The 54279-nt window shown below is 43.2% G+C and overlaps 3 protein-coding genes and 1 non-coding gene across 7 annotated transcripts; 2 read left to right on the plus strand and 2 right to left on the minus strand.

Annotated features, from left to right (window-relative positions):
• Positions 1 to 11309: 11309 nt before the first annotated feature.
• b4galnt1a (beta-1,4-N-acetyl-galactosaminyl transferase 1a) lies at positions 11310 to 42282 on the minus strand. 2 transcript variants are annotated; one of them, XM_030119417.1, is made up of 11 exons: positions 42208 to 42282; positions 20090 to 20292; positions 19816 to 19995; positions 18553 to 18659; positions 18410 to 18447; positions 18158 to 18338; positions 16137 to 16229; positions 15868 to 16055; positions 15647 to 15787; positions 14691 to 14928; positions 11310 to 14319 (listed from the first exon to the last, which is right to left on the minus strand). In XM_030119417.1, the coding sequence occupies exons 2-11, from the start codon at positions 20290 to 20292 to the stop codon at positions 14108 to 14110; spliced, it is 1581 nt and encodes a 526-aa protein (XP_029975277.1). In that variant the 5' UTR covers positions 42208 to 42282; the 3' UTR covers positions 11310 to 14107. The 2 variants fall into 2 exon arrangements, with proteins under 2 accessions (XP_029975277.1, XP_029975278.1); XM_030119418.1 differs by lacking the exons at positions 19816 to 19995; positions 20090 to 20292; positions 42208 to 42282 and having other exon boundaries at positions 18158 to 18325; positions 18553 to 18616.
• LOC115408938 (5.8S ribosomal RNA) lies at positions 21132 to 21285 on the plus strand. The gene has a single exon (XR_003933823.1). It is a non-coding gene; the product is annotated as a 5.8S ribosomal RNA (ribosomal RNA).
• A 1567-nt stretch (positions 42283 to 43849) lies between the features above and the next one.
• c1galt1la (core 1 synthase, glycoprotein-N-acetylgalactosamine 3-beta-galactosyltransferase 1, like a) lies at positions 43850 to 50031 on the plus strand. Of its 2 annotated transcripts, XM_030118001.1 has the most exons (4): positions 43850 to 44015; positions 45290 to 45550; positions 46004 to 46668; positions 49193 to 50031. In XM_030118001.1, exons 2-4 carry the CDS (start codon positions 45337 to 45339, stop codon positions 49535 to 49537), a joined length of 1224 nt encoding a protein of 407 aa, XP_029973861.1. In that variant the 5' UTR covers positions 43850 to 44015; positions 45290 to 45336; the 3' UTR covers positions 49538 to 50031. The 2 variants fall into 2 exon arrangements, with proteins under 2 accessions (XP_029973861.1, XP_029973862.1); XM_030118002.1 differs by lacking the exon at positions 43850 to 44015 and having other exon boundaries at positions 45090 to 45550.
• A 343-nt stretch (positions 50032 to 50374) lies between these two features.
• On the minus strand, positions 50375 to 52214 carry tac3a (tachykinin precursor 3a). Of its 2 annotated transcripts, none has more exons than XM_030118004.1 (7): positions 52025 to 52214; positions 51533 to 51648; positions 51358 to 51457; positions 51210 to 51239; positions 51070 to 51123; positions 50899 to 50965; positions 50375 to 50690 (listed from the first exon to the last, which is right to left on the minus strand). In XM_030118004.1, the coding sequence occupies exons 2-7, from the start codon at positions 51632 to 51634 to the stop codon at positions 50672 to 50674; spliced, it is 372 nt and encodes a 123-aa protein (XP_029973864.1). In that variant the 5' UTR covers positions 51635 to 51648; positions 52025 to 52214; the 3' UTR covers positions 50375 to 50671. The 2 variants fall into 2 exon arrangements, with proteins under 2 accessions (XP_029973864.1, XP_029973865.1); XM_030118005.1 differs by having other exon boundaries at positions 51358 to 51454; positions 52025 to 52199.
• Between the last annotated feature and the right edge of the window lie 2065 nt (positions 52215 to 54279).

Consider the following 54279-nt stretch of genomic DNA (forward strand, 5'->3'; position numbering starts at 1 on the left):
AATAACCCGATAAAAAAGATGGAAAGTTTTATCTAAAGTAAAGCGAGATTAGGTTCAAATAGCAATGTTACAAGAAACCCTTCTAGACGATTCTGAACATGCCAAGTTGAATAAGATGGGTTTTAAATTTGTATATTCTTCTTCACATGGCTCGGGGAGGCGAAGAGGGGTGCCAATCTTAATTTCGAGCTCCCTGCAGTATGAACATATTACAGAACATAAAGATAAGGAAGGTAGATTTATTTTAATTACAGGTAAAATTGATGGTGTCTTGGTAAGTCTAATTAATGTTTATGCTCCTCCTGGTAGTGACTGGTCTTTTTAATAATAATAATAATAATAATAATAATAATACATTTTATTTGTATAGTGCTTTTCAAGACACTCAAAGTCGCTTCACAATGCAACAAGATAAATAAAACACAGCAGCATAAAATCAACAGAAGAAAAAAAAAACATCAAACATCAAAAGCAATTCTGAACAGGTGGGTTTTGAGTTCTTTCTTGAAGGTGGGGAGGTCGGCGCAGTCACGGAGAGGTTGGGGCAGTGAGTTCCAGAGGGTAGGGGCGGCGATGGAGAAGGCTCTGTCTCCCCAGGTTGGGAGCCTGGTCCTACACAGCAGGGACAGCAGGTTGGAGTTGGAGGAGCGGAGGGAGCGAGATGGAGTGTGGAGGTGGAGCAGGTCTGTGAGGGATGGAGGGGCCAGATGATGGAGAGCTTTGAAGGTGATCAGGAGGAGTTTGAAGTGGATGCTGAGGGACGGGGAGCCAGTGGAGCTTGTGGAGGACAGGGGTGGTGTGTTCACGGAAGCGGGTGTGGGTGAGGACGCGGGCAGCGGAGTTTTGAATGTACTGTAGTTTATTGAGGGTTTTGGATGGTGTACAGTAAAGAATGCTGTTGCAGTAGTTGATTGTGGAAGTGATGAAAGCATGGACTAAAGTTTCAGCAGCAGAGAAGGAGAGTGATGGGCGGAGTCGAGCTATGTTTTTGAGGTGGAAGAATGCAGTCCGGGTTATGTGTTTGATGTGGGGGTCAAATGATAGAGTGGGGTCGAGGAGAACACCGAGGTTGCGGATCAGCGGGGATGGAGTGAGTGTAGATTTATCAAAATTTAAGGTGAACTGTTGTGCGGATTTGGTGATGTTGTGAGGACCGATGATGATGATGTCTGTTTTGTCACTGTTTAGTTTGAGAAAGTTGTGATTCATCCATGTTTTGATGAGGTGAGACACTGGGTGAGGGTGGAGTGGATGTTGGGGTGTATGGATGTGGTGGAGATGTGAAGTTGTATGTCGTCAGCGTAGCAGTGGAAGCGGAGACCGTGACGACGGATGATGTTGCCGAGGGGGAGGATGTAGAGGATGAAGAGGAGAGGACCAAGCACCCAACCTTGGGGAACGCCCTGTGGCAAGGGGGCTATGGAGGAGGAGCAGCGGTTGATGTGGATGAACTGTTGACGATCGGAGAGGTATGACTGAAACCAGGAAAGAGCGGAGCCAGTGATGTTGAGGGTGGATTTGAGGCGAGACAGGAGGATGGAGTGGCTGATGGTGTCGAAAGCTGCAGTGAGGTCCAGGAGGATGAGGATGTTAAGATGGCCAGAATCAGAAGAGAGGAGGAGATCATTAGTGATTTTTAATAGAGCTGCTTCAGTGCTGTGTTTTGAACGGAAGCCGGACTGGAAGGGTTCATATAGACTGTTTGAGCTGAGGTGGATTTGGAGTTGAGAAGCAATGACTCGTTCGAGGACTTTGGACAGAAAGGGAAGGTTGGAAATGGGCCGGAAGTTTGCAGGGTTGTCAGGGTTGAGACCAGGTTTTTTGAGAATGGGGGTGATGGCAGCCAGCTTGAGAGACTGTGGGACAGATCGGGATGAGAGTGAGGAGTTTATGATTTTAGTGATGAGTGGAGAGATTATGGGAAGACAGGTTTTAATGAGTGAGGAGGGAATGGGATCCAGGGAGCATGTTGGAGTTTTAATGCCAGATAAAATGTGTGTTAACTGAGCAGAGGAAATGGGTGAGAAGTGAGAGAACTGTGGACAGGAAGCAGGGGGAGGAGAGTCAGGTGGAGCAATGGGGGTGGCAGAGAGGTCAATGGAAATGTAAATGGTGTCAATTTTGGACTGAAAGAAAGACTGAAAACTATTGCATTTGTCAGTAATGAATGAGGATGAAGTGTTATTTAGGGGTGTCCTCAGATAGTCGACGATTCCATGATTCGTTCGAAGGGGCCTGATTCGACTGCCAATCACGCAGTCGAAGCATCGAAAAAATGTGGTTATTGAATGAGGACCATTCCATTTCAGCTGTATGGGGGTGCTGAATGACTGATTTTACATAGAATTGCTTGTTTGTTTGTTTTTTCAAATAAACATGATAAGCCTATTTGATATACATGTTAGCCTATCAAATACACTGTGGAAAAATTTACTTAACTTGTAGTTTTATTCAATATTCTATCTATTTAGTGTTAGTGAATGAACCACCATGGTGAGTGGCACAATCCGATTTTGCTCAGAGCTCCATCACAGAGCAGCATCTCGGTGGTGATTTGGCTTAACTTTAAAAGGCTCAAAATGTAGGAAAAAAACAAACTAGAAATTGGCACTCAGAGAGCGCAGACCTCCACCACAGCTCAAATCAGTCACTAACAACAATAAGAACACCATATATAATCACACAACATCGGGGGTGTGATTGGAGCAGAGCGCTGCAGCATGCGATGCCTTTCTCTGTCACCCTGTCGCCCTCTCTCCCTGTGTGTGTGTTTATCTGAAAAGGAAAACCAAAAAGCAAAATAATTTATGTTATTTTACTTCATTTTAATTTGAAAATTGATCGGATTCTCTCGTATTTTCCGTTCCCGACTTCCTGTCTGGTGCGATCTGCTCTGTCCAGTTTTACAACTGGCGGTCCACAGCACGCGCGTCTCGCGGACAAAATAGAGAGGAGCAGAGCGGCCACGCTCCATGGCGCGAGCCGCTACGCATGCGGCGCTGTCCCGCGCCTCTTGTATGAACCGTCAGATAGGTTAACAGGGGCGCCGATCTGACAGTCGGTGTGCGGCACTTCCCACTTCCGCATCGGAAACAGCACGTCCTGTGTGAACCAGGCGTTTGTCGCCCCCTGTTGGTGGGCCTGTCCAACCATGTGAAAGACTCCCTATCTCTCAATGATAAAGAATCCTTTAAAAAATTCCTGGATCCAGACAGTGATCCGGATCATCACCAAAATGTAATCAATTCCAAGTTAGCCCAAGACCCACCTTTCCACAAAGTTTCATTGCAATCCGTCCATTACTTTTTTCGGGATCTTGCTAACAAACCAACCAACCAACCAACCAACAAACCCACATGATTACATAACCTCCTGGCGGAGGCAAAAAACAGAACTTCAGACCAAGTCAAAGATTATCCAAAAAAAGTCAAATGCAAATTTGTGTCCTTTCATATCACTCCACAACAACATAAAAACTGCTTCCTGGAGGAGGCCCTCCGGGAAGCAGAATTAGCCGAGACAATCCTCTCCACACCGTGGGTCGGTGCCAAATCACCACCCCGTGTTCAACTGGCTAACGCCGCCAAAGACAACACCCCTCTCCTTGGAGGCGGCGGCGGTTATTCAGCTTTTCCCTTTCAGGGGCCTCTATGGTGCGCTGCCCGAAGCGCCGCTCGAGTGCGGTGATTAACGCGGCCAGGATCCGCTCTTCTCCGGGCGCCAAGTCGAAGAGAACTTGCTGGGGCTTGCCTTCCAAGGCCAGGGCTAGATGCGTGGCGGTGTCTTGGTCACTCCAGCTGTTGTGCGTTGCGGCGACTCGTGTCTGCTTGATGAAGAGCTCCAGTGAGCCGGCGCCGTTATACTTCGGCACCTTGACGGCGGCTCTCGCTGGAGCGGTGGGCAGGCGAGCTCCCGTATCCACGCGATTGCCACCGTCCTCGGGCAACCTCGCTTCTTCTGGACGGTGCTTCCGCTGATCGCTGGACCTGTCGGGCCGGCTCGGAGTCCCCCACTGCCCGACGATCCTTCCTGCGTTCTCCAGGCGTCTTCTCTCTGAAGCTTGCTGTGGCTCCATCCCACTTCTGACACCAATGTGGCGATTTCGAGCGGCGGAGACAGCGAAGGAGACTGAGTCTGATCTTTAGGTTCACAAGCAAAAGGCCCTCCCCAGCGGCTCGTAGGCCGCGTACCTCCCCCAAAGGTCCCCCTGAGCCACGGTGCACACAAAAAGGAACACAAAATAAAGGAAAACATGGCAACAGCACAGAACAACAATGAACAAAACACATGTATAATAAATGAAACACAAATAAACCACACAGAACACGCAAACCGGCAAGAAATGGCCCAAAACCCAGTCCCACTTCCCATCATGCCTTGCGGCGGCAGGCAAAGTCACAGGCAGCAGCCCCTGGGGCCTACTATCAGTCAGAATGGTGGCTTGGCAACAGGGCGTTTTGGAACAATGCAACTTTGAATTTGGTTGGATGAGTCAAAAATGCGCTATTTCAGAGGGCTCTTATTTTGAAACTACACATCAGATCTGGATGACATTTGGTGACTGGGACCCTGGGGGGGGGCCTACTATCAGTCAGAAGTGGAATGGTTGCTCGGCAACAGGGCATTTTGGAGCAATCTCACTTTGAATTTGGTTGGATGAGTCAAAAATGTGAGTTTTCAGAGGGCTCTTATTTTGAAACTACATATCAGATCTGGATGACACTTGGTGACTGGGACCCTGGGGGGGGGGCTACTATCAGTCAGAAGTGGAATGGTTGCTCGGCAACAGGGCATTTTGGAGCAATGCAACTTTGAATTTGGTTGGATGAGTCAAAAATGTGTTATTTCAGAGGGCTCTTATTTTGAAACTACACATCAGATCTGGATGACACTTGGTGAAGGGGACCTTGGGGGGGCCTACCATCAGTCTGAAGTGGACTGGGTTGTTAGCAACAGGGTTTTTTTTTTTGTTTTTTTTTTGGCGTCTGTTTGTGTTTGGTGTTTGTTCGTGTTTAATTTGATGGAGTCAGTTCTGACATTGTAGCAGGAGAATATCTATTTCACTGTGCCTGTCACTCCAGGTCGTGAAAACTTAAGAAAACTAACTTGGTTAACCAAATCAAAAGGAAGATCTCATTCAACTTAACCCAACTTTTATTGTGAAGTCACTGTGAAAACGCTGTTCCCGTAATGCACAGAGTATGCACGCACCACAGAAACAATTGAGTGCTAGGTTGATCGTACTTTCTGAAATGAGGGCGGGATTGACCGCAGTAAATAATCGCCATCTCTTCCAATGAAAAGAATATCAGACAACAACAAAAAAAAGAATTTGGAAGAGGAATTAAAGAAGCTTCAAAAAGAACACTCCAAAACCCTCCAAGAGGCAACAAGAACTAGAATTAAGGACCTAAAAAGGGAATTAGATGAATTGAACACACAAGCAGGGCCAGCGATTAGGCTGGGCATCTGGGGCACTTGCCCAGGGCGCCGAGCCATAGGGGGCCTGAGGCTGTGAGGCGCACCGCCCAGGGTGCGCCGCTGTGACGGCCCGTTTGAGCAACGCACTGCTTGGCTTTGCTCGTCCCCCTCGACAACTATCGCCGCTGTCTCTCGGCACCCCCCCCCCCCCCCCCCCCCCCCCCCCCCACCACCACCACCACCACCACCACCACCACCACTCGACAACTTTCGACGACAGGGGCGCTCGTGTCGGGCTTGCCCAGGGCGCCTGAGAAGCCCGCACCGGCCCTGCACACAAGACATACAAAAGAAACTTCTCTTCACAAAACAGAAATACTATGAAGCAGGTGGAAGATCACTTAAGCTCCTGGATTTTAAAATATGAAAACAACAAGCAGGGAGAAATATTCATAAAATTCACAACATACATATAAATAGAGTGGAAACAGGATTGGAAAATATTAAGAGATGTTTTAAAAAATTTGACCAGTCCCTATATTCCCAACTGAAATTAAACAACGAACCTGAGATAGACACCTTTCTTTCCCAGCTCCCTCTCCCTACAATCACAAATGAACAAAATGAATTGTTAATATCAGAAATTACTGAAAAAGAATTAAGATCAATTATTGGAAAGTTAGAAGGTGGTAAATCTCCAGGAACAGACGGTTTTACCTCCGAGTGATATGAAGAAATGCAAGAGCATTCAATCCCTACTTTATTAAAGGTGCTGTAGGCAGGATTTTGCTAGTCAATGCTAATTTTTCTTTGTTTTCTTTGGATTAAATGTTAGAGTATCCATTGATAATCCTTTGGGAGTGTAGCATAATTGCACTACCGTGAAGGCACAGCGTTTCCATCTGTCTCTGTTCTGAGCTGAAAAGGAATCTCGACAGCTCCAGGTATCTTTGACCAATCAGAAGAGCCCCTGAGGCTCTAACCATGATTGGTCGAGGGGCGTGGGAGGGGCTTAACTTGCGTAAGGTCGTGATGTCAGAGAAAACAGGACAGGATTGGCTGTGCTGAGTTTCAAATCGCCATCTTAGATGGGTCAAATCGCCATCTTCCTTAGGTAACCCTAAGCAAGATGGCGGAGATGCAGAATCCTGCCTACAGCACCTTTAAGAGCATTCAGTTGTGTGTTGGAAAAGAAAATAATGCCCCCTTCGTGGAGAGATGCAATTATTTCAGTGATTCCCAAAGAGGGGAAGGATACACTGCATTGTAGTAACTACCGCCCAGTGAGTGTGTTAAATATTGATTATAAATTATTTACTGCCATAATTTCACAGAGACTTGAGAATATTCTACCAGATATAATACGTACATAAGGACCAGACAGGCTTCATCAGACAGAGACAAACACAAGACAACATCAGAAAAACATTGCATATTTTGAATTATACAATTAAGCAAAAAATTGAGACTCTTATACTTAGTTTAGAGGCAGAGAAGGCGTTTCACTCAGTCAGATGGTCTTTTCTATACAAAGTAATGTCTAAATTTGGTTTCCACCAGACCCTCATAGATGTAATTGCTGCATTGTAAGATAGACCATCAGCTCGGATAAAAATTAACGGAGATTTATCAGATTCTTTCACTTTGGAAAGAGGTACAAGACAAGGGTGCTGTGTTTCACCACTCCTCTTTGCCCTTTTTGTAGAGCGATTAAGTCAATGGCAAAGGCGGCAGAGGTATGACATAACAGGAGTTTTGTTGGCATCTGGTGAACAAAAGCTGTTATTATTTGCAGATAATTTATTGTTAACTATAACAAACCCAACACAAACTCTGCCAGTATTAATGGAGATGATTAAGGAATATAGCTCTTTGTCGGGCTACAAGATCAATGTTAATAAGACTCAGGTTTTAACTCTAAACTACAGCCCACCAAGCAAGATCAGGAATTTATACAGATGGAATTGGGAATCACAATCTGTAAAATACTTAGGGGTCATTCTTATTAAGAAGTTTTGCGGGATGTTTGAGGCCAACTATGAATCATTAACCTTAAAGTTAAAGTTAGACATACAAAGATGGAATTTGATCCCTTTTTTGAATCTGTATTCCAGAATAGAATCTGTCCGAATGAACAGTCTCCCACTGTATCACTGTATTTGTTTCAGTGTTTACCAACCCAGATACCGGAAAGGCAATTTGTAGAATGGGACAGATTAATATCACAATACATCTGGCAAGGGAAAAGAGCTAGAGTAAAGTACAGAATCCTGCAATTGAAGAAGGGAAAAGGAGGTCTGGGTCTTCCCAATCTGCAGGACTACTACTTGGCAGCTCAGCTGAGACCATTAATCTGTCTATGCTCACAATCTTATACAGCTGGATGGAAGGATCTAGAAGGTACATCGGTGGGAGGAATACCTTTAATATCTGTCTTAATGGATAAAGATTTACAAGAACAGTTGATGCCTGATTCAATGTTACACGCCATGTTAGATTCTTGGTAAAAAAAATAGTTAAAATTTGTAAATTGGGTGATCAGATGAAAATGTTAAGGTGGTGTGCATCTGACTCAGCCTTTAAGCCAAACAAGACGGACGGAAGATTCAAAAGTTGGATCAAGACGGGCTTAACCAATTATTATACATTTCTCCAGAAGGGGGTGTTTCAGAGCTTTGAGGAACTTCAGAGATCTCATGGGTTGGAAAAGGATGATTTCTACAGATATTTGCAGGTCAGAAACTATTTTAATCAAAATCTTCGGGAAATGAGTGAATCGACCGAATCAGGATTTTTTAATGTGTTTCAGAGGTTATTGAAATCGGGTGCATGTACTAAAGTGGTCTCCAGGCTTTATGATGGTATTCAACTATCTCGACAGGATGATATGGACCACATAAGGAAAAAGTGGGAAAAAGAAGGTAATCTGTTTATTTCATTCGAAAGCTGGGAAAAGATCTACAAATTCCAATGGATGACTTCAAGCTCCAACACATGGAGGGAATTCTGTTGGAAAAACATTGTTAGATTTTTTTGTTACTCCTGCCCAGAAAAAATATCAGAATGGAATGGACACATGTTGGAGACTCTGCTCAACAACAAATGCAAATCATCATCATATTTTTTGGAGTTGCCCAGTGATCAAACCTTTTTGGGAACAGCTGTGTGAACATTTAAACAACATCTTCGCTGAAAAAAAATCGCTTGTAAATTTGAAGTGCTTTAGGTGACATTGCATGAAATAACTGGACTTTGCTAGATAAAAAACTGCTGTCAGTGCTTCTGGCAGCAAGCAAAAAGACTATTACTAGAAAATGGTTAAAGCCTGAAGCACGCAGTAATAAAGATTGGATCAATATTGTACAGGATATTTATGTTATTGAGAAACTGTCATTTTCATTAGGAGGTCAGAAGGAATGTTTTTTTGAGATGTGGTCAAAGTGGACAAACTATAGTAAGCCTGTACTATCTGTTGAATGAACAATTTCGGTTATATGAATAGCTCTCATACATTGTTTTTTGTTCTTGGCTGTGTAAAGATACATACTTTGTGTTCGTTTCCTATTTGAGACAAAGTGGAGTAAGCCCTCTCCTCCCACCCTTTGTTATAGTTCTACTTCTACTAGTTTTGATTGTTTGTGTTGTTGTTTTGTTTTTCTTATCAAATTCTGGATTAGTGAGGAGCATATATGTACCCACGGTGGAAGTTTGTACACGGTTTTATGCCCAAAAGACAAGTTATATGCTCTTTGCTCTTCCAATGAAACAATCAAATCAAATCAAATCAGATTTTATTTATATAGCACTTTTCATATTAATGAAAACAACGCAAAGTGCTGAACAGTAAAAAAGATCATAAAAACAAAAAGAATAAAAACCGCGCCATCAAACAGTATGCACCACACACACACGCGCACGCTCACTCTCCCATTAACTTGCACAGAACAGAGGAGACATGGCATGGCACTGAGCATCTTGGGAAAACACCACCAGTGGGGCCGCCTACACCAGGAGAAATCGAGGGTCAATTAATACTGGGGCTCCAGCGCCCAACCCCCGACCCCGACAAACCAAGGGAGACCGAAGTGTGGAGCCCCCCAGGCCAGCCTGGACCAGAGGACCTGGGCACAGTAACCCCAGCGTTGGACCAGGACCAACTCCCGGTGTGAAGGACCGCCCCCCCCCAACCCCCCGAGGAAATTAAACAGCTAAAACATCATAAAATATGATACGAAATTAAAATAAGTTGAAAGTACAGAATAGAATAAAATTACATAAAATAAAAATGGAATAAGGACTATAAAAGGCCTGATTAAAAAGGTGTGTTTTTAACCTCCCTTTAAAAATATCACCCAGTCTCTGCGGTCCTGAGGTTCTCTGGCAGGCTGTTCCACAGGCGGGGGCCGTAGTGGCTAAAAGCCGCCTCGCCATGAGTCTTTGTTCTAGCTTTAGGAACACACAATAAGGCACTACCAGAGGACCTCAGGGCCCGCGAGGGTTGATAGGGTAAAAGTCAGTTAAATAAGAGGGCGCAAGGCCGTTAAAACATTTAAAAACTAATAAGAGAACTTTAAAATCGATCCTGAAGCGGACAGGGAGCCAATGCAGCGACTGTAAAACCGGTGTAATGTGGCCCCGCCCCCTGGTCCTCGTCAGCACACGAGCGGCTGAGTTTTGTAATAACTGGAGGTTTGAAATATTCTTTTTGGGAAGACCAGAGAGCAAGGCATTACAGTAGTCTAATCTACAGGGGATAAAGCATGTATTAGCACCTCTGTACTGGCCTGAGAGAGAAATGGGCGGACTCTGGCTATATCTTAAGATGATCAAATCCAATCTTAGTTACGTTTTTAATGTGTGGAATAAAATTTAGCTCAGAGTCAAAAATCACGCCCAGGTTCTTAACTGATTGTGCTGGTTTAAAATCCCTTAATTTTGGTAAAATTTTCTCTCTCTGACCTTCGGGACCGATAACTAAAACCTCAGTCTTGTCCTGGTTGAGCTGTAGGAAGTTCACTGCCATCCATGACTTGATGTCTGAAATACAGTTAAAAAGGGTTTCTATTGGCCCTGAGTCATCAGGAGACACGGCGATGTACAGCTGAGTATCGTCAGCATAACTATGGAAGCTGATGCCGTGTCTCCTGATGACGTCCCCAAGTGGAAGCATGTAGAGATTAAAAAGTATGGGACCTAAAATTGAACCTTGGGGAACCCCACACCCAATTTCATGGGTTCCTGAGGAACAAGTATCCAAACTTACATAAAAACATCGATCTGTGAGACAACAACTGAACCAGTTAAGAACAGTACCAGAGAGGCCCACCAGGTGACTCAATCTATTTATTAAAATGCGATGGTCTACTGTGTCAAAGGCAGCACTTAGGTCCAGTAGAACCATCACTGCGAGTTTTTTATTATCTAAGTTCCACCTGATATCATTTAAAATCTTTAAAAAGGGTCGTCTCAGTACTGTGGTTCACTCTAAAACCAGACTGATGTCTTTCTAAAATGTTATTTATCATTAAAATGTCATTGACTTGGTTAAAAACCAGTCTTTCTAAAACTTTACTTAAAAACGGTAAGTTGGATACTGGTCTGTAGTTATTAAGAACATTGGGGTCTAAATTGCTTTTCTTCAGAAGGGGCTTCACCACCGCCGTTTTAAAGGCAGTGGGGAAGACACCCGTCTGAAGAGAGCAATTCATGATATTTAAAATCTGTTCCTCCAGGAATCCATAAAATTATTTAAAAAGTGGTGTGGGGATGGGATCTAAAAGGCAGGTTGTTGATTTTACTTGGGAGAAAACTCGACCAAGAGTCCTCGCGTCAACCAGGTCAAAACTGTCCAGTGTTTCCTCAGGCATGGACAACGGTTCAGCTGTGTTCACTGATAAAACCTGTTGGGGTAAAAGGCTGGACCTGAAGTCCATGATTTTTTTAAATAAAGTAAAATAAAAAAATAAAAATAAATAAATAAATAAATAAATAACTTTAATTTCCACTTCACTATCTGTGGATTTTTATGTTACTGCCTTCACCCATCTCCTACACGAGCTGGCCGTAACATCACAAAAGCCTTCATTTAGGGCGGCAAACACAGTCTCCACTTGAAGGGTTATTTTTATGACTTTTATTTTTACATACATTCTCTGTGCTGTGCCAACCAATCTGCAGTGCGAGTCTGATTTCAGTCATCCATGCTTGATCATGTGGGGTCGTTGGATTCTTCGTTATGTCACAGTCGAGACTATTTATGAAAAACTCAATTGAAAGTGAAATGCAAGATTCAGACTTTAAACTTATAATATCACAGTATTGTGTCATGGAAACATGTCCCTCTACAAACATTGAAAAAGAATAAAATTATATAAACTCAAGTACATATATTAATCTATATCTATATCTATATATATGATAAATTAATATAAATACATACTTGAATATATCTTTTGTTGGAAGAAAAATATTAACTCTGAATCTGAACCTTTGTTTACAACAGTTAATGTCTCATTTGATTGAAACTTTAAAAAAAAAAAAAAACTTAAATGTAGATAAAAACCTAAAACTAATGACAAATACCATGCAGAATGAACGTGATCTGTATAAAAGAATTATTCAGCAAAGTGATTTTAAATAACTGAAAGCAATTAAAAAAAATAAAGATAGGAATATACAACTCAGGACATATACATACTCAGGCGTCATATCTATTCTTGATCTTTAAAAACAAATGAATCTCCAGCAATGTTCAAAAGTATACAGACATTTCTGTGTAATTCTTTAGAGGAGAGGTGTCGCAGTGCCTTCTGTTTGTGTCTCAACATTAACAGATGTAACCGATAACTTGTCATTATCATTCGGCACTCATCTTTTACCACTTTCCTCTTTCTGCACATTTCCTCCTGCTGATAAGCACCATTTGCACACTTGTATGCTATCATATCTCATTGTTCAAATGAAATTAAAATACAAATACAAATTCTGAACTCTGCACTGTGTCCAAAAGCTACTCCTTTAAAGAGTGTCGATGATTGACTTTGTTGTATATTAAGCATGTGTGCCAACTCTAAGAGCAGAAAATGAATGGTGAAAACAAATGATAATTAGACAAACTTTGTTGCTGATTCACGATATTGATAAGCTATTCCTTGGAAATATAACGTGTACATATTCTAGTGGTTTTGCACTAAATATTTGTCATAATACAATTTAATACATACAGTATACTATGACCAAGCACCACAAAGGTCCATGTCAGTTACGATTTAATGAAAATGGCCAATTGTCTAATTTTTAATCAAGGCATTAGCATGTGATGTCTTTAACTTGAAATAAACAGTAATTACCTCCACCAAGAAGGTTATGTAAACACGTTGGTTTGTCGGTTTGTTGGTTGGTTGGTTGGTTTGTTAGCAACATTACGGAAAAAGTAATGGACGGATTGCAATGAAACTTTGTGGAAAGGTGGGTCTTGGGCTAACTTAGAATCCATTAAATTTTGGTGATGATCCGGATCACTGTCTGGATCTAGGAATTTTTTTAAAGGATTCTTTATCACTGACAGATAGGGCAGTCATTTACATAGTTGGGCAGGCCCGCCGACAGTGACTTAAGAAAATAAAAAGATTCAAAGGTATTTTCTCATAACAAAATAATTATTATTATTATTCTTGCCTTCGTTCTTTTCACACCAGAATTAACTGTAAACTTGTAAAAGTGCCCACAATGCAAAAATACAAAACAAGTACAAAACAATTTACCATAATAAACAGAATGAAATTCGATCAAGATAACAAAAAAGCATTTTCAACTACAAGAATTGCAGATAAAAGTAGTCAGTTTGTCGGACGTTTCTTTTATCATTCATTTCTTATCCAAAGCTGCAGACACTGTATTCCTCCATGAGTCAGAAGTATCTTACACAAGGACATGAGTCAGAAACTCCCATGACCGCAGATAAAGCTCCAAGCACGACACATCCACTGTGAGGGGGCTGTTTCCTTGACCTTTGATCACTGGAACTTGAGAGAGAACATCTCTAAGTGGGAGTGCAGGTGCCAAATTTCAGGAAATCCCAACAGAATCAGCTGAGCATCAATGACCGGGAAACTCGTTCCTGTTTAAGCTGCAGAGCAGTGCAATTTTCAGTTATATTGCTGACAATGACAGGATCACTGGGGGACAGATACCAGCACAGTCTGCGATTTGAAAGGAGAAGGAGAATTAAGCTCTCAGATGAAGTGAAAGTGAAAACAGGATATTTTTAAAACATTCAGACTAGTTGGGTAAGATGAGGCAGGAAACAAGTCAGCACTAAACTATACAAGAATATAAAAAAGGAAATTAAATGATTCACATTCAACCAATCCAATAGAGAAACTTGACTGGTTAGAAACTCCTGATCATCAAACAAAGAAACATATCTGAACAGTACAAACTTTCCTGGCTGTGTAATTCAAGCAATTCAGGTTTCTGCAATTTTCCGAGTAAAACATTACAACAGTTAGCCATTGAGGCAACGCCAAGTGGAAGAAGTCACCAAGTAACCTCATAACCACGTCTTTGGATTCAACCAAGTGAACGTAGGACACCCACCCACACAGGCAGAGGAGGAACGTGCAAACTCAGGTTGAGTCATAAAAAAAGCCTCAGTGCCTGGCGAGTTCAGGCTGGAGCCCGGGATTCACTGACTACTCATGCACTTGAACCTGTTCTTGAAGTAGAAAATTTCATCCCGAATGTTACTCTGTCCGCTGGAGGACGAGTAGCGGAACTTCTCGTATTCCTTTAGTGAGTCCGACTTCGTCCAGGGGAGTTTGATCTTTGAAGCGTGATTCACAATGATGTCGCTGCAGGAGCCGATGTGCAGAGAGCCCAGAGCTTCCACGAAGAACTCTGCGAATAAACACATACATGAATCAACAATTCATAAGAAAGTAGAGGAAATAATCGAAATCAAGTTCACAGAAAGCTTTAAGTTGATTGGACATCATAAACTGCTACAAAATGGTTGGAATGAATAACTTCACTGATTGTTAAATAAATACAGCAAACTTCATTCTTTTTCTAAAAAGCCATCCAGTTGATTTGTACATTTAATAGCCTATTATCCTTTTTGTTTTTCTGTGGAAATGTAGGGTCGTTGCCTTGAACTGAGGATTAATTTTTTTTTTACACGCAAAACTGGAGAAAAAAAACCCTGACATTTACAAAAAAATATTGACCAAAAAATAAGGAAAAATACAGAAGTGTAAACATCTACTGACCCAGATGGCCGCTTCGGGACAAGCGCGGATCGAAGCCGGTCTGCTGCATTTTGTCCGTCCGTCCCATGAAGAAGTTGATGACGGCGTCGGCCACCACGCAGTCAGGAAATCCCTGGATGACATGGTGGTAGCCGTTTCTTATGCGCAAACACTCGCCATCCTCCGAGCCCTCCTCCGCTGAAATGGTGTGACGAAATGTGGCTGTGTAGCCGGTTGCCTCTCTCACTGCCCCGCCAACCTGACGCCGAGCAAACGCAAAGACAACAAGGTTAGCTACAATTCAAACAACCCTATAGACAAGAACTGACACACACAGTAATGTATGTATATAAAGAATACAGAGACTAAGCAAGCACATGAGGTGGGTGGAACACTCCACATCCATTTACCGTCAACCAAACCACACAGACCAGTCACATAATGTACAAGTAAAAGAAGGTGTGTGTTGTGTAATGAAGACAATATCTGCAAATTCAAAAAAAACAAAACCTGCAAGTTCAGTATTTCACCCTTTACTCTGCTTTATTGTTTTTCCGTGCACAGATGTGTGGCTTTTTGGATGTTCCTCATTTGTTTCTCATTTCCACTTGCTTCTTTACTGTTGTCTCTTTTGAAATATGTTTTTGTTCCTCTGTGGGAAAAGCGGATTCATAAAACCGGACATACATTATAGCCTGAAACTGACGCCAGAACGGCAAAAGACATGAAGACAGCAGGAATCCTCAGGAGGCAACAAGCTGAAACAAGTCCTGAAGATAGCGGGGGCTTCTCAGGATGTTGCAGTTAACCACCTCACATTTCAGATGTGTGAGTCACTGCATAATATACACAGAGCACAGAGGCGGGCTCCAGCACAGACAGCTGAGCTGAAGTCTTTATTTGGATGAATTAATCTACTAGAACTACTCAGCAGCAATACATCTGACATTCAGCACACAACAGGAAATCCATCTCACCAGATCCAGGGTGGTGGTCTCCAGGATGTCCACCATCCGCTCCAGCTTAGTGTTGGAGGTAAAGATAAAATCATCGTCCACCCAGAGCACATACTTGGTGGTAGCTTGAGACACCGCCAGGTTTCTGCCTGCAAACCAGCCCTGCAGAGGACGATTTGAAAAGCAGTCACACGTCTGCTCAAGTACTGCAGGACATTCCAGAGACTCGCTCAGTTCTTCACCTTTCCGAAGGGCATAATGTAATGTTCGATGTAAGGGCCAGACACGGGCTGAGGGTGTTCGTTGTCGTCTGCGATCACAATTGTGACGGTGGGGTAAAAGAGCCGAACGCTGTCAATGAGATCCTTGAGCTTGTCATACCGCAGGAAGGTCTTGGTGGCGATGGTAACCAGAGCAGTGATATTATACTCTGAAGGGACAATGACAAAAGGATAGCATTATAGTTTGTCTTTCAATTGCAGCTCATCTCACCCATCATCTGCTCACAAACCTCTGTCTTGTCCTGAGTTGTAAAGCTTCGGGACAGTTCTGTGTCCCACTTTGATGGTGAAAAAGGATTTGTGGTCTCCGGTTGAAAACTGAACTGCAGAATGAAAACAAAACAGATGAGATGATATGGTACCTCTAAGGTTTGGGCTTTAAGCAGTCTGTTGAAACTCGAGCATCACCGAGAGCTCCTTCAATCGTTAGTAGAAAGTTCACAGATGGACACCAGTGATAAGTCAGGTTCTGGCTATGAACCAGTGCTGGAGCCAGCTAAGTGGAAAGAACACCAGAGTGCAAGTAAACTCTTCAAAGTGAGATACTGAGAAGCCCCTACACAAGAGCAATGTAGAAGTGGTTTTCATTAAAAATGGTGAAAGCTGTCCTTAAAGCTACTTCCTTTTGACAGTTAACAGGAAACCAGTGTCATCCCGTAACCTACATTCACACGATCAGCCAAGCCACAAAAACAAGCCCGCAGGGGAGTTGAACTTCGAACACTTCAGTTTTCTCCAGTCGGATTTCAGACTGAATCATGATTTAAATCATGCACTAACAGTTTTTTCCATCAGTGATATATGTCGGTGACATTACAGTTTTTCACGATTGTTAACACACGTTTCTCAATACAATAACGGCTTTCTCAATACTGCACACACAAAACTGAAAACTGCACACACAAAATGCTAAACCTGACACTCCCTTTGCAAGAACACTCCTGCCATCAAATCTCTACATTGTGTTCACAAAATGAAACTCATGTTTTCATTTGCTACACACAGTCATTCATTGAGCACACACAAGTAAGCGTTTGCATTTACAGCACATTGTAGTGAAAAACTGAAAACACTGTTGTAAAATGGAACACACCATATGAATGACAGTGACTCTGGAAAATAACATATTTCTCCTTTCGTAAAAATGACTCAACGTAGCCTATTTTTTTCCATAGAAAAATTAAAACTTAAAACAGCACACAAATATGCAGCCAAAAATGTTTTATTTTTGGACATAGTTGAGGAATCATCATGATCAAGCATCATCATGCCTTTGGTTTCTGTCAGGCCAGAGGGCCTCGTCCACATCACAGGTCATGTTCTCCCTATGGAGACGTCTCTGGAAGAACCGCCTTGAGTGGCGCATGAATCCCTGAACGGACTCGAGGCTGACGTCCCCACAGGCTCCTTCCATGGCCTGGATGAGTGGGACCTGGGTCTGGGGGTATCACTCACACACCTTCAACCTCCAAGCAGAGAAGAACTTCTTTATGGGGTTGAGGAATGGAGAGTAATGTGGGAGGAATAACACCGTAAAGTGTGGCTGGTCCTGGAACCACTGACGTGCAAGCAGAGCCCGGTGGAAACGCACACGGTCCCAGATGACAACATAAGTAATTCTTTGAGGATCATCAATGTGATCTGGTGGAACAAGTTGTTCGTGGAGGTCATCAAGGAAGGCCAGCAGCAAGTCTGTGTTATAGGCACCAAGATGTACATGGCGGTGCAGGACACCATAGTGATTTATTGCTGGGGTGAGTGTGTTGGAATCCAGCCGCGGGCCGGGCTGCCAGTTGCTTACCCCTGGTATACAGTGTACTGACCTGAATTTGTTGAGTTTTGAACACTTGTGTGTTGTAGGTTGATACCACTGAGAAATGACATGAGAAGTGCGTGTAACCACAGAACATTGTTTGTAGTGTTTTGACAACAAGTTAATGTGCAGTTGACTGCAGAATGCATTGTCGGTTGAAGCTTTGAGCTTTTACGTGAGAGGTGTGTGCAACAACTGAACATTGTGTGTAGTGTTTAGACCACAAGGTGATGTGCAGTTGGTGTCAGAGTGTGAAGAAGGAAAGTCAGAGTCTAGCGGAGTCATAAGGGAGTGTGAAGTAGTGACAATTCGAGTCAAGCGAATGGTACGTGAAGTTAAGGTTGTGCAAATTGTGCCAAAGTTTAGATTTTTGTGTGTTAACAATCGTGAAAAACTGTAACACTGACAGTGTGGTGTTTTCCATCTGAGGGCTTTTACCGGTGTCTGCCGTCTTGGGATGGAACACAGTGTTGGTGTAGGTGACAAACTGCAGCTGCCGGTTCAGAGCGGGGAGAAGAGGACTCGACAGCGTCATGTTCCCCTCTCCGTCTCCTCTGATGGAGACTGAATCCACCGTGGCGGCAACATCAAAGGTACCCAGTGTCGCTGTCAGAGACACCTGTCACACAATTCTAATTTTCATTTAAACAAGAAGGTTACCAAAACAAAATGTGAAAATTAAGAACTTACTGTATGTTGTGGCTTTGGTGCCTCTTTAAGGCCCAAACCTATAGAAACAAACCAAATAAAACAGAAGGCATTTTGGCTCAAATACTAATAGAGTAATTGCAGTTAGTTTCCTTGGTAAGTTGTGAGGTTGAAAGAGGTCTTACCAGGAATGATGATTGTTTTGAGGGGGCGGACCTCCACACCCTGGGTGGGATACTGAAGCGGACTGTTGGCCTCAGCGACCAGAAGCAGATCTGCTGAACTGAAGGACCTTTAGCATATATAGTGTAGAAGGAGCAGTATCACCATAGCAGTCTTTTTTCATTTAATGACAACAGTGTGAATTCAGTGTATGCTCTGACATATTCCATACGAGCACAACAACTCGGGTAGTCTTCTCTAGTCTCAGGGGTATCAACATAAGGTCCGTGGGCTGCAATCTAGTCAACCAAACCACCAAACAATGCAAACATTTCAAAGAAAACATTGATTTTTTTTTTTTTTTTTGGTCTAAACAAACACAACACAACACTGAGACCCAAGCTGAGGTATTGAAAGGTAGCTAAATCATTTCAAATAAACTAGCTTACAAGCAACGTTGTCAAGGTGTTTAAAAAACTTTTAAGTTTCACGGTTATTATACAACTATTGTCTTTGCAGGCCCATTTAAGATGAAACTGACTGGAAGTGAGGTCTGAAACAATAAAATATTGAAACAATAAAACAATAAATGGGGTAAAATATTCTAAATTATTAATCAATTTAATTATGGAATTCCAGCACATTTGCAACCTCCTTTTTTAGAATAAACACAGGTCATATCTTCATTTCATATTTCCATTCATAGCATGGCCTGTGAACCACTTTCACATTATTTGGATGACCTGATAGGTACTATAAGACAATCAATATTAACTCGAAACTAAAACCCAAACCCAGTAAAAGTGACACATTTCAAATGATGTGTAAAATGTTTTATACGTCTGATTATGGTGTGATAGAACTCGAGGTACTGGTCACTTTGCGTTATGAACAAACCCTGCAGGTATGTTGGCAAAATTACGCTTCCCTCAGGCATTGCTAAGGCCTGCACAAACAACTGATAACAATGGAAACATTCAAGTTGAGAGCAACACAAGTCAATGCGTTCATGCTGGGTTTGCCAGAACAAACTTGGCTTGCTGTGAAAGTCAACACTTCTGACAGCACTCAGTGCCCAACCCAGCCCAAAACTGACCCTCCCCACCCCCGACCCCTCAGCACTTTGTGACTAGATCTTATCTGATTTAATATTATATCATGCTCTTCTCTTTTTTAACAGAGGATGCTGTAAAAAAAAAAAAAAAAAATCTCACAATGAAAACAGTTTTTTAAACTCTGCTTCCATGGCAACAATAAAATGATTTTCTATTCTATTAGACGGTTACCTCTTCTGAAAGTGACTGTACTCCTGAGCTCTGAGGCGCTTCACACCTTCAGGATCACGTTGGAACTTCAAGAATGCTTCATTGAGGTTGTGCGCCCACACACGTGGGAAAAGAAAATTGGAGAACGGCAAGTGGAAAGATTCATCAGGCAGGCATACGCATGTGTTCTGAGCCAGATGACTGTTACAGAAACAAAAACAAAAAAGAAGGATGATTAATAATCAATGTCAGCCAGCATTTTATTTCCCCACAAATATTGTCACTAATAACACACCTTGCAACTTTCTCCTTGATCTTGTAGGAAATGTCAGCCCCGCTAGTAGCATCTCCGACTGTCCCAATGAAGAGTTTCCTCACGGGATTCCTCTGTCGAATATCTACTGTTGTGCTGGTTCCAGGTTTCCAGGCGTAAAAGAGGGTTACCAACAGTCCACCGGCCAAAACCACTCCAAGATGCTTCATATGAATTCTACGCATCTGTAAAGAAGATTCATGATTTAGTGTTTCATATCAGTATTATTGACTTACATTACATGTTAGGTTTACATTTGAGGAACACAACTGTAAGTGTATTATGTCCTACTTTCTGAGTTATCTGTATTTGAGGTGCCTAAAGTACAGGCAAGCATGTCATGAAGCCTCTTATTTTTTAAGTGAAAATAGAAATGCTGTTGACTTTACTACAAGCACGAGTATATAAACAACAATAGCTTTCGCACTTCACTTTTGAGAACGGACCAAATGCCGGGCGACATCATGCAACTACAGGAGCTGCTCGTTTGGGGCTACTGTCGCCCGAAACAATCACTGGCCAGAAAGACAGTAAAGCCTCACAAAGAACAAACCCAGCTGACTGATTGGTCCGGACCGAAAGCGGAAGTCTGGCCCCGGTAGAATGCTAGTGGAGCCACAAACAACCACGACATAGAGACTTCTGACCATTCATCAATGAGCGCTTCAAAACACAATACAAATTGGTTACTACGAGGTGTGCAGCGATTAACCATTTTTTCTATTAACCGCTGCTTTAAACGTCACACTTATATAACCGCAGATGTTCAGCAACAATGGTTATTTCTGCCCACAACAGTCCGTCAGTTTAGACTCCTGAGTGGCGCAAAGTGCAGCCAAAACGGTCCCTTTGCCTCTCTCTTTCTCGTTTTGTTTCCGCATGGCCTATTTAGCGGGTATACCATGCTGCCATGGTCGAGCGCCCGGTCGGGTTTCTCTCTCGGACCTCCGGGTCCGAAAAGCGGAAAACCGCTGTCTGCCGGACCTTGGCCAGAGACACTCTAACTAAAACAAAACCTCTGGACAACTCTTAGCGGTGGATCACTCGGCTTGTGCGTCGATGAAGAACGCAGCTAGCTGCGAGAACTAATGTGAATCGCAGTACACATTGATCATCGACATTTGGAATGCAGCTTGCGGCCCCAGGTTCCTCCCAGGGCTACGCATGTCTGAGGGTCGCTTCTCAATCCATCTGAGGGGAACTCCCTGGCTGCGGCTGGGGCTGTGGCCGGCGCCGCCTCCCCTGCCCGCGGGCGGGCGTGCGGGGGGTCACTTCGTCCCCCCAAGTGCAGACCCATGAGGATGGGATCATGACGCTCCGCGGAGCGGGCCTTCGTGCAGGTGTCCTTCTCGACCGCCCTCCGCCACTCCCCGACTCCCAGGTCGGCATGGCGGGGTGCCCTTTTGCGATCGGGTCTACACGAGGCGGGTGCGGCTGCCGGTGGACTGTCTGACGGCTCGCCTCGGAGTGGGGTGGCAGCAGGGACGGCCGGGGGACCCCGGGCGGCCTCGCCCGGCGCCACCAGTGGTAATGCCATGAATGTTTAAATCAGCGAGGTAGCCTACATTTTACTCCAGAGACACAGGTTTGTTTGTTTTTTCTTTTTTTGTTTTTTTTTATTTGTGTGCTGTATTTGTTTCAAAAGGCAGCAACTGTTAAACAATGTGGGGGGAAAAACAATAAAACATATTTTCAAAGAATGTTGTGATTTTGTATGTCTATAATAATAACCGTAAAGCCGTGTTTTTTTCTCAGACTATAATGGTACACCAAAATCTGAAACCGTTGCACCCCTAGTTACTACAAAACCTTAGCTGAAAAACTCCATTAAATCCATTAAAGTCATAAAAACAACAAAGCCATGGAAACCATAAAGCCATTATGGAGCACCGAAACCTGGGCTCATCCAGCACCATGTGAGTGGACGACCAAAGAGTTTATGAAACAAATGTTAAAATTTTAAATTTAATGCAATGATGTACTGGGAGCCAATGGAGGGCAGAGAGGATGAGGAGGGTGATATGAGTGCAGCTAGATGTGCCGGTTCGAAGATAGGCACCTGCTTCCTGAACCAGTTGTAGTTGATCAAATGATAAATCTGCGATACCGTAATAAAGTGCCTTACAAAAATCTATGTAAGAGCTGATAAAGTGTGAATTGTTTTCTCCAGGTCATGCTGTGAGAGAGAGGGCTTGACTTTCGTGATGTGATCATATCTGAGTTCAGCGGAGCTTTCATACATGCCCAAACGAAGCAGACTTTCCCAGAAAGTCCCTGCGGTGGTGGGGGTGTGGTTAAGCACAGAGGAGAGGTGGTGAAGCTGGCTGAGGAAGGTAGCTCTGCCTAAAATGCACTGATTACTTTCCCTGCTCTCTCCCAGCAGTGCCTGAGAACAATACAAGGATTCGGGCCAGGAGTGCAGTCTCATGCATGGAGGAGAGCCGACATTGGACAGTCGAGGTGACGACTGGATGGTTTGAAGCTTACTGGTGTTACGTTTTTCACCTGAAGAATGATTAATGCTTGTTTTGGAGCTCAATAAAAGCACTCCACTGACCATGTGTGTGTATTAGGGCTGAACGATATATCGTTATCATATCAATATCGGGATATGAACATTGAGGACATTAGTTTCTCAAAATCAACGATATCAAGATTTCCCCTGCTTGCCTTGCATGTAAGCTTGCCCATGCACAGGTAAGGCCAGCCAACCACAAATCTTGTTTACTGGTTGACAGCTGATGGCAGAGGGCGGTTGCAGAATCTGCACAAACGAGTTTGGTGGTAGTGGCAGTGAGTTCTCATAAATAAAACTGCTTTTTTTTTTTACATCCTTTTGTATTATGATGTTTTTATTTTTCTGAAAAATGCTTAACTTTCACTGAATCCATTGTAATATATCGTATCGATATCGAGATATCTGGCATGGATATCAAGATACAGTAGCGGCCGGTGGAGCAGGGCGCAGGTGGCGGGAGCGTTTGTTTCGTTCGCTTACACCGTCAGCGGCGGGTGGTGCGGCGTTAATTCACTTCCGCATTGGCGGAAGCGCTCGTTTCCATACCCGTGCATTCCAGGCGGGCAGTGTTGAAGAAACCAGTTTATTAAAAATAATCGTTGCATACCTGTTGTGTTGTTTGGAATGCACCTTGAATGCGCGGGTGTGGAAACGAGCGCTCCCGTCAATGCGGAAGTGAATTAACATCGCATCGCCCGCGGCTGGCGGTGTGGGCGGACAAAACAAGCTCTCTCACCGCCTGCGCCCCACGCCACGGGCCGCTGCTGTCAAGATATGAAATTTTGCCCATATCATTCAGCCCTAGTGTGTATGTGCTCCTGATCTCGGAAGACGGGAGGACTCACACAGAGTGGCGGCCAAACATGCCCAGCAGCACGAGATGTTGGAGCAGCCGGAAAGACGAGTAGAGGTGCTCAGTCAGATGCTAGTTGAAGTTGCACAAATGCAGTGGGGCCTGGTGGCAGCTAATCAACAGGGCCTGGAGGCACTGAGGGGCCAATTGGTGGAGCAGACACGGGTCCTGCAAGGACTGTCATCCCGGTCACGCCGGGGGGCATTGTGGTCTGTCCCTCCGCTTACCGGCATTACCCTGCCCAAAATGACCAAGGAGGATGACCCGCAATCATTTCTTGAGTCATTTAAGGTGATGGCGGAGGCATGCGGGTGGCCAGCAGTGGAGTGGGCGATGAGGCTGCTTCCCCTCTTGGCTGGGGAGACACGCTGAGTTTGCCACCTGTGAAAGTTTTCTGGAGGTGAAGTGGGCTGTTCTCGACTGGCTGGGCCTTTCGCCAGAGGACCTTCTCTGCCGCTTCCAGGGAGTGCAGCTAAGGAAGGCAGAGCGACCCTTTGCATTCGCCCGCCAGCTGGAGGATGCCACCACGAGGTGGGTGCAGTGGCAGGGGACCCCCAAGGGGATGCAACTCATCGAGATTCTGGTGATGGAGCAATTTGTGGAGGAGTTGCCAAGGGGACAGCGGAGTGAGTGCGCTGCTACCGGCCCAGTGAACTTGACGTGACCATTGCCCTTGCAGAGGATCACCTGGTGGTCTATTCCTGGAAGGGGGCCGACAGCCCGGGCCCTGTGCGTCCAATACCAGCGCCTCGCAGGGACTGGTCAGTCCTGGGCTCTGGGTGACCAATCCCAGCTCCATGAAGGAGGACATGGCCACCGTCTGGGGGTGCACATGGCCCCACTAACAACACTGCTGCGTTTTCCTTTTCACAGGGTCCAGCTGCTGCAAGCTGGTCTTCCCCCCATCAGGGGTCCCTCAAACACCAGGGCAGGAGTGCAGAGGTGTAGTCAACCCAGTCATCTACACTCCAACTGCCCCCTGATGGAAGTGGGCCAGGTGAGCTGGGTCATCGGGGCCCCAGCACCCTCTACAGAACTGGATGCATCATACAGTGTTCCGGTAAGGATCCAAGGAGGTGTACACCAGGTCATGGTGGATTATGGCTGCATGCAGACCTTGATCCACCAGAACCTGGTTTGGCCCAGGACTTTAGTGGAGGCGGAGTGGGTGAATATAAGGTGTGTTCAAGGGGTTATTCACTGATACTCTCTGGTACCAATGGAAATTTAGTTTAATAGCAAAAAGCATAGAGTGAAGTAGGCCTGGGCGATTATATGATCGTGATTAGTGATCACGATTAATTTCCAGTCGATCAGGGTGATCAGCTGTGAGCACATTTACTCGATCAGACATGGCAGAAATGTGCATGACCACAGCCAGTCACAGCCGACTTTTTCCTGCTCAACTTCAGCCTTTAAGTTGTCTGAGAAGTAAACAGAGATGGAGCTAAACGTGGAGATGAGGGCAGTGAAGCAGATGAAGTCAGGCATGCCTTGGCATTATCCTCTGAAGATGAGGCTACTGTTGACAGGGAAGGCTACTCCACGCCACACTGCTGCTAGCACACCGATCCGCAAGGAATCTTGGTCTTTTGAGTACAGGAACTACCTGTGATACAGTTTAACTAACGATGGTTCAGTTCTTCTCTTTTACTGAAAAAACGGTGCATCGCATCATTGAACATATCACCACGTCTTGCCGCTAACACTCTTTTCCTAACAACATGCAGAGAGAGCCTGCAGCGCCCTTCTTTTTCTGTGGTGTCTGTGTAAAATAAGGTTGAACATGCAAACAGCACACCTAGTAGCATGAAGTGCAAATGCAGTCATGATGTCATCTGTGCGCCGTGGTTTAAATGGGGATCTCTCTGGGGTTATTCCAAATATTTCAGAAACCATATATTTATCTTAACACAAATATTTACTGCATGTAAACGTAGCCAGTGTCATCTTCTCAGGCCACTGCACCATACGAGCAACATTCTAAGAGGAGAAAAATGATCACACGCGCGATTACTTTTTTCCATTTTTTTTTATATTATTGTAGTTTTGTAGTGTCACATTTTAAGTCTAATCTGTCCAATCTAGATTGCTATTTATATTTTGTACATTTGATGCAAGCATTAATGATGGCAGCAGCATATTTAGCATCATAACTTGAAAATAATGTTTACATTCTAAAACACCTTCATTATCCCCAGGGGGTTTCTTTAGTTTTTTAATCTTTCATAGCAACAAAAATCCTCAGGGCTGTAAACTGTCACACTGTAACCAATGATTTTATTATCTTGGTGCTTTATTTTTTTTCCCATTTACTGCACTGTTAAGTGAAATTGTTCTTATATTTTTCTATGTTTATACTATTTAAATTGCATTGCTATTTACTTGGTTTGTTAATAAAATGTTAAACTATCCTATAGTTTTAGTTTTCAGTGCAGATGCTTTAAAACTGGTTTAAAAACAATATAACATATCGTGATTATAATCAAGATTGAATGATATGAAAAAAAAATATCGTGATCATTTCTTTTGCCTTTTCGCCCAGTCCTAGAGTGAAGGCTGCGGTTAGCTCCCAGCTAGCGCAACCCCTGATATTGGGTTGTGATTGGCCGGGGTTTGATCGACTGGTAGGGCAGTGTGTTGAAACCACCCCAGTTGTTTGTTCTGAAAAGCCGTCGGGAAAAGGTTTTCCAAGCAGCTCACTACAACCCAATAGCTGATCACATGGGGTGTCAAAAAACTCTGGACTGAATTATGGCAGGATTTTACTGGAAGGAAATTTTGGGGGGATGTGCGTCACTGGTGTGCATCCTATCCTGAGTGCCATCTGGTCAACCAGTCAACCTTAGTAAATGGTCAGACACACCTGGATTAATCAGTTCATCCTATCATGAAACACAGGAAATAAAGGTACTGTCTGAACTTCAGGAAGTAATGGAGCTGTGCATACAGCCCATTATTCCTGTTTACATGATCAGGATGTCCCCATTCAAACCACGGCCACAGACGACGCCATGAGTGCATTTGCACTTCATGCCACTAGGTGTGCTGTTTGCATGCTCAACCTTATTTTACACAGACACAACAGAAGAAGAAGGGCTGCAGGCGCTGTGCAGGCTCTCTCTGCATGTTTGAAAAAAAAGTGAGCCGACAAGACATGGTAATATGTTCAATGATGCGATGCAGCATTTTTTCAATAAACGAGAAGAACTGAACGATCGTTTCCACACATTTTATTTACTTAGTAGCAGCTAAACTGTATCACAAGTAGTTCATGTACTCAAAAGACCAAGATTCCTTGCAGATAGAACATGCGCAGAACAGTATTTAATGTGCCTTTCGACCGCGATATTCCTCTGTCTCCCTCGGTCTCTCTCTCACACACACACGCGCGCACGGAGCACGGCATTCCTTGCAGAGGACGTGCTGCTGTTCCACATCTTTTATAAATCCACTGCCATTGTGCAAAACGAGGCTCGGTGGTCACACTGCTCCAGTCAGCGGCACCTTGTTAAACCAGCAGTCTGCATGGCGCCCCTCCGACGTAAATTTGCATCACGTGACTGTAGTATCGCGCCCCTTGCGATGTGCAAATCGCCTTTTGTAATATCGCGAGATTATCGCAAATGCGATATATCATTCAGCCCTACTGGGAAGACAATGAGTTGTTACAGTCCCTGATAGGGCTGGGCGGTATAAACGATATAAACCGTATGTGATATAAATTTGGCCCACGGTAGGGATTTTGGTCATACCGCCCAACCGCGATAGCACATTACATCCTCTGGGTGGCAGTAATGCAACTTTTAAGATGCCCGGTTCCCTGCAGAAGAAGTACACAACAACAGCGATGGCTGCTTCACTCAGGCAGTAACACCACCCATTAACCTGTCAGCATCCAGCTCCTCCTGAACCACCTTCTTTACCCGTGAAACAGCTTGAAATCCTCTGCGTCAGTGAACAAACTGAGCCCTGCAGCTCCTGCTGCCTTCAGGGATGCCTCGTAAAAGTAGCTGCTGATAGCGGTGCCTCAGTCAGCTGTTAGCTTAGCTGTTAGCCACCAACGAACGGGGATCAGTCAAAAAAATTGGCACGATGCCAAATCAAGTTGCCGACCCCTGATCTATGATCTGGTCTGGACATGGTTTGGATTCAAAGTAACTTGACTTCTGTTATTTAATAGTTTAAAAACTACTTCCTGCTTCCATGCTTTCACCATGGGCTATGGTAACCATTACAAGACTATTATGCTGAAATTTATATATCAAATTATACCGTGAATACCGTCTACCGTGTAAGTTTCAAATTATACCGTGATATAAATTTTAGGCCATATCGCCCACCCCTTGTCCCTGAAAAGATCTCAGCTCCAGATCAAACAGCGCCGGTGTGAAACCTCAAGGGTATTCACACAGACTCAGGCGTTCAGCTTCATCCAGGTCACCCTTAATGACAAAACTCCCACTGTTCTTGACAGTGGGAGTCTGATGTGTTCAGATGAACATTGTGCTATTGCTAGTGTGTGTGTGTAAGGTGTTTACTTACTGCACTTTTATTTCAAAAACCTTGATTTGTTGCTGCAACGTGAGCATGATGTACCTAATTTATGCTGCTCAGTTGAGTATTAGTGAAGCCTACCCTTTGTGTGTGTCGGTCTTTTGATTGAATAAATACTGACAGTCAATTTGAAACCCTCACAGTTGCATTTAGGTTTTCAGCATGGAAATGTGCCTGATAACGGGATTTCCTGTTTTTCTGGCTTTTTCTCAAGTTGCATTTTGAGACATACATTCATATGCACCGGTACCAGACGGTGTGTCTCCCTCCTGCCTAATAGTCTCTACCGAGCAACTGGCATCCACCTTCACCCGGATCTTTAACCAATCCCTGGAGCTGTGCGAAGTGCCCTCATGCTTCAAACGCTTCCAGCATCATTCCAGTCCCCAAGAAGCCCTCCATCACAGGACTGAATGACTACAGGCCTGTTGCCCTGATGTCTGTGGTCATGAAGTCCTTTGAGAGACTGGTGTTGAGTCACCTGAAGAACATTACAGATCCCCTGCTGGACCCCCTGCAGTTTGCCTACCGGTTGACACATGATGCAGCCAACATGGGCCATCACTACATCCTGCATCATCTTCCCCAGAGGCAAGGATCCTGTTTGTAGACTTCAGCTCAGCGTTCAAGACCATCATCCCTGAGATCCTCCACCAGAAAATGAGCCCCCCCGCCCCCCCCCCCCCCCCCCCCCCCCATCCCACCTGCTTGTTTACCAGTTTTCTGACTGACAGGTAGCAGCAGGTGAGGCTGGGGAGCTTCACATCCAGCACTCTATCAGCACTAGCACCCCCCAGGGTGATCTGAGACAGTGACAAGTCTGCATACAGACAGGAGGTTGAACAACTGGTCCTCTGGTGTAGCCTCAACCACCTGGAACTGAACCCGCTCAAGACTGTGGAGATGGCAGTGGATTTTAGTAGAAACCCCCCAGCAACTGCTCCCCTCATTATCCTCAACAACACAGTGTTCCTGTGCTGCTCCGTCACTGTTTGGTTTGGATCGGCCACCAAACAGGACAGGCACAGGCTGCAAATCGCAAACCGGTCTGCAGAAAGAACAATAGGAGCTGACCTGCTGTCCATCCAAGACCTGTACCTGTCCAGGGCCAGAGAGCAGGCAGGAAACAGTTCTGCAGACCCCTCACACCCCCACACAATGTTTTCAAACTCCTTCCGTCCGGTAGGCGGTACAGGGCACTGCACGTCCAAACCAGCAGACACACAGCCAGTTTCTTACCCAAATGAATGCTCAGCAAACACAGCGTCTCAGGATCCACTGTCGAAACCAATCATTTAAAATACTGTACTACCCAAGAACCCTGCCTGGTGCCCACTGTAAATATTGTGTTAAAGATGTTACGGTATATACTGTCTCTCCTGCTCTTCCCTTAGAAGAGCAGGAAAAAAAAACTTCCCGTTTTTCAGAATGTTTTTATTTTATCCTGTTGCTGTTGTTTCTATTTTTATTTTTTATTTTTTACATAGAGAGAGAACAAAAGCCCATACAGGGACACAGATTTTTTTTTTTTTTTTTTTGGAAGTGACTTTGACGTGGTCACTTAAAGGTTTTTAAACATAATCAGGAAGTAAACGGACTCATTGAGTCTGGTGAAGTTGGCTTGATATTCTCGGATTCGGACTTTCGGTATCAATAACTCTTAAAGAAAATGCCATTGAAACACAAAGGAAGCCTGTTCCCCATCGTTGTGAGGCCGACAATATGCTACAAGCTCATTTTTATCAAATGTATCCGTCTATCACACAGCAGAAATAATACCAATCTCTATGTGCAGAAGGTTGCGCTGCAGTGTTCAGATACAAAATACAAGATGCTGCAACACTGAAGACAAATACTGTGAGGGGCTGACAGGACATTGTTGAGAATTACCAGTCACACACAGATAAATCTAAACATATCCACAGATTATAGTGAAAATCTCACACTTACAACTGAAACTCTCTCACATACACTACTGAAACACCGTCATACACACTGCTGTACTGTTTTTCCTCTGACACACACACAACCAAAATGCTCTCACAAACACTACTGAAACACTCTTACATATACTACTGAGATTTCAGTGAAACAGGAAGGTGTCTCAAAAAAAAAAAGTTTTGTTCTGTTTTCTTCTTTGAAGCATTCTGTGGACACTAATAGTGGATAGTCATTGGAGGGAACGCAGTGAAGAGTGTAAAGTGACAGTGCTTATAATGAATCTTCATCTAGTCCTCTTTGTTTTTTTACTTTTTAGAGCAAAGTTTATTATACAACGTGAAAGTGAATGAAGAGGATACAATATTTTTTTCTTTTTCTTTTCTTTACAAGCACTTTTTAGTGTGTAGTAGTGTGTAGTAGTAGTAGTAGTGTGTAGTGGTCTGTAGTTGCATGCAGGGACATGCTTTCTATTGCAAACATATCTTAAAGAGCGGGCACGTTGACAAACGCGGACAACTGACTACTTTTTTTGGCAAATTCCAGTCCGAGCGGACAGGAAAACGGCCTAAATACAGCCAAAGTACATTTCTCAAGTCCAGTGGCGTATTTACCTAGCACTGGGCCCTCATGCAGAATTCTTATATGTGCCCCCAATGCCAGAAATTATACATTTTTCAGACCAAAAAAAAAAAAAACACTCTCAGATGAAAGTAAAAAAACACCCATAAAAGTAAAGTATCTGTCAGTCATTAGAAATGCTCTTGTGTGAAAAAAAGAGAAGAAAAAAGAAAGGAGGATGAGCATTACAGCTCAGCTTCCTAACACAATGTGGTGATGGCGCACCAGAACAACAGATTAAAGCTCTTGATCATTTAAATGCACAGCAGCAGTTCTTGTCCCTGCTGACCTTACAGTTGCACCTTCCTGGCTTTTCTCTCTGCAAATTCGTCTATCAGGGTCTGGGCGGCATGAGGCTGAGCCAGTGTCTGCCAGTGAGGAACTGCTTGTGATAAAGCTTAACTGCTACTAAGTAAATAAAATGTGCGGAAACGATCGTTCAGTTCTTCTTTTTTACTGATAAAACGCTGCATCGCATCACTGAACATATCACCACGTCCTGCCGGCTTTTTCTCACAAAATGCAGAGACAGCCTGCGCTTCAGGGGCCCTTCTTCTGTGGTGTCTGTGTAAAATAAGGTTGAACATGCAAACAGCACACCTAGTGGCATGAAGTGCAAATACAGTTATGGCCCCATTAGGTAGGTTCCCGATGTGTCAGTGTAAATTATCCCGGGGATTTCAAATTGTGTCGCTGATATCTGCCGTCTGCCGGGGCCCTCCTACCAGCAACTAACCGGTGAGCACTCGGAAAGGGCCCCATGCGGGGGATTTTCGACACACTGTCGTTGCAGCGTCTAGTGTAGCGCCTTTAATTTGTCACTGAAACTGACTGATATGAGCCATCCCTCTGGGCCCTCTTCAGCTCAGGGCCCTACCTGGGAGTGCCCCTCGACGTCATGTGCCCCCATGCAACTGCGTGCCATGCGTTACGCTAGTGACGCGTCTGCTCAAGTCCGTCTCCCAGTGTCCTGCAGAAGCTCTTGATGTAATAAGGCACACTGTTGAAGTCTGAAATGTTTAATTTTCCAGCCAAATTAAAGCTAGGGTCGGCAATCTTGGAAAACTAGCATGTAGCACGAATAGCATCTTCCAAGGCTCCGCCCAGCTCCCACCCCATCGGAGGAGCTCCCGTTGGGAGCGAACGCACTGGACGCGGAAGCGCCACGTGCACGGAAGCGCCACGCGCACGGAGTTTGTGATCGCCTCCAATGTTATTAACCTTTCTGACTGCCCGCACACAACACGCATAGGAGCGCAGCACGCCCGCTCCGCTTCGTCCAATTTTTCACGCGAGCCGCGAGCGCCCAGTGCGCCTTGGCAAGGCGCGCGTGCACTGAACCAGGGCCAGTGCACGCCATCGAAATGTACGCGCAGGTTGCTGGTAGAACGGCGAAGGGATTTGATTGGTTCCTTAAGGGCGGTCCGCGCCTTGCGATTGGTCGGAGTTTTTACTGTCCTGTGGCCGCTACAGTTGTCAGATTTTTTCCGCACCTTTTTCTATACACATAATGTATTGACTTCTCCCAGGGGGCAAGGAGCATTTCACTCAGTATGACAAAAAGTGCTTTTGGACAACATCGTCTACCCTAACTTTAAGGCTTCAAATTACTTGAATCCAACCAGAAACCTTTTTGTTTTTTATTCCTATTATTTTTAATACCAGAAATGATACAGGTGTCTTTCAAAAGTTAATAAGATGATGTACAAGAAGCACCATAGTGGTAAAAAACATTCTCAGCTTTTATTTACATTTGAACAAATAGCGGCATTTCCAGATTATTCAGAAATATTTGCACATCACCCAAGACAGTGGTTCATGAAGCGTCATCTGCACATCTCTATACAGCAATCAAACTCTTCCTGTAACTACTAAGCAGTTTTTTTCATGTTTCCACTGCTATTTTTGAACATTCATTATCAGTAATAACATTCAATAACTAGTAAACTACGATCAGCAAGTATGATCAGCAGGAGACAAGTGAAGGCTGTAGTGGTTTTGGTGACACTACAGTATTTTTGTGGTATTTGCCTTTGCTATTGCCGCATCTTCCACTTGCAGACGTTTCCTGAACGCCGCAGCACTGCACATAGAGATCAATATTATTTCTGCTGCGTGACAGACACATACTTTGAGCTTGTAGCATATTTGTTCACCTCATAGCGATGAGGAGCAGGCGTCCTACGTGTTTCAATGACTTTCTGTTTAAGAGTTATTGAGACTGAAAGTCCACATCTAAGAATATCAAGCCAACTTCACCGGAGTCAACAGATCATGTACTCCCTGACAATGTTTACGTGCTTAAAACTTTTAAGTGCGCACGTAAAACTCACACAAAAAAAAAGAATAATTAAATCTGTGTCCCTTTAAAGGTGCATTAAGGAGTTTTACAACCTTAAAAATACTTATTTTCCACCATAAATATGTTACACATTTTAATGATGTGTACAGTGTGCCCTGACATATTCATTACAAGTACCTCTAACAGCGCTAAATTGTCACTTGAAAGTAGCAGTGCCGGTCCGGCACCAGAATTTTTTTGGGGAGAATTTGAAAGGAATGATGTAATGCACGCTCTGGCTGTTAGGCTTCGCTTTGTCCGCCATTACTCTGCCAGATGCTTAGTGAGCAACAACTGAGCAGGATCTTCCAGAAAGTAATAAAAGACTGGCTTCTAGCACTGCCACAGCTCCAGCACAGACTCCACCGGGTAAAAGAAACTTAAATTTTACTTGAGCGCTACTAAACGAGCGAAGACGGAGTTTCCCTCTTCTGTGCACGCGAGCCACAGCGACGAGTTTTTCACTAAGCTACATTACGCCCAAGGCCTGCAGGGGGCGCTGTTTCGCATAAAATGTGCAAACTCCTTAATGCACCTTTAAGAGTGAACAAAGGCTGGAGTCGAAGATTGTCATGTACAAACTTGGCCATTTTTTTTTAATTTATTTGCGTAACATGATAAAATAAAAACAAACCAGAATCATATAAAAAAAAATACAATGGTGGTAGTACTCAAAGGGAGCAGGTGGAAGTTCAAAGAACGTATAAAAGCCCCCCCCCCCCCCCCCCCCCCCCCCCCCCCCCGCCATCTGCAAAATCAACAATCCAAAGCGAAAGAAAACATTTGCACACAATAGCGCACTCATTTATGGTCGCACAATTTAGGGATAACGATAAACAACTGCTAACAGTTTGCACGATAGTGTACTCATTAAGTGAGTCTTTCTAAGAGTTTTAGCCATTTAATTCTACTACATATTTCCGCATAAAATAATCTTTGTATGTCTTTTTAAATTGCCCCAGACCCTTACAGTTTTTAATATCATCTTCTAAATTATTCCATAGATCCACACCACACCTAGTTACACACATGCTTTTTTGAGTTGTTCTAAAGTAAGGTTTTTTTAAGTCCAGTTCTGGAAGAATATTTACTTTAACTTTAAAGATAAATAAATTAGTCCTAAATTCTATTAGGTCCCTGAATTTTAAGATTTTTGATTGGAAAAACAAGGCATTTGTGTGATCACGATAACCAGCTAAATGGAGGCCATTAAAGCTGATTGTGATATACATATTTCATACTTGCCTGTAGAGAGAGTAGCCTCCAAAGAAAATCAACAAAAATTTGCAGTGTGAGCTCCCATATTGGGAAACCCTCATTTATGAAGGGATTAAAAAAAAAACTTGACAACTGAATCTTTAAGAATTTTTTTTCTGTTATTGACAAATTCCATTTCAAAATCAGCAAAATTCATATGATAAGTAAACCACAATGTCAGATGTTAATAAAACATGTACACTTTCACAAGTCCTCTAATGCAATCTCCACAGTCATGTCTAATAATGTCTTTGACTTTTCTCTTCTGTAACCAATCTGTGTGAGTTTGAAGTGACGTTTCTCAGGAACTGCCAGTCCTGCTTTGCATTTGTCCTTGAATTGCGGTAAACACCACCGGCATGAGTAAGATGACTGTCGGGATCCTGCGTTTCCCTTGTTCCCCTTTGACTTCCTTGTGTGTTTTCAGCCCCACCTGGTCTCGGCACAATGTCTCCCTCACCTCATGCTTTTAGTCTTTCAATTTTCCTTATAGTCTCTCATCTCCTTCATTCAACAAAAATTCAGCTTTTGTGTGCTGTGAACAGCTCAGGTGTCGAAGGAGGTGAAAATAATTCACTGAACCTTCTCGTCTGTCACACTGGAACTGTAGTCTAATGGTGAGGAAAGAAGAGCGAAGAGCTGATGACTACATTATCCTTGCAAAGTTTATTCAAAGCAGATGTCTGCTGCTTACGCTGCACTCGCTCACTGGATTTAGTAAATGCCACATCAGTCCAACTTTAGACATTTCCTGTTTTAATGTCATCACGTGAAATTTCCTGTTTCACATTAGACTTGCGAAACATGAGAAACGGTTATCCTATAACGTATGAAACCTTTCCTCACCTGTGTAACAACTTATCTGAGGAGATCTGCTTTCCAACCATAACCTAAGACACACTAAAATGAAATATAAAAATAAACCCCGGTCAGATGAAAACATCGCAACACTGCATGTCTAATGCAAGTACCTAGTGAATGATTCAAATCATTAATAGATTTTCTTTAATCATTAACTTTATTTGTGCTTTATGACAGTTGATTATTATTGAAACGTGGCGAAACAGCATCTTATCTCACTCACCTGCCTGTCACCTATGAGGAGATTCAAAGGTTCTGCAGCAGAACGTGGAGAAAACATTTCTCGTTTCCTGTTTAATACATCCCCGGTATTTTTCCACAGATGCATATGCTTTGCATGGCATGTCCTTTCACTGCCACAGGGGGTGACACCCGGACATGTGTCCCATTGAAGAAGAGAGACTCCTTCATACTGGCGCCTCAACGACATTAAAGCCTGGATGGCGAGGAACATTTTAAGTTTTAAGGTTAGAAATCAAAAGGTGACAGTGCTGGGCCCAGGTGGCTCCTGTGAATGTCACAGCAGTGGTTGTTTTTTAAAGTGCTTTATTATTAGGTTGAGTTATCAGAGCGCCCTGCCCTGCCCTGACAAGCGCGGTCTGATGATCATCTCCCAAACTGAGTAACGAGCCAGTCAGAGTGTGTGTGCAGCTTGTCTCGAGATGACAACTGTCTTTCAGTTTACCATGCCAGTGCTACGATGCGTTAGGATGATTTGACTTTCATTCTTCATTTTACTCTGAAGAAAAAAGCATTACTCTGCTTTTCAGTTTCTCCCTGTTTTCTTTCATCCTTTCCTCTGAATGTTCACTATTCTTAGCACTCATACATCTTCTGTGCTGCTTCAAGTCATTTAGGGTCCCTGGATGAATGACTTTTCTATGTCTGTATAAAGAATACGTTGTTGGATCTATACTGTTGCATAAATCAGGGTTTTTGGGAGACTGTGTAAATGTTTTTTTGCATAGCAAAGGAGTTGTTTGGCGTTACTACTAATTCAAAAAGCAAGTTCTCAAGTAATGACCTCGTTTCAGTTTTTGATTTTGTCTGCTTTGATTTTCCTTCAGTATAATATATTTTCTTAGTAACATGTTTGGAATTTAAGGATATAGGTTTTATTACCTCCGCCAGGAGGTTATGGAATTTTGTCGGTTTGTTGGTTTGTTTGTGAGCAACATTACGGAAAAAGTTATGGACGGATTGCAATGAAACTTTGTAGAAAGGTGGGCCTTGGGCTAACTTAGAATCCATTAAATTTTGGTGATGACCCAGACCACTGTCTGGATCCAGGAATTTTTTAAAGGATTCTTTATCATTGAGAGATAGGCCCACTCTTTCTGCATTTTAGACTGATCTTGATTTTGAGTAGCTATTTTTATTCACAGAAAGATTCCTTTCATTGTATCAGACACTATGTTGGATCCAAATGGTAGATATGTAAAGGTTGTGGGAGAGCTATTCCAACTCGCTTAGTATTAGTCAATATTTACGGCCCAAACTTTGATGATGATCATTTTTTCAAAAAGATGCTGAGCTCTATCCCTAGTCTGGACAGTCATCACCTGATTATGTCTGGTGATTACAACCTGGTGATGGATTCCATCTGGGACTGCTCCTCTCAATCTGTATCAAGACCTTCTAAATCTGTGCAAACAATCCAGTCATTTATAGATACACATAAACTTAAAGATCCACGGAGATTTAAATATCCCACCAAAAGGGAGTATTCCTTTTATTCTAATGTACACAAATCATTCTCAAGGATAGATTTTTTTCGGGTCGATCCCTACTTGCTGACTGTTATTACAGATAGTAAATATGATCCAATTATAATTTCTGATCATGCACCAGTGAGTATTAAGGTAATTTTTCCAATTCGGAGAACAAAACGGACATGGCAACTTGACACACTCCTGCTGGCGGATTCAGACTTTGTGAAGTTCATCACAGAACAAATTGATTTCTTTCTGGAGGTAAATAGGACTGATCCTAGCAATCCTCGCATAATCAACTCAATCTGGTAATTTTGCATTAATATTTCACAGCATAGTGAATGTGTGGATTATAACGTGTTCACCAAAGTGTTTTGGGGTTGTTGGATTGTGTATTTGATGAGTTTGATGAGGGGAACCAAAAATACCATCCACTTCCATTGTGTCCATCCCGAAAACCTTCCCCGACTCACCTCTGAATAAACAACAGCTCGCCCTCACAAAAAAAGTAAGTATGCTGTTCGAAATGACGAAGGAATTGCGCTAAATGGGCCAATTTGCCAAAATGTTGAAGCATCGCTTTAAAGCTGGAAAAGATCAGATGTACTCTCAATGGTCATATCAACAAATTCCATAAAACCTGGGACCCTCTAATAACTTATGTAAACAGTTTACCTGGGGTCTATTTCACCAAGCAGGTTGAAAAAACTCTGAGGGAAATCCTGAACTCTGTGTTGATCTACTCTGAAAGGGAACACGCTGGGTTTTCGGTTACACAACAGCTAATTTGAGTTGGATTACTCAACTTCAAGTAGTTTCACCTGGAGATTAGCACGTGCACGACAACTATAAAAAGCCGGCATTAATGGAGCACCGATTCAACGAGTCACCATGGCAACAGAGAAGCAGAGAGCGACATATGGAAGCTGGAACACATGCAACACCGCTACAGCAGCTAAGGAGAGGAAGATGCCGTGGCAGAAAATTGCTGCCCGTGTCAGTGAGTAAGTTTAAATGTCGTCCTTTATATCAGAATATTATTGAATATTAAATATTATTACAGGGAAACTGTTTGAATGGTCACCTATTAAGGTATTTCATTTAGTTGTAATCCCGCAGGGAAGAAGCGCACATGGCAGCAGCTAAAGATGAAATATAAAAACATTGGTCAAAAGACCTCGGCATAATCTCATTGAGGCACATCATTTTAAGCATGTTTTACATTGTAAAGTAGCATAAATATTAAGTGGCTGATGGACTGTACAGTTGTTTTATGTCACACATCTATATCATGTTATGTTAAATAATTAATCCTATTTAATCTAATATTATTATCTATTATTTGAGTGTAATATTTTAAAAATTTTATTGATACAATTATTTATTTTGTCTTTCATGTCCTTTTCTTCTTTTGGCCCAGATTGTGAAGGTTCTATCTGCCTGCTGGAGCCCCTTCATGCTACAACCAGCCTGAAACTGTCAGGAGGAAATACTCAGAATATTTTTGCCAAATGTTAGTTTGGAAAAATATACACAAATATACTGAAAGATGTTATTTATCCAGGATGAGGAGGATGAAACCGTGTCTGCTGCCCTCACAGAGGATCCAGAAAGTCATATGGAGGTATGTTACTGATTGTTCTCTTCCCATTAAAATTCTGAATACTCCTGTGGAACATAGAGCTTGACATTTAGCCGACACTGAAATATTCAACATTGTCATCCTTTTTAACAGATCATGGCTGGTCAGCAGCAGGATGGTCCCTCAACTTCCACATCACAGATCAACACTGTGAGCTGGATGTTCAGTAAACACCAGAGGTTCATTTCATTCAATTCATGAGCAGCTGTATAATTTAATGTCCTCTATGTATTCCCAGTTACCTTTGAAAGAAATTTACAAAATCCACTTACATAACAAGATAGAGAAATCCCTTAAAGAACAGCAGTATCTGGACCTCCAGATGAAGAAGACGAAATTGGAAATTGAGATACTGGAGCACAAGTTGCAGGTGGGTCCATGGTCACAGGTGAATTATGTTCACTATTGGAACATGAACTATACCCTTTATTTATTTATTTATTTATTTTGTAGGAAATAAAGAAGACAAAATGGAATGTGTGTCATGTCTTTTACTTGCTGTGGTGTAATGATGGTGGTTATTTAAACTCCTCAGTGCTCTTCATCTCCAGTGTTATATAAGGGTGCTTTCACACCTACTAGTCCGCTAGAGTGGTTCAGTTCGGACATAAATTATTCATAAATGTTGCAGCTGTCAACTGGTTCGGTTCGCATTCACACCACTTGTTTTTGCAGATGAACTATCCACTATGACCCTCCTGCCCCTTGGTGGCGCTGTTCACATAATGTGTTTTGGGTGGCGGAAATGAACCCTGATTGGCCAGCATGTGTGACGTGATGCGCTGCGCGGCTTGCTACGGAAGCCTCCGCCGACCAAAAAGCCTTCTCCACAACAGAGCGGACAAGACCGAGGCTGGTCAACTTTCACACCAGCAGCGGACCGCGCCGAGACCGCACCGAGACCACCTCCTCGAGGAGGTCTCGGTGCGGTTCTTTGTCCCGGACCAAAACTAACTGGTCTGCTTTCACACCAGCGCGTACGAACCGAACCTGCCGGAGTTGGGGACGCTAGTCCGCTTCAAGCGGACCAAATGCTGTAGGTGTGAAAGCACCCTAAAAAACTCCCATTTGCATTTCAGTGCAACACACAATATCTGCTGGGATGTGAGTGCGCGACTACGTTTGGTTATGTTGCAAAATATGGACGGAAAAGATTGTGAAATGCAGCGTATAGATTGAGACGTGAAGCGGTACCTTTCATAAAGATAACTGTCCGAAAACGCCAAAACATCTTTGTGCGGTCTGTGAATCATCTCCCGACGAATATTCAAATCACGCTGCAGTAATGCCACTGCTTCATCTACAGGATCGCTGATAAAAGGACATGAAATTTTGACAGCTACACAAAAACTCGCCAGCTGACTGAAAGAATGAGGAAATGGAACAGAGCGTGTGGCTGAAAGGGGGCGGAGCCAGAGAGAAACTTCAGGGATGACTGAGAAAAACCTGCTTCCACCAGGTTAGAGTCACGGAGTGTGTTACTGCGGTAACTGACCGACAGTTTAAGTTCCCTCTCCTAGTGGAACAGGCTGGAGTTACTCCTCTGTCTCTGGTTTGAGTTCTCTCCCTTTGCGTAACTGAAATCTCAGAGTTTCCCTCATTTCCAGGTTATTCAACACAGAGTTTTCTTAAAACCTGCTTGGTGAAATAGACCCCTGGTCTAGAACCGGAACTCTGAATGTTTATACTGCCCTTGGACAGGACTGTGACAAGACATGTGAGGTGCACCTGTTTTTGTGTGTGTGTGTGTGTGTGTGTGTGTGTGTGTGTGTGTGTGTGTGTGTGTGTGTGTGTGTGTGTGTGTGTGTGTGTGTGTGCGTGTGTGTGTGATTGTTGTCTTTGATGCATATTTTTGATTTTGGTTTTGATTTGTGTTTTTACGTTTTTGTTTTTGTTTCTGGGGATTGTCTTTAAATGTGTTTTGAATGACAGAGAATATGATTGTTTCATACTATCCTTGGAAAACTACAAATAAAGTGCTAAAAAAAAACCCTTTTCAGCTTGATTCTGCATGAAGCAGTGATTCTGAACCCCTTCAATTAATTGTGTGTGACTTTTTTTCCCCCCTTCTGTGCCACATCTCCCATTCACTCAGTATATATTCCAGTCAACCCACAAACAGTTAATATCTAAACACAAGATTGAATGAATGATGAGAGAACATGAAAGAGTCGCAAGGGCTTGGTCGAAAATTATAGTCCACTGGAGAATGTTACAACCGGCAAGTCGATCCAAACAGCGACAGAGAAAAAACAGGTAAATAAGTGCAGGGCTTAGAGAGAGTGCAGTCTCATAATTAACATCACTTGTTGTTTTTCTTGCTCGCTCTGCACGATGTGGCTGAGGGTTATGCTCATTGTGCACGTTGAGATTTGAGCGGGGCTTTGAGGACTTCATGAGATGACCGTCTGGGGAAACAGACTTGGGTTTTGGTGCTTTGAATCTCTCAGCTTACAGACTTTTTCGGGCGCAGCAGTGGAGCCACCCACTGCTAATAATGCTGCATGTGTATTTAAGGGTTAGTGGTGAATAGGATGGGCTGGACTGCAGGCTATCTAAACCTATGCTTTGTAACATGTTGTAATAGGAGGGATCTTATTGTGCAAAACATGGAGTGAGATGACAGCCAAGGTCGGTTTTGTTCTCAGTTTGTGCAAGAATATCTAAAAACTCATTTTCAAAGAAGATCTCAGTGTGGAAAGATGAGATAGAATAGAAAATAGTGTTAAGTCTTGTTTTCTTCAAATGATTTTACATGTTTAATCTTCTCTCACTGTGTCCTCTGTGCCAAAGACTTTGGCACAGAAAATCTTTTCTGTTTTCTTTATGACGTACAAAGAAATAAAAACAACATACTTCCTCAGTACTTGTACAGAACATTCCTATTTGTACAAATGTGTTATATTTAAAATAAAACAAGGAAGTTTAAAGGAACATGGTGAACTGTTATTAGATTTATGTTCCTTGTTTTGTTTCTATGTAAAATGTATTCCCATCACTGGATTGCCAGAAGGGAACAGACAGATATGAACCTGCATTCTGAGTGCAATAAACAGCAAGTGCAAAAAAATTAGTCTGGAAATAAGTTTGAACAGGACTCAACATTATTTTACATTCAAGCAAGTCGGTCCCTGTGGATATTATTCTGTCCTCTGCTCTTCTGCACATGCTGAATGTACTTTCAACATGTTTATGAGCAGAAAGTTTCCAGGTGCTTTTATCTACACACAAGATAACTATTTTAATGTCGGTTTAGGATGTCAGTTGTAAGCATACACACAAGCTCACACACACACATATACAACTCCTGTAGCACTGATGTAGAGTTTGTAATACGGGACAATGAAGAAGTGAGAATACCTTTCCGTTGAATTGAAATTCTGAGCTCGAAAAATAATGTGGAACCATTTCCTGAACCAAACAATTGGTTAAAAAAAAACACGATACAAATACAATGAATTATGCCATATTTTTTTTTCCTTCAGCACATTCCCTTTATTCCCTCCAATAATTAATTTATTATTTATTAGTTAACTAACATTCAAACCAAAACGGACTGACTTTTGAATTGAATAAACGACAACATTGTAATCACTGGAGCGGGTTTTAGTCTTTTTGCTGAGACCACTTAATAAAAATGAGGTGTTTGCTCATGACACAGACCTCCACTGTTATGAGTTAAATATTTGTCAAGGATCAACAGGTGGAAGTGACAAAACCGGTTGCTTGTCCACTTCACAGTTGTAATTTCGAAATAGTTGCTACAAAATAAAAAGCCAAACGTGAGGCGCAGTACTTACTTTTCATCCGACGCAGCTACTCCTGTTCAAGGGTCTGCTGCTCCTTGGTTAGACGCGCTCAAGCATGAGCTAGGAGCTGAACCAACTCCTTCCTCTGTGGCCACTCCCGCACCGGATCCAGGGGTGCGGCTTTTTTTCCATTCAGATAATTAACGCAAAGGTACCAATTTGCTACCATTTAAAGTTTGTTTGAAGCTGGAGTATTCAACAATCAATTTCAAATCTGTTGAGAGACAAAAAAAAAAAAGAAAAAAAAAAGAAAAAACCCAGCCATCTCAGCCATCTGTAAACCTCTGTAAATTATTAGTGACAAACCGACTACAATGGTTAACTTCTGATGAAGTCTGTCTCAGTCTCTAACAGAGATCTGACTGAAAAACCTATCTTCACCTTTGACTTTTCTGCTGTCTTTGAGAAGTCCTCCAGAATTGTTGCGACATTAGTTTGCAGCGAGCAAAAACTGCATTGATGATTCAAACGCATTGTATACACTCTGATTTTCCTTGTGCACATGCCTCTGTCTGCCAATGTGAGGGGCTTTGTTTGGTGGTCAAAGTTCAGCTTTTCACGTGTGTCTACAGATTGGTGTGGAACAGCCTTTGTCTCTTATTGGTTAAAACCTTAAAAAAAAAAAAAAAAAAAAAAAAAAGAGGATGAAGGTGGAAGGTATTCCTTCTGCTCCTCTGAGTCACACCCTCAACACTTTGACTATATGGAAATTATGACTTTTCCTGCCAAGCTTTGGCATACTGTTAGGATTTTTGTTTGTTTGTGTGTGTGTACTTGATTGTACTTGTAATTGAAAGGATGTATGCATGTCCATTTGATTTGTTTCAAATTAAATTAAATTTAATTACACATCTATACACTGTGTAGTTAAAAAAAAACATATTATGTAGGTATAGCCACTGGGTTATTGTTTTAAATGCAATTTGAGTGTTGTTGACTTAGGCTTTGTTGCTGGTATGTTGAGGCATTTCTCCCATGTGGGTGAGGATAAAATATTATCCAGGTCTCTTCTAATCATTCCCATCTGAGAATTTATTGAGTCTCAGTCATGATTGATAGTTTTGGTTTTGTCTACAAATTGATGATTTAAATCTGTTAAAGACAAATGGTCTTTTTTAATCACCACCCTTTATTTTTAATTACTTATTTCAATGTTTTTCTTTTTATATCCTCATACCGTTTTTACTCCACCTGAACAAACACACAGACGCACGCACGCACGCACGCACGCACGCACACACACACACACACACACACACACACACACACACACACACACACACACACACACACACACACACGCACACACACACACAGAGGCAACTATTGCTGTGTATCAATCTCATAGTTATGCTTCCATCTAGTGGCCTGGATAGAGAGAGCAGGGGCGTTCTTTCTCTTTTGTTTTCTTTCTTTTTCAAATTCAGTATCTTTCAATAATACATTTTTATCTGTGTAAATCATCAAATTAAAAAAACTAAAATAAAAATAAACTTCAATTAACGTGACGACGTTTACAAGACGTGACAGCTACTTCCTGATACGTCATCAGCAGCCAGCCAATGAGCGCTCGTGTTTTCAGAGCTTAGCCCGGTAATGCTGGAGAATGTAAATCTGCCTTTCTGCAGCCGTTCATCTTTGATCAACATTTTATTTGGAGAGAATTGGGAGAAGTTTGTGCCAGATCGTCAACGCATCGGGATGAATGTGAGATTCATGCGAGCACATGGCGGGCAGGTGTAACGGAGCGTTCGGGAAATACTCCACCGAGCACACAGATGTCTGATCCCCCAGCAGAGGTAAATAACACACACACACACACACACACACACACACACACACACACACACACACACACACACACACTACGATACACGCATACATACATGCGACCTGCATCGTGCACGGACACACACGCTCACACACAGCTGTGGCTCTTCTCGCTGAGAGCAGACTGTATAGGTCTGTCCTGATGCCTCGTGGCCGTATTTCATGTTCAAGGGTTGTGGTTTAATTACATTCACAGCACAAAGAAGGGTAGAAAAAAGAAAGAGGAGCGATGCTCCATCAATTAACCGCGAGCAGGTATCTGAGGACTTTAACCCCACAGCCTGAATTCTGATGAAACGTGTCCTTTTGTGTGTAAAAGGTGAGGTCCATGTCAGATAAGCTCAGTGTAAAGTTTAAACCAGTCTGTCTTTCTTTTAGGGGAGTAAAACCCAGTCTAAAGCCTGTTCTGAGATTTCAACGAATGGCTCTAGGATATTTCCTACATGCTGTAACGTGATAAATGTCCCAGATTCCACTGCCTTATTGCATACTTTTATTTGCAGCCATGACATGACAAACTTATGCTTGGATTTGTGTTTGATTACAGAGTGTATTATTGTAATCGTGTATTATTATAATGTAACTTATGTCATGCAGTGGCACCAGGGAGGTTTCTGAATGCCCCCAAATGTGCTTTACAGCACTGCAAACATACAGCCATAGTTTATGGCAGATTCCATGGTTTCTCTTCCTAGCTGTCTGCCTTCCCAATATTCACTACACACATTTTAGTAGATTCATCAGTCAGGTTGTAGCTGGAGCCGTCCCTCCTTCAGTCACTCCTCATTATAGACCTGAAAGCTTTCTGTTTATTCTCTTTCACAAATACAATACAGCCAATAATGAAGGATTTCTGTGATTTGTTTCCTAATATATGTATCTCAAACACTTCAATACTATTTTCTTTCTGTACCGCCTTGCTGCCTTTAGGCCAGTAAAGGCCGTCATCGTAAAATACAACTGGTTATCATTTGACTTCCTTAGTAAAATAAAGGTGACATTAAAAGAAACAAATGGAATGGATGAAGAATCACGTGATCACAAAGATAAGCAGGGGATCTTAGAAGTGCTCCACACATCCGCACAGTGATGTGTAGCATTTTTAAGGTGAATGTGAACTTTCTCATGTTTGTCTTTTGTGCCCTAAGCATATAATAAACGGAAGAATGTAAATAGATGCAACTACAGGACTTTCAGGTTATGCAAGCCTGTTTCTGCTGCATATGTTGTTGTGTTCTGCCAGATATGCTGTAGCTGGTCGCTCGTCGCCGCGTCGGAGTCTCAGTCAGCATGAAGAGCCCCGGCTCCAGATGGGCCCTGCTGCTGGGCTTCTTGCTGGGGGCCTGCAGCATGTACGTCTTCCTGCACCAGGTGTGGTTTGAAAGGAGCTACCCACTGCTGTCGGAAGCTCAGGAAAAAGCCGCCGCAGGAGGAGGGGTGAGACCAACCACCTGGAGGAAGATGGGAGCCGCTCTCATCAACGTGCCCTTCCCTCAAGATTCAGGTGCGGTGCAGCTTCAGTCCACCACAGATTAGATTAACAATTCATCATGCAGTTTGAAATTATGTTTTATCTGCAGTTTTTCTCTTCATCCATAGTAAAGAAGACAGTTTTCCATTTAAATCCAAAGTCATTCAGTTAAAACATGCTGTGCTGTTTAACTATTTTGACCTTTATGTATAAAACGCACGCTAAATTACAACACTGATATCAGGAGCTCTTTTGTGTTGTAACCATTAAAAACAGGAACTTAGTGGGACTTTCCACAGTGAAGCACTGTTTTTACTGATATGAAGTTCTTGTTTTAGTCAGTCTGTTCACATTCAGGGACTTTTTTTTTCCACTTTTTGTTAAATATCATGAAAGTGTATTGAAATTCCAGAAGAAAGTTTGGATTAAATCAGGCGTTTGCTCGTCTACAGCTGTGACCAGATGTGTTGTCCTGTCGCCCTCCAGACGAAGACAGCCGGGTGGCCGATGCCTTGTACCAGAAGGTCCGGATTCTGTGCTGGGTGATGACGGGGCCGTATAACCTGGAGAGCAAGGCTCGCCACGTGAAGGCCACCTGGAGCCGCCACTGCAACATCGTGGTGTTCATGAGCTCCGTGGACGACCCCGACTTCCCCACCGTGGGCCTGGGAACCACCGAGGGTCGGGACCAGCTCTACTGGAAGACCATCCGTGCTTTCCATTATGTCCACGAACACTACCTGAGCCAGGCGGACTGGTTCCTGAAGGCGGACGACGACACGTTCGTGGTGGTGGACAACCTGCGCTGGCTGCTCTCCAACCACACCCCCGAACAGCCCGTTTATTTTGGGAAGCGCTTCAAGCCCTACACCAAGCAGGGCTACATGAGCGGGGGCGCCGGGTACGTGCTGAGCAGAGAGGCCCTCAAGAGATTTGTGGAAGGCTTTCGGACCAAGGTGTGCACGCACACCACCCCCGTGGAGGACCTGGCGCTGGGGCAGTGCCTGGAGAAGATGGGCGTTCTGGCCGGGGACTCCAGAGACACGCGGCAGCGAGAAACTTTCCACCCGTTTGTGCCAGAGCACCACTTAACCGCCAAGTTTCCCAAGAGCTTCTGGTACTGGAGTTACTGTTACTACCCGATTGTTGAGGCAAGTCCCCTCTCTATTCTGTTTTATTGGGTTTTACACATCAGTCGAACTCAACTCAGCAAGTGCTCAAGTCACATCTGAAAGCCGGTGCTCTTCACGGATGGTTGTGGGATAAGGCAGATGTCCTGCGGAGTGGATTAGTGTCATTAGGACGGTTGAAGTCAGGTTAATATTCCCGTCCTCGTAAGAAACTGAACCGCTTGTTAAAAAATCCTTTAACATCATTAGTGTAAATCAGCTCTTAAAGTGAGAGAATTCTTTTATTGAAATGTGCGTCTGATGCTTTTTCTTCTTCTTCTTCTTCTCCTCAAAGTGTTTTGTTTATCTTGATTTAAATGAGTTCAGCAAAAACACAGAAGTTGCTTTGAATCAGCCGTCGGTGGAAGAATAACCGAATAAAAGAGGCGTGGGTTTGTGTCCCTCTCAGATTACACACCTGACCCCTTTGCAGATGGAGTGGATTGAAGTGGGCGGAGTTCATGTTAAAGTAGATGATTGCAGCACAGACAGTGTCCTGCTCACAAAAGGAAAATTGGTCAATTTGTTGCTGATGATGCAGCCATTGTATTACTCTCTGCAATTAAAATGAGAATAGTTCATTATGGATTTTGAATGGAGCTGTTTTGTCACTGGTCTTTGAAAAGGATTCTAGAAAACAAATATATGTTTAACATGAAATGTATTCATTTTTTTCTGCTGCTCTTAACACCAAGTAACACAGAAGAAAGAGTAGGACCAGTGGTAATTGTAGGCCGTTTTTTTTTTTTTTTTATTTAGGTCATTCTGTTGCACTTCAGACCTTAATTATTCACATTAAGCTCATATCGGCATATAAATGAGCAATACTGGGGCATAAAACAGGACGGCGGATCATGTGCAACAAGCTATTTATCCTAAATAATTCAAATATTATTTCAGTGTTGTTAAACAAAAGGCTTATGGGTCAAAATCGGCCCGCAAGAGGCTCCAGTGCAGCCTGCCAAACCGCCAAGAAAATGTTAAAGATGTCAAAGAAAACATTTTTTTGACAAGATTCTTAAGAGGAGCAAACAACACTGAGATGTTGTGATGCTGCCATGAAAGCTACAGATTAGCATTAGCCTCAAAGCCATGCTGTCAGGGTGAGTTTGTTTAAACATGCAGAGTGCACCAGCTTTTGGGAAATTTCAGTAAATTTTGCTCCAGAAGATTTCATTACATTTGGCTTTATGTTGAGATTGTCGTCATTTTCAGTTGTAATGTTTGGTTTTGCAAAAATCTAGATGTTTTTCATTACATATCAGCACCACAGCCGAGAAAAACATTAAGGTTTGAAGTAAATATATAAAGGCCCGTCCATGCTTCACATGTACGCGTTTCCGCGTCCGCTTTGGAAGGTCCGCGCACCACCGATGCGGACGCGCTTTCTCCCATGCTACATTTTGAGCTCAGCTGTGCGCGTCTCATGCAGGCGCGGTGATCCACGCAGCCTCGAGAAGCTTTTCCGGCTCTACAGACTGTTTATCTGCTCCTTTATTACGGATTATTTAGAGAAAATTAAGCACATACATTGTCAGTACATTATCTTTAAGTATTAAAGTTTATTTAGCCTTTTTTTTTTTTTTTCTGTTTCTGAATCGCGGGGCGGCGCCGGAGCGATTAGTTACTTTTTCACTTCTGTCTGCAGACCTTCTCCTCCCTCCAGGCAGTCTGCTCTCTCTTTCCACGAGTTTTTCACTCTTTCGGTGTCTTTAAGTGGAGCCATCAGGCTGGAGCTCCGTCTACTTTCACTTTTACCGTCATGTTTTGTCTGCTATGGCGCTCTGGCGCAGGCGCACACTTCCGCGACCTGAGCGCAATGCGCAACGCGTTCTCAAATTCTGGCTGCTGCTGCCCCTTAATGGCACTATTTCACCAGTCTGACCCACTCCAGATGAAATTGACCTGTGGCTAAGCCCCGCCCCCCCTAGTTACTGTTGTTGTCAATGTCGAATCATTTGTCCAAGTTTTGTTAATGAGATAAAATAAACCCCGTTGTTTATCCTTTCGGGAAGCCTTGTATTAAATACATGGTTCTTAAATTACTTAAATAGGCAAGAAAACAATAAAAGCGTCGTCAGCTCAAATTTTTCTCCACAGAGTCCAGGCCGTTGGCGGTTGAATTTTGGTTGGTTTATGTTAGGAGATAGGACAGAGTCAAAGGTCAAATGCGCTGTATGCGGCCCCTGAACTAAACTGCACCTGACAACCCTGATTTATCTAATCACCAGCACACAGACAGGAAATATTTAAAGTCAATAAGTAGTGAAGAAGTTCTACTGTTCATCGATTTGTGCCATCATGTTCATGATCTAACGGCATACTGCTGCTGATCATTTATTCTGACACATGTTGAAATAGAATAAGTAACAGTGTGTTGTGGTTTGTGGTGTGTGTGTGTGTGTGTGTGTGTGTGTGTGTGTGTGTGTGTGTGTGTGTGTGTGTGTGTGTGTGTGTGTGTGTGTGTGTGTGTGTGTGTGTGTGTGTGTGTGTCTTTCCTCTCCAGGGTCCACAGTGCTGCTCGGACCTCGCCGTATCTTTCCATTACGTGGATCCAAAGCTGATGTACACGCTGGAGTACTTCACCTACCACCTGAGAGCGTACGGCTACACGCCACGCTACCGGCCCTCGGTGCGCCTCGGTCTGGACCTGAGCTCGCCGCCACAAAAGACCGCGACGGTGAAACTCAAAGCGGCGAAGGCGGAGGAGGAGGAGAAGCTCGACGTGACCGCCGAGGTTTCTGGGAACCGAACCAAAGAAGAGCGGCGGCAGGAGAGGAAGGAGGGAGGGGATGTGAAGTGGCTTCCCGCTGAGAACAGGACGGCGGTCGCTCGGGAGAGGCGCCGCTGATTCACCGCTGCGGCGTCGATTTAATCTGAGCTACATCAGAATCCACCGCTGTGGTTAAAAACTGCTCACAGGAGTCTGAACGCTCTGATTCGGATCAGTTTGTTCTCCTCTCGGTGCGAGCGGTGAGTGTTACTGCTTCTCAGTGGCAGCTATGAGGAGAGCTCAGTACTTCAGTATCAATTCAGTTAAACCCGTCATGTGAGGAGTCGGTGACACGACCACAGTGTTTCAGATCAGAGCAACAGTGTCTTATACGGGACAACTATACAGTAACGGATGTGTTTTTTCAGTCACTTCGTCTTTTTGCTTATTAATCCCCTGAATCCTGTCTTAACATTCTGTTTGTGGAACCTTTGATTCTCTGATGTTTTATTTAATATGCTTTTGTTAATTATAAAGATTTTTGTTTTCATTTAGCAACCCCTTGAAAAAATACACAAATTTAATTTGATAATCAGGAGGATTGTTAAATTTTTTTGGAAAGTCTGTTTGTGTTTCCCCTTTAATTTTTTTTTTTTTTTTTTTTTTTTTTTTTTTGGTCATTTGTAATTGAACAATAATGCAAACTCTAAATCCAGAGCCAGGAGTGATGGAATGATTGTTTTGGGTGAATAAGAAGAAACAGCGTGTTGTATTTTTTTTTGTTTCTGACTGACATTAAAAGCTCTGCAGAAAGAGTGAGCGCTGGAAACATCCTGTGAATCGGTTTGTCGACACTGCAGCTGCACACGAACACAGTGTTATAATAAAACTCCCAGTAACTTGCCAAACCATTTTATATAACCCAACAGTGTGACTGAGCATCTACCCAGGAACTGAGCGTCTATGGTCAAATGCACCAACATTTACATGAATAAATTATGTATAAAAATTATGTTTATTTTCAGCTTTGGAGGGAAAAAAAAAAGAATAACATGATAAAGAAATAGAATGTATCACCTCTAATTATGTTTGATATTCAGGTAAAACAAGTACAATCTGCTTAGTTTATGATCACGTTCATGAGCCATCTGACGGGTGTACGGTGTGAATCAGATCTCTTCAGTCTTTTCCATCAGACGAGGCGTTATCGCTGCAGCTCCCGGTGATCTTCTGCCACTGCAGCCGGATGAAAGTCCTTTCAACTGTGGATGATTAAAGCCCCTGAAGTAACCTGCAATAAACCAAATCATACATGTATTTAGATGATATTCTCATTGCATGTTTTCCAATTTTGACATAGTGTTAATTAAAATGTTGGACCTGGAGCAGCGGAGGTTTTCAAAAAGCTCTTGTGTTGTTTAACCCCTGATCAAGCAGGTTGAGGGTTAAGCTGACGACTATCAGCAGAAGATAGTAGATGAAAAACATGAAGCACTCACCTCAGCCTGCACTTGTTGAGGAAAATGCCTCTCCTCTCTGGATACTCTCTCCTCCAGGGGCCATTATCTGTGAAGCGGACATCATAGTCCCATATAGATATACTGTCTGTAAGACGGATAAGGTGAATTCCTGAAGTAGTTTTAATGGATCAAATGAATTGCCAAACGCACCAGACTCTGAGTTTCTCCTTCCCATGAGGCCAACAAAAATGTCATGCATTTCCCCTGAGGAAAGAGAGCAACATGTTAAATATAGTGTGACGATTAGAATGGCTTCAAAATATTTTGCTATTAAGCGAGACAAGTCTTACTTTTTTGTGGTGCTGGTACATCATTTGCCTCTAATACACACACAAAAAAAAAGTCAAAAATGAATTTATGACCAATTAAAAACACACAAGAAGATAAATCACAGCCTTCACAGCACACGTTCATTTATTTGGTGTATTATTGTCTCACCGGCGCTCCTTCTGCCCATCAGACCTACAAAGCTGTCATAATCCAAGTCGCTGTACCTCTTCAGAATATTTCGCTTGATGTTGTCCAAGCCTGCAGTCTGCTGTAATCACGAGAAGAAGAAAAAATGTTTTCAAATGTGCACTCATACTCGAATTTTACGCATCGTGAAACCTACGTCTGAAGTGGATCTGCGCGATCCGGGCTCCTCGCACCCACACCGGCTGTACTGAAGTTTCATGATGAGGATCAAAGTCACCAGCAGCAATCCTCCTCTCATTTTCCCAGCACCACCTGTGCAAAGATCCACATCGTTATTTATTATGGCTTTACTCCTGCACAGAAAAAAAACAAAAAACAAAAAAACACATCCATAGCCTACCTGTTGCGCACAACCCGGTGCGTAATCGGTGCGTAAAAGCGCACGGCTCCAGATTGGCCAAAATAGCCAATGAACGTTTTTTGTTTAAAGCATAATCGATGAATTATTGCTAAGATGTTCTTGGAAACTTAATTCTACCAAGAAATATTAATAATATATGCACAAAAACTAGTTTTCATTGAGTAATATGATGTTCCAATATTCAGAGGTTATCACACACTTAATTAATTAACAAAGCAACTGCAAAAAAAAAAAATTAAAGCAGTTAAATGTGCTTTTGGTCCTTACCTGTTTTCTGTCGAGCAGATATTTTGGAGAACGGCTCAGCTGCGAGCGCTCGGAGTGGTGTGGAAACGACTGGATCCTGCAGCGAGATCAAGTCAGCATGAGTGAGGCGTCCACGCTCTGGGTAATAAATAATAGCGGGATACCTGCGTAACGCCAATCAGCAGCTGGAGCGTAGGTGGGGTATTAGGTCTTATATCACGCAGTACTGAAGGCTACATATAGTCTGATGGTCATGATGTTGCCCAGAGCCCTCCTTCTAAAGACGCAATCAAAAAAAAAAAAAAAAGAAAAAGAAAAAGAAAAGAGAGAGATGCATGACGACGACGTACGTCTACAGACTCCAGCCCACCTCTTTGTCATGTTTGGGATTTTTTTTTTAAATGTTCTGCTCTGATTCCTCTGTCTACGAATAAAATAAACAAGTGATCAACATAATTTGAACGTGATTTATAGTGTCAGTGTATGTGAGGCTGTCAGGCACACATTGGAGGCATAAGTGCCTTATTTCCTCTCCACTGAACCCGTCAGCAGTAATTGTCAGCAGTCATTTTTTTTTTCCAACATCAGCCGACATGGATTTTAATTCACTTTTATGGCTTATGTTTTTGTATACACGGAAAGCTCACTTCCATTTATTACGTTTCTTTTAAACAAAGAGGTTGTTTGGATAGACACATCTCCAGACTCAGAGTGACACATGGAGTAACACATAATTCTGAGAGTCACTTGAAATAATTTTCATTGGTGCTAAAGTCTCTGTTAACTCTGACAGCTGGTGAGATGAAAGATCTGTCATTAAGTGCCCAGTGTGTTTCACCCTATAGACTTACCTCTGCATTTGGTTCTGGTTAAACCTGCACAGACTGGCAGGAGGGGAACGTTTGGTTTTCATGTCAATCCAAATATATTTCTGATCATCAGCTGTTGAAAGAAAGTTGAGTACAGTGCTCATACAAATCTATTTTTTCCTCTTGCAATTACACAAGCAATTACACTTGTGTGTGTGTGTGTGTGTGTGTGTGTGTGTGTGTGTGTGTGTGTGCGTGCGTGTGCACTGAGAATGCAAATAAGCATGAATAAATCAGTAAAGCTTGAAAAGTTTGAGATCATAGCTGGAAAAACAGACGGGGACGAGCTGCAGATTCCTCTGACTGCGGCCTCTGGAGATTTCAGCCACATAGGAAGGGCTGTGACTCCAACAACAAAGCGTCAGCCCACAGTCCTAATGCTGTTTTCACAAAAGGTTAATAAGTATGTTTCAGAGAAGACTTCCCATTTCCATATTTGTCCTGTTCCTGCAGGGGTGGGGGGGTTAGGTGAGGGGGTAGCAGCAGTGCAGGGATTGGGATGGGAGATCTGACAGAAGTCGGGAAGTCATTAATTGCATTTTTGCATAATTGATGAGTGTTTTTTCCGTTATCTCCCGTCGTAATCAAAGCACCCCTGGTTTTGGAGTAACAAAGAGCGCAGGAGGAGAACCAGAGGCAGTTTATCCACAACATGCCACAGCATGGGAAGCGCCTCATCTGCCTCGGTGCTGTGTGCGCTGGGGGCCCAGATGGATGTCCTGCAATATATCACAGGTAGACCAATGCCCTGCGGACGGCCGAACATTATGACATGAATGAATGTCATCCATTCCCAGCATCTGACTCGCAATCAAATCTCTTTCTCTCCCATTATGGATGAACTCCCCTCAGAGCGGCAGACGGCTGCAGAGCTGTTTGGACAGTTTCTGGACCCGGCAGGTCCGCAGGATGTTCACGCTTGGTTCAGTAACGGCGGGTGGCCAGTGGTGAATGGTCTGGGAAAGAAAAAAAGATACAGTTCATCCACATGCTGAAAGCTTTTACATTTAAATGTGTCTTAAGACATGGACAGTCGGTGGCTCTCATTTGGCGTCACTGCTATGAAAATTTTTAATGTTTCAAACAAAGTTATTTGACTATATCAAGTGTAGAATGTCAATACCCCAACAATTAATCCATTTATTCCCAATATTTAAAGATGATATTCATCCAGTATCCTGGTTTACTGACTGAAGCCTTCTTGATGTGAAGCATTTTGGTATTTTTGTCCCCACTTGTTGCCAGCCGTCCAGTTTGGCAGCACAGGTTGTTTGAAAGTCCACGCGAGGGCAAGAGAAAACAACTTCCGTCCCCTGCTGTTGTGTAACTGTTGAAGGAAGGCGGCGGCTGGAGCCTGGAGTACAGTGACTCTCTGTTTTCTCCCCCTCCGTCTCTCTAATGGAGCTG

The sequence above is a fragment of the Salarias fasciatus genome, chromosome 20 (genome assembly GCF_902148845.1).
Source record: "Salarias fasciatus chromosome 20, fSalaFa1.1, whole genome shotgun sequence".
Taxonomy (NCBI): Eukaryota; Metazoa; Chordata; class Actinopteri; order Blenniiformes; family Blenniidae; genus Salarias; species Salarias fasciatus.

What these genes read in the sequence shown, in the direction of transcription:
- b4galnt1a (XM_030119417.1), bottom strand. Translation starts at nt 20,292, where the DNA reads ATGCGTAGAATTCATATGAAGCATCTTGGAGTGGTTTTGGCCGGTGGA. An exon ending in CAACTCAGGACAAGACAGAG is followed by an intron (nt 16,056 to 16,136) that starts GTTTGTGAGCAG and finishes TTGTCCCTTCAG; the next exon opens with AGTATAATATCACTGCTCTG. An exon ending in AGACCACCACCCTGGATCTG is followed by an intron (nt 14,929 to 15,646) that starts GTGAGATGGATT and finishes GCTCGGCGTCAG; the next exon opens with GTTGGCGGGGCAGTGAGAGA.
- c1galt1la (XM_030118001.1), top strand. Translation starts at nt 45,337, where the DNA reads ATGAAGAGCCCCGGCTCCAGATGGGCCCTGCTGCTGGGCTTCTTGCTG. An exon ending in GCCCTTCCCTCAAGATTCAG is followed by an intron (nt 45,551 to 46,003) that starts GTGCGGTGCAGC and finishes GTCGCCCTCCAG; the next exon opens with ACGAAGACAGCCGGGTGGCC. An exon ending in GTTACTACCCGATTGTTGAG is followed by an intron (nt 46,669 to 49,192) that starts GCAAGTCCCCTC and finishes TTTCCTCTCCAG; the next exon opens with GGTCCACAGTGCTGCTCGGA.
- tac3a (XM_030118004.1), bottom strand. Translation starts at nt 51,634, where the DNA reads ATGAGAGGAGGATTGCTGCTGGTGACTTTGATCCTCATCATGAAACTT. An exon ending in CGCGCAGATCCACTTCAGAC is followed by an intron (nt 51,458 to 51,532) that starts GTAGGTTTCACG and finishes TCGTGATTACAG; the next exon opens with CAGACTGCAGGCTTGGACAA. An exon ending in AAGGAGAAACTCAGAGTCTG is followed by an intron (nt 50,966 to 51,069) that starts GTGCGTTTGGCA and finishes TCCGCTTCACAG; the next exon opens with ATAATGGCCCCTGGAGGAGA.